This window comes from Jaculus jaculus, chromosome 3, assembly GCF_020740685.1.
Source record: "Jaculus jaculus isolate mJacJac1 chromosome 3, mJacJac1.mat.Y.cur, whole genome shotgun sequence".
Classification (NCBI taxonomy): domain Eukaryota; kingdom Metazoa; phylum Chordata; class Mammalia; order Rodentia; family Dipodidae; genus Jaculus; species Jaculus jaculus.
In genome coordinates this window covers 147,412,027-147,482,933 of record NC_059104.1, presented here as the reverse complement: position 1 = coordinate 147,482,933, position 70,907 = coordinate 147,412,027, and the positions used below count along the sequence as shown (strand labels likewise).

The window sequence follows — 70,907 nt, the reverse complement described above, 5'->3', positions numbered from 1 at the left end:
TCATGCTAGTGAAGTACAGATTTGTCATCAGAGGAGTAAACATGAGACAATAGTCATGGGCAAAGTAGCAAGTGCTTTTTTTGGGACTAAGAAAGAAGGATACCCATTAATAAATGAAGGCCTGACACACCAGGATGGTGTGAAAACATCACCTGTCAAACACCAAGAAGGCCAGCGAATGAAGGTGAAACTCTCACCCCTTGGATTAATAGAAGAGCTTTAGTGCAGCCAGAGGCCCAGTGTGACCAGTTCATGTAAAGCGCAGGACTGACTATAATCATTAAAGTGTGAATTGATTTGGAAGAAACATCCCGCTGACTTTGAACAGGAGCTGATTAACTCTTGGGGACATGTGATCCAATATAGGAGAAAATGAAATGAGTTTAAGTCAAAGATGAAATGCTAATGAAATTGGGTGTTCTTCAACATGCCTTGGAAATCTGAAGAAAAAAAAAAAAGGCTCAAAGTCCTTTGAGTGTGGTTTGAGAGTTCTAGGGCTTGTCTTCAGGTCTGGGAGGAACCACAGGCACACAGATGGCTGTTGGGAAGGAAGAAGTTTGTGAGACTCACAAGTCCCTAGAAATGGGACAAAAAGTACCTCACTCATGGTTACATGGGAAGCACCTTGGTCTGCCAGGAGGGAACAAAGCGAAGCCAGAGGCAAGAGCCTTTACTGTGGTTTCCAGGAAGCAGCAGAAGAAACAGAACAAGCAGAGCAAGTGGGCTTGAGACTGGTTAACGTGGGTCCTTTAGGCAGACATGGTGCGGAAGCTGTTCCTTAGTTGTCTGGTACTTGGCCCTGAGGTAGACGGCAGAGTGTAAGAGCTCTTAGCTGAAGGAGGTGGTAGAGGGTGTGGGCTCTGGATTTGTTGGTTGGTATGTGAAGCGTGTGTCCCCAGGGGTTGATGGCTGTTTCAAGGCATTAGTAAACTCTTAAACTAACCATGAAGGGGAAGTCCCTTCCAAATTAGCAAAGGGGGCTGGAGAGATGGCTGAGCACTTAAAGGCACTTTCTTGCAAAACATGATGGTCCTGGTTTGATTCCCCAGTTCCCACCTAAAGCCACATGCACAAAGTGGCACATATATCTGGAATTCATTTGTAGAGGCAAGAGGCCCTGGCATGCCATATGGGCATGTTCTCTCTCTCTGTTTCTTACAAGTAAACAATTAAAGAAATATTTATTTTTAGTTTTTACTTTTTTAAAAAAACAAGATTTTAGTTATTTATTATTAGAGGCAGAGAGAGGGAGAGAGAGAATGGGCACGCCAGGACCTCAAGCCACTGCAAATGAATGCCAGACGCATGTGCCACCATCACGTGGCTTACGTGGCATCTGAAGAACTGAACCTGGGTCCTTAGACTTCACAGGCAAGCTCCTTAACCGCTAAGCCATCTCTCCAGCCCTAGTTTTTACTTGTTTGAAGTAGGGTCTCACTCTAGCCCAGGCCGACCTGGAATTCACTATGTAATCTCAGGGTGGCCTCAAACTCACAACGATCCTCCTCCCTCCACCTCCCGAGTGCTGGGATTAAAGGTGTGTGCTACCACGCCCAGCTTAAATTTTTTTAAATATATTTTAAAAATTTTTTTGTTTATTTTTATTTGTTTGAGTGTGACAGAGAGAGAAAGAGACAGAGAGAGAATGGGTGCGCCAGGGCTTCCAGCCACTGCAAATGAACTCCAGACGTGTGCACCCCCTTGTGCATCTGGCTAACGTGGGTCCTGGGGAATCAAGCCTCGAACCAAGTCCTTAGGCTTCACAGGCAAGCGCTTAACCGCTAAGCCATCTCTCCAGCCCAAGAATTTTTTTTTTAAAGACTACAAAACTAGCAAGGTCTCAAGCTGTTAAAGAATCTGGAAATAGCAGGCATGGTTAATACAGTGTAAAAACAATGACAAGTAAAAAGCACCGGCTCCAGACCCGGATTCAGTTTCTACCTAGGCTTCTGCAGCCATATGTTCTCCTTGAACCACTCTTTGTGGAGGAAAGCAATTTCCATGTCTCAAGGACGCTTGGGAAACCTTCTGATTCATCCACTTGTCAGGGAACTGAAGCTTCCTGCCAACAGCCAGGGTGGGTGAGACACGGGGGATTCCCACCCTCCAGTGGAAGTCAAGCCTTCTGACGACAGGAGAAGCCAGAGCCACACAGCTGAGCTGCTTCCAGGCTCTGGGCTCAGAAATGATCAGATGCATCAAAGTGCTGCCTTTGAAGGTGATTTGTTTGGTCATATGTAACTTATACTTAACTAATGGTATGTGTTTTGTGCTATAGTACTTTATAATTGAAACATGAAGGGTAATCTCCATGTAGCTAAGGAAACTGATCTCAGAGTAAGCAGTTTGCCCAAAGAGACATTACTAATGTCAAATAGATGTTAATCCAGTTTGCATCAGAATTCATTTATGTTTTGAATTTACTTAGGTCTAAACTGGTATTCTGCTGATTATAAAGACACCAGTTAGTAAAGGAATGATAAACGTTTGTGTGACTATATACTGTGTGTCTGTCCCCTTCAATGTAGGAAGATGACCCCACAAAGGTATTATATTAGACACTTTTCTCCTTGCTGTGACAAAATACCTGACAAGAGCAGCTTAAGGGAGGATTTATTTTGGGTGACAGTTTGACAGTAAAGGCCACCATGGTGGGGAAGCAGGGTGGCAGGAGCATGAGGCAGCTGGCCACATTGCATCTAGAGTCAGGAAACAGAGGTGGATGCTGGTGCTCGCCCGACTTTCCCTTCTTTATTCGGTGTTGCCACACACACATAGGGTGGGTCTTCCCACCTCAGTTAAACTAACAGACTCACCCAACTGTGTGTTTCCGTAGTAATTCTAAATCTAGTCAAGTTGACAAATTAACCATCACAGGTATCTTTTGTGGACTGTTAATAATAAATCCCACATGCTTTCTCTTTTTCTTTTTAACACTATGTATGTTGGATTCTTCGTTCACTTATATAGCAAACATTTATTTAGGACCTTCTAAGCGCCAGGCAATATAAAAATGTACATATGATAGCCAAGACCCCTTTTTTTGGTGTGTGTGTGTGTGTGTGTGTGTGTGTGTTCTATGCACATGTGTATGCAGATGCCTGAGCCCCATGTGCATGTTTATGGGGTTCAGAGGCCAAAGTAAGACACTGGTATTCTCCTCTATTGTTCTTCCACCTTATTTCTCTGAAAAAAAAAAAAGCCTAGATATTCCCATTTTTTTCAGTTGTACTGGTTGACCAGTGAGCCCAGTGAATTTTTGTCTTTGCTCCCACTGGGATTACAGGCACATACAAGCATGCTTAGTTTAATAGTCCTGAAATTTGAGTTTTTAGTCTGGTAATGTTATGTCTCCAAATACTAGTCTCTGTCCTGGAAAGAAACAAGTGCCCCCCCTTCTGTTCCAGCCCTGCTCAGTGGCATTACTCATAGGGTCATGAATGCACCAGTCAGTCTCTGGGATATGCCTACCCACTTTGTGGCTCTTACAATTTCCCCTGCCCCTTCTGCAATGTCCCCTGAGCCTTGGAGGACATGTTATATAAGTCTTCTTTACTGTTGAGCTCTCTGCATCCTCAGATTTTTCTGCTTTAATGAATCTTTAGTCCCCTCAGTGTCTACTGCCATCTCTCTGGAGGAGGTTGTTAGGCTAGCAGTGACAGAAGCACTTACCTTCATTTTGTTTATGGTTTTTCAAGGAAGGGTCTCACTCTAGCCCAGGCTGAAATTCACTATGAAATTCACTATGTATCTCAGGGTGGCCTTGAACTCACAGCAATCCTCTTACCTTTGCCTCCTGAATGCTGGGATTAAAGGCGTGCACCACCATACCTGGCTCGCTTACGTCTTTTTAAAGAAGACTTTTTCTTTTCTTTTAATATATTTTTAAAATTTATTTGAGAGAGAGAGAGAGAGAGAGAGAGAACACCAGGGGCTCCAGCCACTGCAAATGAACTCCAGACACATGTGCCACCTTGTACATCTGATTTATGTTGGTCCTGGGGAGTCAAACATAGGTCCTTTGGCTTTGCAGGCAAGCGCCTTAACTGCTAAGCCATCTCCCCAGCCAAGAATTTACATTTAATCCACCATTTCCACTGTGTTGTCTCCTGGGACCTGGAAGATGTGACAAAGATGGCTCTTCTCATGCTAGGCAATTGGCTTTCTTTCACTGAACCGATGGATCTTAGATCTCCTGGTATTCACTGCCAACTGTAAAAAGCAGATTCCTCAAGCAGGAGTGAGAGCAGTATGGATCAAAGAGGATAAGCACAGTCATTTAAAAAACATTTTGATGGGTATACCCACTCATCTTAGCCAGTGAACAGTGGGAGCTTCCCTCTACAGTGTATGACCTTCCTATCCATATGGTCTGACTTAGTTCTCAGTACCAGGTATGAATTCCTTCCCACTGAACAGATCTCATATCCCATCAGAGAGCAGTTGATTACCTCCATAGCCTGTGTGCCACCATTGGACAGATGTGTACACGTTGCTTGGCTGGTTGATTTTGCAGTTTGCATGCCCCCTGCTTGTTCACCCTATTTTTGACCATTATCCCTCAGTAGCTCACATAGTACTTCCCAGTACTATGAGGACTAGGTAGCAGGGAGCTGTCTTTCTTTTCAGTTCCAGCATGATCTCTTGATGTCCTGTGACCACAGCCTGTGATGTCTTCAGCAGAAGGGTCTTACCATTATATTTGGTGGATAATCAAGTGATTTGTCTGTGGCCTGTGTTTGTTTTGAGGACCTCGTGGGTCTCCTTGACCAACATCTCACTGTGGGAACAACGCACTTCTGGCAGTGGGATTTACCAGCAAGAACCTATGGTTTTAGGGTTAAGTTTTCTCCACTCACTGCAGGCTACTTCTGCCAGGATTCTTCCTCCCCCCCACATTAAGAGTTATATTTTTAAATTAGCTAATCAGGAAGAATATTTCTAGGTTACTTATTCATGCTGTCATTTGATCAATTTGGAGTTACTTATTTATTTGAGAGAGATAGAGAGAAAGTGAGCAAGTGAAGATGGGCATGTCAGGTCCTATAGCCATTGCAAATGAAGACCAGACACATGCACCACCTTGTACATCTGGCTTTACATGGGTCCTGGGGAATCAAACTGGGTTCTTTGTTTTTTTTTTGGCAAGCGCCTTAACCAGTAAGCAATCTTTCCAGCCCTGGAATTGATGCAGGGTAAGAAAAAGGGTCTAGATTCATTCTTTTTGTTGTTGTTGTTGTTCATTATTCATTTATTTATTTGAGAGCTACAGACACAGAGAGAAAGACAGATAGAGGGAGAGAGAGAGAATGGGCACGCCAGGGCTTCCAGCCACTGCAAACAAACTCCAGACGCGTGCACCCCCTTGTGCATCTGGCTAACGTGGGACCTGGGGAACCGAGTCTCAAACCGGGGTCCTTAGGGCTCACAGGCAAGCGCTTAACCGCTAAGCCATCTCTCCAGCCCTAGATTCATTCTTCTCCATTTAGTTATTCAATTTCTTTAGTACCATTTGTTGACAATACTGTCTTTTCTCCAGTGTGCATTTTTTTTTTTGTTGTTGTTTTTGAGGTAGGGTCTCACTCTGGCCCAGGCTGACCTGGAATTCACTATGTAGTCTCAGGGCGGCCTAGAACTCATGGTGATCCTCCTACCTCTGCCTCCTGAGTGCTGGGATTAAAGGTGTGCGCCACCTCACCCAGTTTGTAGTGTGCATTTTTGTAGTTACTAGAACTTATACTTGATCTTCTGTTCTATTCCATTGTATATATGTCGGGTTTTGTGCCAGTACCATGCTGTTTTTATGACTGTGGTTTTGTAGTATGTCTTGAAATCAGGTATGGTAATGCCACCATTAGTATTCCTTTTCCTGAGTACATTTTTGGCTATCTGAGGCTTTTTTGTGCTTCCATGTGAATTTTGACACGTTTTCTAACTCTGTAAAGAGTTTTGATTGAAATTGCATTGAATTTGTGTATTGTTTTTGATAGGTTGGTCACTTTCATGATATTAATTATTCTGATCCCTGAGTATTTGGAGGCTTTTCCATCTTTTCATGTCTTCCTCAATTTCTTTCTTTAGAAAATAGCAGTATCTTAATAAATGCACATGAATTTTAACCCAGCTGAAATATTTGCATATGGAACAAGATGTATGTTCACCGCAACCTTTTCATTATGATAAAGTGGAAATTATTAAATGTAATCAATAGAAGACTAAAACATGAAGCACCCTTAAAATGCTATCTGATACAGCTGTTGAAGACAGCAAGGCGAAGCTTCCATGTTGACTAGGGGAGCTGTCCCAGACACAGTAATTGAAGAACGATTTTTAGTGTGATGCTATTGTTTTTGTAAAAGAAAACAAATAAATGACTAATCTCTGTGCTAAATTTGAAGTCAATATAGATATAAATAGATACATGCTGTTGAGCCAGGAAACACTTTTGAGAGGATGTGGTTGGCTACTGATGTGGCGACCTCTGCAAAGTAAGTGGGCATGCACGAGAGAGAAGGCAGATATTTATTGTTAACATATTCCTTTTAGCTTTGCAATTTGTTTTTTACTACACTCAAGACTTTCTGTCTCTTCCTCCCTCCCTCCATCCCCTTCTCTCTCTTTCTCTTCTTTCCTTCCTTCCTTCCTTTCTCCTTTCTTTCCTTCTTATTTTTTTCTTTTCTTCTTTCTTTCTCTCTCACTTTCTTTCTTTCTAGACAGGGTTTCATTAGTAGCCCAGGCTAACCTTAATTTACTATGTAGTCTAGGGTGGCCTTGAACACATAGTGATCCTTCTACTTTAGCCTCCCAAGTGTTAGGATTAAATGAGGGAGAGACTATGCCAGTCTGAACATATGTTTTCTTATTCATTTTTTATTTTCTTAATATATAGCTCTGAAACCAACTGGCCTCAAGATCAGTATGTAGACCAGGCTGGCTTCAGATTGGCAGCCATCCTTCTGCCTCTGGTTCCCAAGAGTTGGGATAACAGGTGTGAACCACCACACCTGGGTGAACATTTTTTTTTCTTTAAAAATAACTTTTAGAATTAAAAAGGGAAGCAAGGTATGGTGGCACACGCCTTTAATCCCAGCAGTTGGGAGGCAGAGGTAGAAGGATCATCATGAGTTCAAGGCCACCTTAAGATAAGCCAGATGCACAAGGTGGCACATACATCTGGAGTTTGTTAGCAGCAGCTAGAGGCCATGGCACACCCATTCTCTCTTTCTCGCTCTCTCTATCTGCTTCTCTTCCATTCTCTCTCCCAAATAGATAACTAAATATAAAAATAAAAATATTAGAATTAAAAATTATAGCTGGACAGCTGGGTGTGGTGGCACGCACCTTTAATCCCAGCACTCGGGAGGCAGAGGTAGGAGGATCACCTTGAGCTCGAGGCCACATTGAGACTACATAATAAATTCCAGGTCAGCCTGAGCTAGAGTGAGACCCTACCTCGAAAAAAAAATATAGCTGGACATGGTGGTGCATGCCTTTAATCCTAGCACTTGGGAGGCTGAGATAGGTGGATCACCGTGAGTTTGAGAATTCACTATGTAGCCTGGAATTCACTATGTAGCCTCAGGGTGGCCTTGAACTCTCAACAATTCTCATGCCTCTGCCTCTCAAGTGCTGGGATTAAAGGTGTATGCCACCATGTCTGGCAGAGTTGTCACTTCTTGACTATTGTGAAGAATGATGCCATAAGTAATGGGAGTGGAATTGTCCCTGAAATCCTGCTTTCACAGTTTAGATCTGCACCTGGACCTGGAACTTAATGAGACTGCTAAGGAAGTATTTACCCCACGGATTCACCTGTGGTGGCAAAGGGGGTGTTACAGAGGCGCCCTGGACTAGTTGAACTGAGTATTGAGGCCAGGATTTTCTTTCTTTTACTAGCCTCCTGGGGCTTAGCAACTTCCTTCTAGTCCCCTGAGCGTGTCTTTCACACAGAGGCAGGAGGAGGCTTAGCCTGTCTGTGAACCTGGCTACTCCTGTCTGCATTAATTCAGCACGTTTCTATAGCTCCCAAAGGAGGAGAGTCTGCGACAGCATTTAATTAGTGGCCAGGAACATGCTTTCCCAAGGACACGACTTATTTCTCGGCCAGCTGTTGCCGGTTGCTTCCTGGCAACATGCAGCCTGCCCATCTGATTGCTCTAAGGCCCTTTCTCTCCATGGCTGTCTACCTGCTGTCACGGCGACAGGGTGGGGGGAAGCATCCCTGGGTCTTGGGCTAATTCTCCAGAGATGTGAGTGAGCTGAACCTGTTATTTCTGCCAGCTCTGGTGCTAAACCTCTTGACTCTTAAATGACCTACTGATGGGCTGGTCAGGTGCCCCACTATGCCTTTCCTTCAAGTTCATGATTAGGGCAGACAGAAAGAACATCACCAGCTGTAACAGCCACAGTCACAGGTCCTAGAAAAGTTTACTGGGATTCTAACATGCCTGTGAATTGAGGGACTTGGAGAAGAGAGAATGGCCTGGCCTCTGTGGGTGGAGTCTGCCTCTCAGGAGCTGATGATGGCTGTTGGACCCCCCCCCCAAACACCCAGAATACCACCTGTGCAAGACCAATGAGGGTGCCTCATCCTAGGTGGCCAGTTAGTTGTTTTGGCTTTTAGAGGCCTTGGAAAGACAAGTGGGGGAGCAGAGGGCAGCAGCAGTCACCACTCTGAACCTGAGCTTGCCATGCAGTGGGGACTGGGAGATACACCCTGGGGCCAGGCTGTGGCCCCTGTTCCATCCAGTGCTGCTCTTGCAGAGGCTGGAGGCTGTCAGCTGAGGTCTTCCCGCTGCTGTGATATAACTGTGCATTTGCGACTGCAATATCCTTTTTTTTTTTTTTGCATGAGGAGTCCTCAGTCCCACATGCCAAAAGCCAGGGCTAGCATATTTAGTCCCCACCTCTTCCTTCATCAGCCCTGTGGATGTGAACTCTGCCTGTTTCTCTGCAGCCACTGTGGTTGCATGACTGACTCGGCAGTGGTCACCTCAGAAGTCACTCTTCCACTCATCCCACAAATATTTACTTTTGAGTATCTGACCTTGGGTGAGGCACTGGCCTAAAAAGACCAATGAGGTATGGTCCTTACATCTGTAAGCTTATGGACCAGATGGGGAGACAGATAAGTAAACAGGAAGTGATCAGGTAGAGGGGTACCTGAGGGATACATATGACTCAAACTGCAAGTGTGTGTGTGTGTGTGTGTGTGTGTGTGTGTGTGTGTGTAAACTTTGGAAAGATGTTATCTGAGCTGAAAATCCTGCAGAATGAGTTCACCTGGTAGCATAGGTGGAAAGGTAGGGGAATAGGACGAGGACATCTCTAGGTCCTCAGTTACTGGCCTTGGTTGCTAAGTAGAGGAATCTGGATCAAGCCCACGTGGTCTATGTCTGTGGAAAACTGTCACAGGGTCACCTACTTCTGTTGCTGTGTCTTTAGGCACCTGCCCTAGAGGATTGTGAGATAGTTTCAGTATAAATGAATTTTGTGAGAGAATGAATAATATGCCTATTTTCAGATTGAAACATTTGCCCTCAGCTAGTGCACACTGGATGTGAAGTCAGGATTTGAGTTCAGTTCTGCCTGATTCTGCTGCTGAGCTCTTTTCCCAGACATTTGCCCTTAGGACCAGATCAGGCTGAAGGGAATGAGGATATCATGTAAACCTGAGGCAGAAGGGCGGTTGACCAGATGTCTAAAAGGTGAAAGCAAGGGGAAGTAGGAGTAAGGAGGGAAGAGGTCTATGCTGATCAGCTTTCCATCACTGAAATCAAACGCCTGAGGAGATCCACTTTGGCTCACAGTCTCAGAGCCTGTGGTGAAGCAGAACGTCATGGCAGGCAACTTGTGGAACAGAGTTGCTACCAGGAAGCAGAGAGAAAGGTGGGGGCCAACGTCCTACCCTTTCCAAGGGCACACCACCAGTGACAACATGCTTCTTCCTGTGGGGCCCCACCTCCTAACATTTCCACTGCCTTCTTACTAGCACCATCATCTGGGGGAACTGTACCTCCACGCTCGCTGGGGGACAGTTATGATCCAAACCATAACACGGCTGGAGGGACCAAGTTTATCCCACTGACTGAGGGAGAGAAGCCAGAGAATGACTTATCCTGACCCCTTGCTTTCTCAGCTGTCTGACCCTGTTGTGTTACTTCTTGCAGCCTGCATTTCCTCCTCTGTGAAAAGGTGCAGTATTCTGACTTTCCAGTGTTGAGCCAAGGATGAAATTAGAGACAGTTAAAAAAAAAAGAAAAGAAAAGAAAGAAATTAGAGACAGTACATGTGGGCCAGGTGTGATGTACAGATAGTGCTTGACACATGCAGTAGAATGCACTTGCTGAGCATCAGCCTAGGGGCTTCCCCTCTGAAGGGCTTGTGGCCTGTTATTGGGCCAGGGTAGGTGCAAGGGGGTGTTTGAGGGGTTAACTGAGCATATTCAAGACACTCTAACAACAGCGAGGAAAGACTAGCTTTTCCCATTTCTATTGAGACCATGGGGCATGCTGTCCTTGGCTCTGCCTTCCTTCCAGCTGCTTTCTATTGAGGAAGTGAAAATAGGAAGCCATCACCTCTCCAGTGCCCCACTGTGCAGCCAAACCCGGCCTGTCCCAGCCTGCAGACACCTTGTAGGTATGTGCATGTTCTATTGCGTGAGCCACAGAACAACAGGGAGCCTAGCTCGGGGAAGGGTGCAGAGGAAAGCCAGAGAAGACAGTGTCCTCCCCACCCTGCCCGGGGTCATACAAAAGAGTGGCTGGGCTCTGGGCCTTAGTGCCTGAAGTGTCACAGGGTTGAAAGGAGACCTTTCCTGTGCACTCACAGTGAAGCATAGCTGGAAGGCTGTCAGAGGCCACCTAATTCAGAATCCCAATAGCCTCAAGTTCAAGGCTTTGGCTTGCCTTTACCATGCCTTTAGCGACCCCACTTCCACAGTCTCCTTCTCGTAAGCATTGAGCGACACTGTCATTTGCTGGGGTTTTCTCACATTCAAATCTGTCTGGGTTTGGGTGAGTAAAGACCAGGCTTCTCCAAAGGGTGATCACAGCTGAGGTTCTGCCAGTCAGTTCTCCCTTGTCAGACTTCTGGAACTATTTGCAGAGGGCCTGCTGTGGGAAGCACCCTTACTAAGGCAGTGGGACCCGGGCAGTAACACTATATTTTAGTATCAACATAGCACTTCTGAGCCTGGGTTGGTGGCGCACGCCTTTAATCCCAGCACTTGGGAGGCAGAAGTAGGAGGACTGCTGTGAGTTGGAGGCGAGCCTAAGACTTCATTGTGAATTAATTCCAGGTCAGCCTAGGCTAGGGTGAGACCCTACCTCAAACATACAGACAAACAAAAAACCCCATGAAAAGCATTTCTGAATTCATATCTGGGAACAGCACACAAAAGTCTTGACATGCTAGTGTTGGAGTGGTGAGGGTTAGATGAAATGGTTTTCAGGTTATGGCACAGGAAGCCAGCAGAGAAAATAAAGAGAACACTGAGGGGGGAAAGCTAGCATGCAGGCCTTTCCTTTCCTAGTCATTCCAGTAGGTTCTTATGGTCCACTCATAGGGTTTCAAGACACTTTCTGACGAGGCTTACTAAAGCTGTTGCCTTGGCCAGTCTTACTAAAGTATGAGCACATGGACTAAAAGGCCCTAGTGGAGGTCAAGGGGGTTCCTACTGCCTGGGGCTGTGAGTCCCTAAAGAATTACAGGACAGCTAAGAAGAATGGGCATTTCTTAGACACTTGAGCCAGAACCGATGTTAAAATTCTTTGGGTATGTGTACTTTTTAACCAGCTCTAATACCTGAAGTGCCCCCTGGTGCTTCCATCTAGGCCACATAGCTGGATATCAGAAATCAGAGTCTTCCTTTCAGTCACTCCCTCATCTGACATGTGGTAGGGCACTGGAGAAGAGTGTGGGGGGAGGAGGGAAGTTGGCATATCTGGGGCTCATGCCGCATACAGGAGGCCAGCCATGTGAGGATGATGGCAAATCCCCATGTGAGCCCCTGATCCAAAGCAGACAGGATGGGGTGAGATGCCCCAAGGATAATGGCTGTCTTAGAGACATCTGTGTATCTCTGGCCCAGAAGGGTGAGTGGCAGATGGGCAGCCATGGAACCTAGTCCTGACCAGCTGCTGTTTGCAGGAGACAGCTCCCCATGTGCCCCTGTGGCAAGTGCAGGGTGATAGTGGGATTAGGTGTACCCAGGAACCTCAGTGACCATTGGGTAGTGATGCACAATGGGCCCTTCTAGATAGCCTTTCCAGCAACTCCAAGCCCTGGATGTGTAATGCTGGCTAATCTCTGTCCCCATGGTAGCAGGAGGCAGCCGAGCTATCCTTTATGGCAGTGGAACCTCCCACCCCTCAGGCTGTTCACCTATGACACTTCTCCTAATCTGAACAGGTGGGAGAGTGAAAGTTTATCCAAATGACCCAGACTACCTCCTGGTGTTTTCTCTTCTGGAAGCGAGGGTGGAAAATTGGGGCAGTGGTCCCTCCGTGTATAACCAGGTAATGGTCTTCTGCCCTCTCCATTCCACATTTTCTTCCTCCCTCTCTCCCTCCCTCCCTCCTTCCTTCCTTCCTTCTTTCCTTTCTTCCTTCCTTTCTAAGACATTTTATTTATTTATTTAAGAGAGAGAGAGAGAGAGGCAGAGAGAAAGAAAGAGTCACAGCAAAATACCTCCAGACACATGTGTCCCTTGTGCATCTGGCTTACGTGGGTTCTGGGGAATCGAACCAGGGTCCTCCTGTTTCACAGGCAAAGGCCTTAACTGCAAACCTGTCTCTCCAGCCCAATTTTTTATATTTTAACATCTTTAATTTTTAATCAATCCTCTTTCCATGCCCTTCTCCATCTTCTTTCTTTTTTAAAAGTTATTTTTAGAGGGCTAAAAAGATGACTTAGCAGTTAACGAACTTGCCTACAAAGCCTAAGGACCCAGGTTTGATTTCCTAGTACCTACATAAGCCAGGCGAACAAGGCGGCACATGCATCTGGAGTTTGGTTGTAGTGGCTAGAGGCCCTAGTGTGCCCATTCTCTCTCTCTATCTGCCTGTCTCTCTCTCATAAATAAGTAAATAATTATTTTTAGAGATTGGGTCTCATGTAGCCCAAGTTGGCCTCAAACTTGTGACACAGTTGACCTTGAACTCCTGATCCTGCTGCCTCTACCTCTCAACTGCTAGAATTCTGTTCATGTCTCATTATACTAGAAATACAAGGAATTATTACACACTTGTGACCCATGGGCCGGGAAACTTCCAGAAGCACTAATAATGGCTATATTCTATTTATCACCAAGTGGTCAGTTGACTTTCCTTTGATTTTATTTATTTAATAATCATGTTTGTGGTTTTGCTTTTTGAATAGCAATAGAACATGTATATTTCTATGCCTTGAGAGGAAACTATGATTCAGTTTTCCAAGAAATATTCTATTTTTATGTATTTATTTGCAATCAAAGAGAGAAGGAGAGGGTGGGGGAGAGAAATGGGCACACCAGGGCCTCTTACCACTGAAAGTGAACTCCAGATGCATGAGCCACTTTAGGCATCTGGCTTTATGTGGGTACTAGGCCATTGAACCCCAGCCGGCAAGCTTTGTGAATAAGTACCTTTAACTGCTGAGCCATCTCCCCAACCTCTGCTTTATTTTAGTTTCTTCTTGGAAACAAAGTTACCAGCTAACTTGTTTTGAGATATTTAGACATTCTTGGAGTTATAAAATTGTGAATGAGACATTTGAAGGTGAGTGATGACTTCACTGTCCATGCAAACAGAATAAAGTGTATGTATGCATGTAAACTCTGAGTAATATTAATCCCACTGTGCAATGACTTTTAGATGTTCTGCTTTCTCTAAAGTCTTCCAAATTTTGCATATAAATTATATCCGATATAATGTTATTGAAATATATGTATAAATATTCATATTTTCCATATTTTTCCCCAAAGCTGATAGCTATGTATTTTGTTGTGGAAATTTAAAGAAAAAATGATCCCAGAAACTAAAGTTACATACAAAGTGATTTTAGATCTTTTTATATATACATACATTCCCAAATAGGATGGTGAAGTAAAGATGTGCACAGCTGCACGGGCGAATGGCTGGGCTCTGTGGGGTCATCAGAATGCTGCTTCTGGAGCGAGCATTGCCCAGCTGTCTTTTGCTTTAAATAAGTATTTTATTTACTTGAGAAAGAGAGAGAGGAAGAGGCAGATAGAGAGAGAATGGGTGTGCTAGGGCCACCAGCCACTGCAGATGAACTCCAGACGCATGTGCCACCTTGTGCATCTGGCTTACATTAGTCCTGGGGAATCAAATGTGGGTCCGTAGGCTTCATAGGCAGGCACCTTAACTGCAAAGCCATCTCTCCAGTCCCCACAATGATATTCTAGACGTCTTTTATTCTTTATATAACACAAACAGCTGATTCATCCCATAAATACTAATTAAATACCTATTTTTAAAGTGATATCTCCACCCTTAAGTTTCTGAATTCCTTTGTTACATTTTGGAAAGATTGCAGCAGTGGCCTTTCAGGATTAACCCCTGGCTGATACTTGAGGTCTGGCTATCCGTCTAGAGTGTACCCTTATATGTCACTGTAGTCTTGTTGGTAACCCAGTTTGGAACGTTTCTCCAGAAACATTCTTTAAAAAAAAATTCTTATTTATTTATTTGAGAGAGACAGAGAGGAAGAGGTAGAGAGACAGAGAGAATGGGCACGCCGGGGCTTCCAGCCACTGCAGATGAACTCCAGATACATGCTCCCCCTTGTGTGTCTGGCTTACGTGGGTCCTGGGGAATCAAACCAGGGTCCTTAGGTTTCACAGGCAAATGCCTTCATCACTAAGCCATTTCCCTAGCCCCTCTAGAAACATTCTTGAAAATCATCTTATACATTCTGTAATGTTCTCCAACATTTCCATGGCATTTTCTAGAACATGCCTCAATCTAGCGCTGGGCATTTGCTCCTGTGCCCTGAGGATTGGGTCAGGGCAAGACTGGGTGGCCAGTTTTGTTAGAAGTTAGAGGTAAAGCCCCACCACAGCCACTGGCTTAGGCCTTTCTGTTCGGTGAGGCCCTGGACACATGCTCACCGGACACTGTTCATAAGGCTACTTGCAGGCCCAGCACCGCAACGTCACCAGCCTCTTCCTGCATTGACTTAGCCAATGAGCCTGAACACACACAAGGAAACCAATGGTGAAGGGCATAATCATAATCAGATTGGGGGTTTGGGAAGGTCACTCTGAAGTATGGTGGACATAGGGGCTGTGCTTAAAGGGGGACTGATAGAAAGCAAGGAGGCCAAGGCAGGAGCCCAGGAAGGGCAGCAGAGCTGGTGAGAAGGAGTCAGACTGGCCCCTCTCTTGACAAGACACTTCCTTTTCTGTTTGTTTGTTTTTCAAGGTAGGGTCTCACTCTAGCCCAGGCTGACCTGGAATTCACTCTGTATTCTCAGGGTGGCCTCGAACTCACGGCGATTCTCCTACCTCTCCCTCCCGAGTGCTGGGATAAACAGCGTGCGCCACCACGCCCGGCCACTTCTTTTTTTTTTTTTAATTTTAATGTTTATTTATTTATTTGAGAGCATCAGACAGAGAAAGAGGCAGATAGAGAGTGAGAACACCAGGGCCTCCAGCCACTGCAAATGAACTCCAGATGCATGCACCCCCTTGTGCACCTGGCTAACATGGGTCCTGTTGAATTGAACCTGGGTGACAGGACACTTCTGAATCTGAACGCAGTGCTATCACAGAGTCTGCCTCCTGGAGACCACGAGCACAGCCCCTTCATTGACAAGCAGGTTGGCTCCGTGGATGACTTCTCTCAGCTGCAGGCCTAGGCTCACCCCACCCTGACCTACTGGCGTGAGCAGAGTAGCAGCCATGCTGGATTAAGCGATCTTCCCCAGAGGAACCTTGGGGCTTCCCATTTATCCTTGTCCCGCCAAATTCTGGTAGCCTGGCTTATTTGTCTGGTTTCCTTGCCCACAAGGACGGGAAGCAGGCACTATTGTCCAACTTCATGTAAGTGCCTCAGCTAAGCTCTGGGAGACACAATCAAAGGCACTGTTTCCAAGAAAGCTCCTATCAAATTCTGCTCTCCAGATTTCTTGGAGCAGGTTTATAGGTCTTCTGCAAGCCTGTGGGCTGAGCATGAGACCTCTGACAGGCCCCACACTCCACAGCCCTTCTCTTCAGCGCTTGACTGTAGGGCAGAGGAAGCTGTACATGGTCGATCATGAGTCACCTGCACAAGAGCTAGAAGAAAGAAGAGAGGCCGAGATGGGGCTGGGATACAGCTCAGTTGGTAGAGCGCTTGCCTAGCGTGCATAGAGCTCTGGGTTTGAATCCTTGCACTGCATAAAACCAGACATGACACATGACTGTAATCCTAGAACTCTGTATGTGGGGTCAGGAGGATCAGGAGTTCAAGGTTGTTCTTGGCTACGTAGTAAGTTCAAAGCTAGCCTGGGATACATGAGATCTTGTGTCAAAAACAAAGCACAACAAAACCATGAAGAGAAGCGGTGACCATCCTCTTTGCATGCCCTCTGCCCTCCTCTTTGGTTGGCATCTTTGTAGTGATAGGAGACAGCCCTGGTGAGTGGCAGTGGTAACCTCCTGATCCTTGGGTGAAGGAGAGGCAGTGATCTGAATATCACCTACCCCTGTCATCCCTCCTGAATCCCTGCTTGCCTTATGAGGGCAGAGTTGGAGTAACTGGAGTTTCTGCAGGGACAGAGGAAGCTGGCCCTTCCCAGATGAACTGGGCATGCTATTAGAAGGTTGTGAGGTGGGTGGGACTGTCCCTGGGGTCAACACTCTCAGAAGCTGGGTGATAGAGCAGTATAGAAAGGCCCAGGATAGGAAGGGCTCATCGGTGGGTGGGGCAAGCCTCTGGAAAACATAGGGTGGGGTCCATGACAGATGCACTCTGTCGATATTGGTCAAGAGAGCCCCCTTAGGTGGCACTTGCTGAGCAAAATGATGTCTTCTCAGTTCCATCATCCACCGTCCAGCCCCAGAGATGGAGGAGGGACAGGGAGCTTTGAACAAGATGTGAAGCTTATGTTTTGTTACAGATTTGACAAGACTTTTTTGTTGCTGTTGTTGTTGTTTGTTTTATGAGGTAGGGTATCATTCTAGTTCAGGCCGACCTGGAATTCACTATGTAGTCTCAGGGTGGCCTCAAACTCACCACGATCCTCCTACCCCTGCCTCCCAAATGGTGGGATGAAAGGCATGTGCCACCACGCCTGGCTTGACTAGACTTTTAAATATTTTATTTTTATTTATTTATTAGAGAGAAAGAGAGGAAGGGGGGAGGGAGAGAGAGAGAGAATGGGTGCACCAGGGCCTCTAGCTACTGTAAACAAACTCCAGATGCATGTGCCACCTTGTGCATCTGGCTTACGTGGGTTCTGGGGAATCAAACCTGGGTCCTTAGGCTTTTCAGGCAAGCACCTTAACCACTAAGCCATTTCTCCAGCTCTGACAAGACTTTTAGATCCCTAAAAAAGAGTTGTAACTATTAAAATGGAACTTCTTTTTCTTTTCTTTTCCCTCCTTTTCTCCCTCTTTTCCTTCCTCCCTCCCTCCCTCTCTTCCTCTCTTCCTTCCTTTTTTTAAAAAATATTTTATCTATTTATTTACTTGAGGGAGAGAGAGAATGGGCATACCAGGGCCTCCAACGATGGCAAACAAACTCCAGATACGTGCACCTCTTTGCACATTTGGCTTACTTGGGTTCTGAGGAATTAAATTTGGGTCCTCAGGCTTTGCAGGCAAGTACTTTAACCAGTAAGCCATCTCTCCAGCCCCCTTCCTTTCTTTTTCTTTTTGTAGTGTGGGGGCTGGAACCCCAAAACTGACACAAGCTAGGCAAGCAAGTTTACTTCTAAGCTGCATTGCCAGTGCTCCAGATTTTGTTTCTAAAACAACCTTTAAAATTGTTCATACATATTACTTAGGTACTTAAATTAAAAAAAAAAAAACTTTTTAGAAAGAGCAAGAGAGAGATAATTGGCTCACAAAGGCATCAGCCATTGCAATAGAATTCCAGACACTTGCACCACCTAGTGGGCATGGGCAATCTTGCCTCACCTTCATGTGTCTGGCTTGTGTGGGATCTGGAGAGTCAAACATGGCTCCTTAGGCTTCACAGACAAGCACCTTAACTGCTAAGCCATCTCTCCAGCTCTCCAGCCCTAATATATATGTGTGTATTGATCTTGTAGGCCAGCCCTTTCAGTATGTGGAAAGAAGCAGTTTGAGTTCTGGCTGTTTGGGGTTTGCTGGCTGTTTGATGGTGTCTCTTTGCTATGCATCTATGGAAGTGTGCCAGCTTTCTCCACTATTGATGGTGCTTCCCTTGGAATCAGTAAGCCTGAAGAAAACCCATTTCTCTTGTAAGCTGCTTCTGGTGGGATGTTAGTCCCAGCAACAAAAAGTAACTACAACAAGCCAGGTGTGGTGTGGTTGCTCACGCCTTTAATCCCAGCTCTTGGGAGGCAGAGGTAGGAGGATTGCCATGAATTCAAGGCCATGCTGAGATTACATAGTGAATTCTAAGTCAGCCTGAGCTAGAGTGAGACCCTACCTCAAAAATAAAACAAAACAAAACAAAAAATGGAAAAAAAGTAAATGCAACAGTATATTTCACAAGAAAAAAAAAAGACAAAACAAAAAAGTAAATAGGGAAAAAGACTATTCCTTGAAAGACAAATCTTTCCCTTTTAAGTCTCATAAAGTTGAGCTCTACAAAGGAGGGAAACAGGCAAATTAAATATCTGGGCCTTGAGCACACCAGGTCAAGCTTCTCTATTCGTTCAGCAAAACAAACAATTCCAGACCCCCTGTATCCTCTCTCTCTCTCTCTCTCTCATTTTTTCTTCAGTCCTAGAGATTGGTGCCAGGGCCTGGCACATGTTAGGTAAGTTTTTACCACTGAGCTACACTCCCGATCTCCTGCCTCAGATAGGACTTATTCTTACAAAGAATGGAAACTGGAAAGCCAGGGACTCTTCCTGAGACAGTGCTGTGGGGGGTCTAGAAAGGAAGCCATGACACATGCTGGCTTGCAGTGATGGGAGGAAAACACATAGTCTTCTGGGAGTCCTGGCGTTCAGACTGCTCACTGAGCTTGCTGCGCTCACAGATGGGTCAGGCCAGTAAGGTGGTGCTTCGTCTGTCCTTCGGGAGGAAGAGAAGAGGACGAGGCTGCACTTTTTGCTTGCAGAATCCTGTGAGGCTCTGAGCCACGTGGTGACCCAGTTTTCTGCCTCCATCTGAGCGAAGTGAGCTCTGATTATAGGAAGTGTGAGGGCTCTAAATGACTGCAAAGTACTTTTCAATCAGACAGAAAAATAGGTGAGAAATGCATTTTCCTTAATGCCCCAATTATCCCAGTCCCAACAGGACAAAAAAAAGAAAAAAAAAAGTGTGCTTTTGCCTGTTCCCAGGGATGCTGCCCTTAGGTTCTGTGCCCATTCCCTCCAAAGCAGTTTTGTGCTCAGGTAGCACAACCCAGAGTGACTAGAGAGGCACCCTGCTGTGGCTTCAGGGGAGCCTGGCCCTGTGGAGAGCCCAGGAGCCTGGGCATCTAGGAGGAGCCATCGCTGCCTCTGCCAGACACTGCTGTAGCAGCCAGGCACCTCTCCCCGTCTTTGACCCTCCTAAGCCTCCCTGGAATGGGCCCTGTACTGAGAGCCGGCTGCCAGGCTCGCCTCCCAGCTGAGTTCATCTTGAGCAACTTGGTCTTGCCGCCTCCATCACAGGCCCACAGAGGCATTCCTCAAACACCGTCTCCCACGTTGCAACCCCGGTAACTTCTGCAAGCTCCCACTGCCTGTTGGTCACAAAGGGTCCCGCTAATGTTCCCAGACCACTCCCTCCTCCTTCCCCCACCAGCAGTCCACCAAGCCAAGTTCAACTGTCTCCTGCGCGTCTGCCCCATTGACCCTTCTCTCTCTCCTCACTAACTTCCCTGACATTCTCTTCTATCCCTCTGCGTATATGCCTTCTGCTGCTGGAACAAATGACCACAAATTTGGGGCCTTAAAACAATAGAACTAGGGCTAGAGAGAGATGGCTTAGCAGTTGGGGCGCTTGCCTGTGAAGCCTGAGGACCCATGTTCGACTCTCCAGATCCCATGTAAGCCAGACACACAAAAGTGAGGCAAGTGCAAGGTTGCACATGCACACTAGGTGGCGGAGGTGTCTGGAGTTCTGTTGCAGTGGCTGAGGCCCTTGCAAAACAATTCTCTTTCTCTCCTCTCAAAAAAAAAAAAAAAAAAAAAAAAAGCCAAACTTGCACTGCTGTAATCCAAGTTACAAGATACAGGAGGTTCACACGACTGGGCTACAGAGTAAGTTCAAGGCCAGTTTGAGTAATTTATCAAGATTTTGCCTCAAAGTAAAAATAAAAGGGTGCATGGGGGGGAGGACAATGCTAAGACTGTGGCTTAGTCAGTATAGTCCATGCATGCCAAAGGCCCAGAGTTCAATTCTCAGCATGTAAAAAGCAAAAAAAAAGAAAGAAAGGAAGAAAGAAAGAAAGGAAGAAAGAAAGAAAGAAAGAAAGAAAGAAAGAAAGAAAGAAAGAAAGAAAGAAAGAAAAGAAAACAGAATTCTGTTTGTTTCAGGCAACACAGAACCCAAACGGAGTTGTCACTGGGTCTGTGTTCCCTCAGAGGCTCCAGGGGAGAGCCCTGGCCTCTGTGTCTTCCCACACTGCCTTCCATGCCTGCCTCTGCACCCCTGGCCCTCTCTCAGGTCTGTGGTCAAATGTCTCCCTGCCTCCATTTCCTAAGGAGCCAGGAGAATTTGTGTAGGACCCACCCAGATGGTCCAGCATAGCTCCTGCCTCACATCCCATCTCAGGATCTTTTATTTTTATTTTTTATTTTTTTTAAATATGTTTTATTCATTTATTTATTTCTTTATTTGAGAGCAACAGACACAGAGAGAAAGACAGATAGAGGAGGAGAGAGAGAATGGGCACGCCAGGGCTTCCAGCCTCTGCAAATGAACTCCAGACGTGTATGCCCCCTTGTGCATCTGGCTAACGTGGGTCCTGGGGAACCGAGCCTCGAACCGGGGTCCTTAGGCTTCACAGGCAAGCGCTTAACCGCTAAGCCATCTCTCCAGCCCAGGCTCTTTTATTGAATCACACTGCCAAGACGTTCCGGATGGCAACTTCTGCATGTTCCTCCTTAGGACCTGATGCCTTTGGTAGTCTGCTACACTTGCTGTATCTCATATCAAGCTCTAAACTGTTTGTCACTTGCCACAGTGTGATGGTTTAGACTCACCCTGGAAACACATCTCTGGGTGTGTCTGTGAGGGTATTTCCAGAAAGGTTTACCTGAATTTGAGTGGCCCCATAATTGGGCTAGGGCCCTGGACTGAATGAAGAGAAGAGAGTATGCTGAACATCATCACTCGTCTCTGTCCTCTTTCTGACTGGATGCAATGTGACCAGCTGTCTCACGCACTCCGGTCACCATGCTGGTCTTTCCATGACAGACTGTGCTTCCTCAATAGGAACCCCAATGTAAGCCCTTCCTTCTGAAGTTGCTTCCAGGCAGGTAGGATGCACGCACACTGTGTCAGGTTCGTATGCTTTCCTGCTCGCAGAACGTCCTTCCTGCTGGAAACCTGCGCAGCCCGCCGGCCCGTGCTCGCCACCAAACTTCCTCTGATGTCGAACTCCAATACTCCCTCCCTCGATCTCGTCTCGTCGCCACTGCCACCACACACATTCACACCCACGCACACTTACACTCACTTCTTGTCCCGTGAGATCACAATTGACTGCTGAATCTCTTTCCCCCACCGGTCCCTCATTCACTCAGGATGTAGACATCTTACATGTCTGATTATTGATAGATATCTAAGAAAGAAGGGAGGGAAGAAAGCCTCTTGAGGAATACTTGTGAATCATTTGGCCTTTTAATTTAATTTTTTTTTGGCTGTAAAATTTTAACAATCTGGCTTAATCTACAGTTGAGTGGATTAAAGGAAATAGGAGGTTGGCTCCCATCCCACATTTTCTAATTAACATCTCAGGATAAATATTTGAGAAGGAGGATACTAAGCACGGCGGCGGCCGGGGCCAGATGGGCTGCAGCCAGGGCTCACGGCGAGGAGCGAAGGTCCGGGAGGGCCGAGCTGCTGCCCCTGCGCCGTTGGAGAGCCGGAGGCACCCGGGGCAGAGCTCTCCTGCAGGACGCCAGCTCGGTGCAGCTCAAGCAGAGTGCAGTTATCTCAGCAGATCTCCCTGAAAGCGCCTCAAAAGAGGGGAGTAGCTGAAGTTCGGAGAGGTGCAGTCATTGCCCTCAGGTCACACAGCTCTTCCAACCCCAACAGGCAGGAAAGAATACTGGATGACCCCCAGGGAGCAGTAGCCTAGAGCCCAGCCACCCTGGATTTCTAGGGACATTGAGTCTGGCCTTTGCAGCACCCCTGGGATTCTCCTCCAACGGAATCTCATGTGCCAGGATCTAGCAGTACTCCATGTGTGGGTTTAGGCTCCCGAGATGCCAGCTCCACCTTTGTTGCCCTTCTATTGTCCTGAGGGGGACACAGGTCTGACGGGAAGCGGGTAGTGTGGGCTCAGATGAGTCTAGACAACAGGTGTCCTCCCAACCAGCACCCCCCCATGACACCACACTGCCCCTCAGTTGACATTTCTTTTCAGTTCAAGGGGATTACACAAATCCAAGGTGGTTAAACTGCCACGGGGTGCTATGGAAACGGAGCACCCCTTCCCATCTCCCCCTCCTTCCAGCCAGGTAATAATGCCACTGAGGCTACTTTTCTGGTAAGTCTTATATTCGTTTAAGAACAAGTGCACACTCTAGTTAAATCTAGGCTCTCAGAGGGGAAAAGCCTGATTAATTACCAGAACAAATTTCAGATTCAAAGCCACTGTCTTTTACAGGACCACCCAGGGGGATGGATAGTGTTACAGGGTCTGTATATGTCAAACTATGTACTCAGGGCTGGAGAGATGGCTTGGCGGTTAAGGTGTTTGCCTGAGAAGCCAAAGGACCCTACATACATACTGTAGCTTGGCAGTATATAAGTCATCTGCTAAGGTGTGACAAGATTTTTTGAGTATATATATATTTAATTAATTTATTTATTTCAGAGAGACAGAGAGAATAGGCATGCCACTGCCTTCAGCCACTGTAAACAAACTTCAGACGCATGTGCTCTCTGTGCATCTGGCTTTACATCAGTATTGGGGAATTGAACCGGGGCCATCAGGCTTTGTAAGCAAGTGCCTTTGACTGCTGAGCCATCCCTTCAGCCCTAAAAACAGGTCTTTATTTCTACTATTGGTTTAATCATCAATCTGAATAAGGAACAACATACCCGTGGCACTACCTCTAAAGGTTAGAAAGGTAATTTAAACCTCGCTGTCATCTGTTGCTGGTCACTTGGTTTCTCTCCCTGGAGATAAGGCAGTCATCCATTTTGGGGGACTGTCTTCCCAGATGTTCAATGTACACACAAACGTGTATGCACCCATGGTCTCTCCTTTTCTACAGAAGTTGGCACATTATTCTCCTATTTGCCACTTAGCCAGGCATCTTGGTTTCAGGGATAACATCCCACATAGACTGTGGTAGTTTGAATAGATGCCACCTACTAGATTCAGGAGTTTATTAAAGCTTCTTGGATTTCTAGCCAACTGGCAGGAGAAATTGTCACTGGGCAGATCTTAGGGCCCATCCCTAAAGTGTGTGGTGGTAGATCTGGAACTTCAGCCTAAAGCGATTCAAAGTGCCTGAGTTCCAACTGGAGTTCCTGAAGTGCGCTGTGTGCTGTGGCTTTGGGGTGTTTTGGCTTGTGGCTTCTCTCTCCGCTTGGGCCTGTGAAGGCAGGCCAGCTTCTTATGCCATTATGGAACTTCCCCTGGATCTGTAAGCTTCAATAAACATCCCTTCTTCCACAACTGTGCCTGGTTTGGAAGTTCATCTCACTGACTGAAGCTGTCTACTACATAGATGTACTGGATTATCGATTTACTGCATTTTTTTCCCACTAACTCCCACTGATGGATATTTGAGTCTCATTCTTTTGCCCTGACTCAGAGAACCTCAAATACTACGTTTGTGTGCTTGGTACATGATAAAGATACCCAAGGCCACACTCTCCAACATGGTGGCCACCAAACACACGTGGTTATTTAAATCTAAATTAGTTCAGGGTCAGGATAACTTAAAATTCAGTTCTTTGGGCATACTAGCTACATTTTAGGAGCCAGATGGGACAGAGGCTCTCAACCTGGCAGAGTAGATCTGGAGTGTTGCCATCAGTGGGGAGTTCTAGTGAGTAAGCAGTGCTGCCTGCCAGATGATGCATTCTCTGTTTCTTTCTTTCTTTTTTTTTTTTTGTTTGAGGTAGGGTCTCACTCTAGCTCAAGCTGACCTGGATTTCACTATGTAGTCTCAGGGTGGCCTCGAACTCATGGTAATCCTCCTACCTCTGCCTCCCAAGGGCTGGGATTAAAGGGGTGTGCCACCATGCCCGGCCACATTCTTTTTTAAAAATATTTTATTTTAATCTATTTATTTGGCAAAGAGGGAAAGAGAGAGAGAGAGAAAGGGGTGGGGGGAAGTGGGCGCGCCAGGGCCTCCAGCCACTGCCAACAAACTCCAGAGGTGTGCGCCCCCCTTGTGCATCTGGCTAGCGAGGGTCCTGGGGAATCGAACCTTGGTCCTTTGGCTTTGCAGGCAAACGTCTTAACCGCTAAGCCATCCCTCCAGCCCTGGATGACACATTCTTGTCAGGGAATTATGAAACCAGAAGCGTGAGCATCTTCAGTGTTGTCAGCTACAGCTAGTCTTCTCTCTGAAGCAGCTCCGGCTATTTACAGTGCTTCAGTAAGAGGGAGAGCTCTTTTGTTTCAGGGCAATCATAGGAAATCTTAGAAAGAACAAGAGACGTCCCCTGTGTACTGATTCTGAGGACATTGTGCTTATGTGTCTACATTGCTCCCATCAGAGTGGCTGTACTCAGCTTTCAATGGGCACTCCTTGGGTTCCACATGGCAGTCTACCCTGGAGGCCTGGCCTCCTGCCACCTTGTCAAGTTCTGCTTCTGCCCAGCTGTAAGCCTCTTTCCCCCTCTCAGCACCCTGACCCATGGCCCATCAAGTCAAGGGGAAAGTGCTGGTCCTTTCCAGAGTCTGTCTCCAGCAGACATCCTTTACCAGAGACTCAGAACTTGGCCCAAATCTTCATTTCCCCTGTCTTGTTATCTCTTACCCTTTTTCCCTTCAGTGAATCATGATCCCCACATTGCCAACCCCCCACAGGCACCTTCCAGCGCTCATCCCATCAAACGCCTATTTGACCCCTGGGCAGCGTTCTGCACCTTGACTCTCCCTCCTTCCTGAAGCGCTGGGCCCACCTTGGCCTCCAAAAGGCCACTCCCTCCTCGGTCTGACCACTTGGTCCCCACCTCTTTGCAGGCCTTCCTCCTCACAGCCTTTACGGATGGACATGGTTGCCGTCTTGCCTCATTCTGTACCTTTCCCTGGGCAGTCTCATCCTCACCATTGAATCAGACACCGAGATGGTACTTTTGCTAAAAAGCATTAACTCTTCACTTGGGCCCACAAGTCACTTTGGCTTCCAGGAAGAATCAAACCTCCCAGGACAGAGGACCTCCGCATCCGGAACACCCACCCCCGAATGGCAGTTATCGGTGAGGATACCCCCCCGAAGGAACCAGATCGAGCCCCCCCCCCCAAGTGGCAGGCTGCCCTAAGGCCTTCTTGGTAAGGCTGTCCTCAGATTTACCTTGCAGAACCAGGACTGAGACAGTGGTGGCAGGGCCCCACCTTGACCAGGGTTGCTGTGCACTGCTGTTGTCCCTTGCTTGCTCTAGTTCTTTCTCTGCTTAACTTGTGAGTAGCTGGAAGATGGACACGGGGAGGTCACTGGACCCCTTTATTCGCTCCTCTTTCCAATATAGCCATGTTGAACACATCTTTCTCTGCTTTTCACCATTACTCATCTCTTTAATTGGTGCACTGGGGACAGTGGGTGGTAGAGCCCAGCTTTGTGGGGCTGCTGAAGCCCAGGCTTTTGCCTTAAAAAACAAAACAAAACAAAACAAACAAACAAACGAAACAACAAAAAAGGCAACTGGTTACATGGTGGCTTTTTTTCTTTTTTTGAGAGTGTGTGTGCATGTGCTCACGCCCATGTACGTGTGCAAGCATATGAGGGCCGTCGGTCAATGTCAGGTGTCCTCTCCAGTAGTCACTCCACCTATTTTCTGAGGCAGGGTCTTTCACTGGATCTAGACCTTATCAATCGGGCTAGACTAGTTAGCTAGCAAGCCCTAGTGATTTGCCTATCACTGCCTCCCCAGCACTGGGAATATAGCTGTGTGCCACCATGCCTGGCATTTAAAACATATTTTGTTTACCTGAAAGGGTTGGGGGAAGAGGGAGAGAGAGAGAGAGAGAGAGAGAGAGAGAGAGAGAGAGGGAGGGAGGGAGGGAGGGAGGGAGGGAGGGAGGGAGGGAGGGAGGGAGGGAGGGAGGGAGCCACTGCAAACAAACTCCAAACACATGTACCACCTTGTGCATTTGGCTTACGTGGGTACTGGGGAATTGAACCTGGGTCCTTAGGCTTCACAGGCAAGCGCCTTAAAAGCTAAGCCATCTCTCCAACCCCATGCCTGGCATTTTTACATTGGTGCTGGGGTTTGAACTCAGGTTCTCATGCTTGCAGGGCAAGCACTTTACTCCCTGAGCTATCTCCTCAGCCCTTCGTGGCTTTGCTTAGAACTGCTGCACTGGAGGAATGATGGGAACACATTTGAATTTCCTTTTCCCTGTTTACTCACTAGACTGGGTGACCTCCTCTATTTCTTCCATTATGAAAGTGGGCTAGGAGCAGGATGTTAGACACAATACAAATCCTGATCCTGGGCAAGAGAGGGCTCCTGCCCCAGCCCCTCCCTGCACTGCCTGGTTTCTGCTTCCTTTTAGCATCTCTGTTACCACCTAGGCTCCTTGCCCCATAGCCTGAACCCTTCACTACTCCTACACTTACCCCATTCTACCCCTCATGGTCCTCACACGTCCATTTGTCCAACTGGGAGAAACAAGCAGTCTTCCTCTAGCATTTCCTGCACATGGCTTCTCTTCCCCTACCGGACACTGTACCTTTTCCTCAGGGGTCGGACAGAGTGCCAATCTCCTCCCAACTCCCATTCCATTTCAGACAGGGTTGTATCACCTTCCTGCCATAGTTCCTCTGTGAACTTTCTACTATCTTTCCTTCCTTCTCCCTACCCTCCTTAATAGATCCTGGCCCAGGCCATTTGTTCAGACTTTATTTATTTTATTTAAAAAATTTTTATTTATTTGACAGCAACAGACAGAGAAAGAGGCAGATAGAGAGAAAGAATGGGTGCGCCAGGGCCTCCAGCCACCGCAAATGAACTCCAGACGTGTGCGCACCCGTGTGCATCTGGCTAACGTGGGTCCTGGGAAATGTTGTCTCGAACCAGGGTCCTCAGGCTTCACAGGCAAGCGCTTAACCGCGAAGCCATCTCTCCAGCTCTTGTTCAGACTTTAAACCTTACAGGACCCTTCTCTCTCCCGTCTCTGACAGCCACACTGGGGCTTCTTGGTTCACATTTCAGTGACTTCACTTAAACCTCAGTGACTTTTAGTTCAATTCTGTTTTAAACACATACCTATTTTTACCTACCTCCTGTAAATGAGCTTTCTTAAGATCTCTCAAGTTACTTTTTGACTACAGCCTTTTACATGTACTCTCCATTCCTGTAGTATCCTTGTTGTCACTGTAAGTTTATTTATTTATTTATTTAAATCTTTTTCTCCAGTCCCTCCAGCCAGGTGGAATCCCATGATGTCCCATGCCAATGAAACTGTATCAGTGAACGGATCATCTCCCATCCCTCCTTTGGCTGTCAGTTTTCAATCCCAGTGACACTCATTGAAGCATCCATCTCCAATGCTATTTCTTCCTTAACTTTTCCATCTTGTCCCCTTAAAAAGGATTACTTTCACAAACAGCAGCACCAGTACCACGTAGGCCTCCTTCATGGGAGTTCATTTCAATTCTGCCTCATCCCCGTGAAGCCTTCCTCAACAGTGACTACCTCAGACCTCGGTGCCCAGCCTCAGTATTTGTTAAACTACCTGCAGTGGTTCTGTTTGGCTAAGTAAAAAATTTTTGCTTTGGCAAAAGCAAAACAGAGTGACTACCCCATCACTTTGGGCTGATAGTATTCAAATTTAAAAAGCAACATGCCTTTCTAATATGGGGGAGGGGGCCAGGCATGGTGGCACACATTAGTAATCCCAACACTTGGGAAGTGTAGGCAGGAGGACCAGTTCAAGCTCATCTTCATCATTTAAGATTGAGGCAAGCCTGGGCTCAAACACTATGTCTCAAAAAAAACAAAATAAATGAATATGAAAAAAGGAATAAAGGGGCCTGGAGGGGGAAGTATACATGCTTTTTATTGTTTTAAACATTGACATGTCAGAGCCAGGTTGTGGACATATGTAACTGGAGGGCTGGTGATGTAGCTCAGTTGGCAGAACGCTTGCTTATCATGCATGAAGTTTTGGGTTCTATCTCCAGCACTGCATAAACCAGACATGGTAGCATTTGGTTGTAAACCTAGTAGTCAGGAAGTGGAAGCAGGAGAATCCGAAGTTCAAGGTCCTCCTCAGCTTCATGGGGAACTGGAGACCAGCCTGGACTAGAGACCTTGTCCAACAAAACAAAACAAAACAGAGAAAGCCCACTAGCAACCCCACAAACAGATGTCACTGGAATGTTTTCTGCTTAAGTACAGAGTGATATTCAGCTAGCTCCAGGGACGCTAGTGATAAACAGGTTTACTCTGGCACTCTAGTGTCTTGGTGTCGGAAGATGCTCTTGGCTCAGAGAAGCAAAAACATTGCCTATGCTGAAAGAAACGGAGGCATTTGTCTTTTTGCATGCATGGGAGAGGAAAGTGGTTCTTTACGTAGCCAGTCCTGTTCCTCCAGCTTCAGGAGCAAAACTGTCTGTTACTACGGTGTGCACGGAAGGCATGCTGCCAGGAATCAGAGACGTGGCCACACAGGCTGATGCCAACGCTACTTGGAGCAATTCTCAGATCTAAACATGGTGTTCCGCCTCTCCTCTGTGTGGGGAAGGTCAAGCTCACAGATGAGCCTTTCCTTAGGGCAGAAAGACCTGCTGGTGGGAAGGGCTTGTGGCCACAACCCAGTATGTTAGTGAATAAAAACCCTCTTCCTTGACTGGACAGTCTTCTTCAGTGAGGATGCTTATTCATCCTGAGGGGATGGACAGCAGCCTTTAAGAAAAATAGTTCAAGCTAGGCTTGGTGGTGCATACCTTTAATAAAGACAGAAGCAGGAGGTAGGAGGATTACTGTGAGTTCAAGGTCTGCCTGGGACTACAGAGTGAGTTCCAGGTCTGCATGGGCTAGAGTGAGACCCTACCATGAAAAACAACCAAACAGGACTGGAGAGATTGCTTAACAGCTAAGGTGCTTGCCTGCGAAGCCTAAGGACCCATGTTCAACTCCCCATATCCCACATTAACCAGATGCACAAGGTGATGCAAGCTCACAAAGTCACACATGTGCACAAGATGGTGCACATGTCTGCAGTCCTACTGCAGTGGCTAGAGGCCCTGTGTGCCAATTCTCTCACACCAAAACGAACAAACAAACAAACACTGAACAACAACAAAAATAAAACAAAACAAAATCAGCTACTACCAAGGCACAGATAAGTCTTTTATTTTCACAGAATAGAGGCCAAGAGTGGGTCCGCAGCTCTGCCTGTGGCTCTTCTCACGTCGGAGAGGCCCAGCCTCGCTGAGAAGCTCCACCTGTGGGCAGAGGTGGCGGCAAAGGCGAAGCTCCCCTGAAGTAGGGCTGGACGGCTTCCAGCTCCAACAGCTCTGACGGTGAGCACATTGTCGCAAGGCCCCGCTGGAGCTGATGCTTGAGGTCAGATTCACGTGAAGGCCTCCTTCCCGTCACAGCCTCCGAGCCTTCCTGGGGCGGCAGCCGTTGTGTGGGATGGGGGTGTTGTCTGTGATTGAGATCACCTCCAGGCCTCCCATAGTCAGACCCTTGATGGCAGACTGGAAGAAACAGGAGAACGGCATGGTCCCCAGAGTGATACCCAGCATGTCCAGACAGAGCTCCGGGAGGGGCGGGAAGGAGGGGAGCAGGGAGGCTCACAGGCAGACATCTACAATCCTAATCCACTCCTAGTCACACCTACCCAGACCTCTGAACCACATTCTCAACTCCCTTCTCCTCCCACGTCCCACCTGCTGCCTCCACCTTGTGCTTTACAATCTGAGAAGAGTGCTGGCTGCCCCTGAAACTCTAGTATTTTTACCAGAGCACCCACACTCACACCTCCGTGCCTCATTATTGTTGTAAAGTCACAGAGATGCTAAAGGGCATCCCACTGTGCCTAGGACCTCTCTGAACTCCCCTAGCACCCTGGCCCCCGCTACAGAAATCCACTCAGGGGACTGTCTCCACTCTCTTCACACCTGGCCTTAAAGAACACGCGCACATTACCTCCGTAATTGTGGTCACTTACCCAGCGCCCTGGTCCCAGGCCTTTCACCACAACTCGGATGTGGGTCACCCCCTTCCCTGTAGCCTTCTGGAGAGAAGTGGAAAGTAGTTAGTGCCTCTGAGAGACAATGACTATACCCCAGCCTCTGGGAGAAAAAGAGAAACAGCACCAGTAGAAACAGATGGGGAGGCAGAAGACAGGCCACAGTGCAGGGAGGGCGGACACCTGCCAGACCATGTAACTTGGAGAGTCACCGAACAAAAGGGCCTGTGATTGGTTAACCCAGGACAGCACTGCCACCTAGTGGACATTCCTAGACATCGCTCAGTGTTTTCAGGTAGGAAATGCAGAATTTCAGACCATATGAGGTATTATATGGGCATCAAGGCTGAGTCTAAATACCCACTTAAAACGAGTGACTTAGCATCTTGAGAGTTAAGATGCCTCCTGGGTACAAAGGTGGGTCATTTTGGAAATAAGGAAAATACCTAGAAATTATTTGCAACCTATCATGTAGAAGTCACTATGAATGCTGACAAGTTTCGCCTGCATGCCATACGTCCCCTGCTGGGTATTTATAGAATTTTGATTTTTCTTTTCTTTTGTTGAGGCAGGGTCTCAGTGTAGCCCAGGCTGGACTCGTGGCGATCCTCCACCTCAGCCCAGCCTAGCTCAAGGTTTTCCTTTAGCTTATGCTTCTGCGTGGCAGAGCACCGACATGTGCAAGGCCTTAGAGGAGGAAGGACGCAGGCTGTGGTCGAGGCCAGATGGCTGAACTGGTTGCCTGGCTCGGACCCATCACACACACTCTGATCCTCACTTGGCTCTTGAAAGAGAAGATCATACTGAAGGTCTTGTGAAAACTCGTGACAATGAGTTAAAGTATGTAGAGTGTAGTACCTGCTCAATTTGCTTCTAGAAAGGCCTGAAGGATCCACCTTGGAACAGGTGCTATGAGTCCTCACTCTACAGCATGCTCCCCGAAGGACAGCACTGAAGGAACTTTGAATCCTAGGCCTTCAGTACCCTGGTTCTTCGTCTGAAAACTAATCAAGTCCCTTACCTCTCAGGAAGCCGAGAAAGGAAAAAGACAACCTTTCTACAGAGGCCTCTGCAAACACCTGCAGTGTCAGGGCATCTAACAAGAGCTAGCAAAACCACATTGCTTCTGATTGGCTAGTTTAAAAAGAATTCTCCATGATCACTCACACAGAAGACAGAATACACCAGAGGATACCACAAAGCCCAGGCACTTACCGCCGCAGCGGCTATGCCTGCTGTCTGCGCTGCAATGCCGGTGCCCTTCTTGGCATTCCGAAAGCCCTCTGTGCCACAGGAGGTGCGGGCCAAGGGCATGTTAGTGGCTGAGACTACCTGGATCTGTGTGCTGGAAAAACAAGAGTGGTATTTGACTACAATACCATTAGAGGAAGGGAGGAAACTGGTTTGTGACCCTAGTAGCCTTAGTAAGAAAGATAAAGGAAGTCACTTGCTTCCTTAATCACTTAACCTACAGAGAGCTCCATAATCCGAGGTGAGTTAAGTATCAAAGAAAAGGCACATTCACTCCTATTGTCTTCCTATGGCCAATATTTATAATGGAGGTGACACCTTTGACATTTTTCTTAAAAACAACCCACATGTTTCACATCAGGTAATTTGTTTTATTTTTTGAGGTAGAGTCTCACTTTAGCCCAGGCTGACCTGGAATTCACTATGTAGTCTCAGGGTGGTCTCGAACTCATGGTGATCTTCCTATACCTCTGCCTCCCAAATGCTGGGATTAAAGGTATGCATCACCATGCCAGGCTATAGCCAATATTTATAATGGAGGTGAAACCTTTGACATTTTTCTTAAAAAACAAACCCAGATGTTTCACATCAGGTCATTTTTTTTTAAAACATACTTTACATTGGAGTATATTTCAAATACCTCCCACAACAGTGAAAATAATAGTATATGAACTTCTAGGGACCTGTCACCAACAACTCATACCCCATTCAGTTTCCTCTCCAAATCCTATTCCCATTCCCCTCATCAATGGACTGTTTTTGTTTTTTTTTAAACTCCAGATGCATGTGCCACCTTGTGCATCTGGCTTACGTGTAACTGCTAAGCCATCTCTCCAGCCCCAATGGACTGTTTTGAAGCAAATCCAAGAACTATCACTTCAGACAGAAATATTTTAATGTCCCTTTGAAAGATGAAGACTCTTAAAAATTCCCAAGCCATCATCATAAGTAATATTGTCAGAGTGGGTCACTTAAATGCTTATGACATTCGATTTCATGATCAAAGATTATTTTAAACAAGTAAAGCTTATTGTCATTAGCTCCAAAAAGTTACATTATAATTAAGAATGACTTGCTCCCTGGGGATTGTGGAAGGAAGAAGAGAGGTGACTGTATGGGAGACCTGCTTGAATCAGCTCTGGGCTTGGGGCACTTGCTTATTGGCCTGGCCACAGCTCTGCCAACTTGAAGTTACGTTCTCCTTGCTGGAATAAAGTACCTGACCAAAAGCGGCTGATGGGAGAAAAGCTTTTTTCTTTTTGGCTTACAGTCTTGAGGGGAAACTTCATGATGGCGGGGAAAGATGGTAGAGCAGAGGCTGGACATCACCTTCTTGCCACAGCAGGTGGCAAACAGCAGCAGGAAAGCGAGTCGACTAGCGCTGGCAAACTGGGGGCTAAAGTAACAAGGTCTTCCCTCAGTGAGACACCTCCTCCAGCAAAGCTCCACTTCCCAGGTTGCCACCAGCTGGGAGTGAGCATTCAGAACACAGGAGCTTATGGTGGGCATCTGATTCACGCCTCTGAACATCTAATGAGATGCACTGAACTGAAGCATGCGACAGTTGCTTCTGTCTGAGACAGCCCAAACAGTGGTGTGTAAAAAGCCACAGATACAGAATCTGTGAGGGGGAAGGAAGACGCCGACAATCACTTCATCTGTGCTGCGCACCTCAGTCAGCGACTATGGTCTCTTGTGCTGTGGGGACCAAATTCAGTTCCCATTTCCAAATGGGGCCTGACCTACAAAGTTGTCACTAATGCCGGTCATGCTTCACGTGGCTCGGAGACTCCTGGCCGCCCAGCGTGCACGCCACGTGAGAACACCAGGTGTGTGGCTTTAACTCTCTGCTTACACTGCGTAGAAGCAGTGCCTAGGAGCCCTGGGTGAGCTCGTTAAGAGGTTGGCATGTATTTGAGGTTTACATTCTGCTTAGCTTAGTAAGAAACTGTGGATCTGCAGATCGCCTCTTTCCCTTTCTTACATACCCCTCTTCTTGCTTACTTGTTGTAGGATGCTTTAATGTGTGCGATTGGGATCTCGTCAAATTTCCTCCCAGCCCACTGCAAAGAGCTTTCGTGTCCTGGAACGGGAGGGTAAATGCTGCAAGTAGAAGAAACACCTCATTTAAATTTGTTCTGGATATTATTTTGCTTTTAAGTCAAAAAAATGTATACACAGTTTAAAAAGAAGATACATAAATAGGCCGAGTGTGGTGGTTAGATTTCAGCAGTGGTGACGCTGGGGCAGGAATATGGTGAATTCAAGGCCAACCTGGGATAATACAGCCTAGAAAACATAGCAAGATTCTGTCTAATCCACTTTCCACCCAACCTAAAACCCCTCAACTTCAGAAGACAAAAACCAACCAACCAACAACAACAAAAAAAAATCAGTTAGTACAGACAAACCCAGAATGAAAACTAAGAGCTCTTGGCTCTGAAGAAAACATTCCCACCATTCCTTTGCTCACCAGGTTATACTTTAAGAACCCCCCCCCCCCCCGCCCGCCGTCAGCTTTACTTTGAGTGTTTTCAGAAACAAAAGTGCATTCTTTTTTTTTTAATTTTTAAATTTTATTTATTTATTTATTTATTTATTTGAGAGCGACAGACACAGAGAGAAAGACAGATAGAGGGAGAGAGAGAGAATGGGCGCGCCAGGGCTTCCAGCCTCTGCAAACGAACTCCAGACGCATGCGCCCCCTTGTGCATCTGGCTAATGTGGGACCTGGGGAACCGAGCCTCGAACCGGGGTCCTTAGGCTTCACAGGCAAGCGCTTAACCGCTAAGCCATCTCTCCAGCCCAAAAGTGCATTCTTTACTGAGGACCTGATCTTAGAAATGGCATAGAACAAGGTGCTTGGCTTATCAGCCTACAGGTCAAGAAGGAAGGTGGTCAAGTCTTATAGATGACTTTAAGGTTTAAAAAGCCATCATGTCGGGCTGGAGAGATGGCTTAGTGGTTAAAGCGCATGCCCGTGAAGCCTAAGGATCCAGGTTCAATTCTCCAGGTCCCATGTAAGCCAGATGCACATGGTGGCACATGCATCTGGAGTTCATTTGCAGTGGCTAGAGGCCCTGGTGTGTCCATTCTCCCTCCAACTATCTGTCTCTAATAAATAAATGAATAAAAATAAAAAAAATGAAAAAAAAAGCCATCACTTCTCTACAGATAGTTTTCTCTGTTGACTTGGCTGTGTGCGTGTGTGTGTGTGTGTGGAGGAGGGATGTCCACAAATTTAAGTTTACTGAAGACTGAGTATAACCAGTATAATGCCTTTTGAAAGACAGTTGTTTTGAAATTAGGAGCTTGAGCCATTTAATTGAAGGTATGGCTAAGATTAGGCCTTTAAACTTCACAGGTTCAGCTGGGCATGGTGTTACATCTATATTCCCAACCAGGGGAACCAAGGCCAGCTAGGACTATATACAAAGTTCCTGGCTATCCTGGGCTACACAGCAGACACACAAACACAAAACAAAACAAAACATTCTCCCAGGCAGAGAGGTAGCTGGTGTACATCCTGCATAAGCATGAGGGCACAAGAGGGTCTGAAGCTGCCCGAGTGTGAGTGTCCAGACCTTAGGTAAATAGGTGGGCATGGCCTGTAACTCCAGTCCCACAAAAGGGAGCAGAGCTAGGCTTGTGAAAAAGAGAAAGCTCCAATATCAGGAAAACTCCAGCTCAAAAGGAGAATGGATGGAAGAGGGATGAAGGGTCACTTGATAGTCACAAGAGCAAGTTGCAGTACCAGTGAGACACCAGCTCAAATAAGAATGGGTGTAAGAGTTACAGAGTGTGACACTGGCATACTGCTCTCACACCACAGTATATACACACAAGCCAACAATAACACAAAACATGCTTCAAATTCAATGCCTAAGTGACCAAGGGTTTGCCCAAGAAAGACCTAAGAAGGAAAGACGGGCTTTCTGGCACTGGCTTTTTTATCTACCCACCCCTGAAGGAGGCATGCAGTGGCAACCCATTTTCTAATTACAGCCAGATACAATTTTTCAGAGTGCAAATAAATGCAGAAAAATATAAGACCACAGCAAGGGGCTCAGGGTCCCTTAGCACTACCGCTGTCACAGCTGTTTATTTCAGCACGATCTCTCCAAGCACAACCAGCCTCCCTTCCTGTCCATTTGTCCTTTATCTTCCATGACTACTTACTCCCTGCAGCCACACCAGCCTCTACCATTACCAGTCTATGCAGCCCCATCGTGACCGTGGCTTCATGCATCCCTGGACACCACTCCTTGCTATCTTCATTGCTGGAGCCCTTCAGCAGGCCTGTAGTCTGATGAGCCCACGGGCTCTCCACCACCCTTCACTTCTCCTCTCTACTGGACTAAATCCCATAGCTAGTTTCAGTCCTCTGTCCCTGTTTATTGCACTTTCCTGGCAAACCCCAGCCCTAGTTAATTCCATCTCTCTCGTGGCTCTGAGCCTGTGCAAACATAGAGCAATGCTGACTTGTTTCTCTGCACCAGGGCTTCTCAACCCAGTTGTTGACATTTTGGGGAAGATACTGTTGTAGGAGGCTGTCGGGAGAACTGGGGGGTGCTTAGTAGCATCTTGGCTTTTACCCACTAGATACTGTTTCCCAATATTGGTCCCACTGTTCCATTTTAATGATTTTAAACATCATAGGTCCTCAGCAGTGCCTGACAATCATTCTCAGTTCAATTACCCTTTCATTTTTCTAAAGAACTCTTCTATACTTTCTTTTGTCTCCTCAAACCTCCAACTCCTTCCTGTTTCTTCAGTGACAGTAGATGACCTCTAGGAGAAATAGAAGCAATCAGAATTTCTCCCAGCTTCTACTATCAAACATCTGTGCCCTCGGCCTTTGCCATTTCTCCTGCTGTAATGCTCCATTTGTGAATTAGCCTCTCAAGGGCACCGCTCCAGCATGTTCCCACTTCAGACCATCATTCTTTCCCATGGTTCCCAGCAGCAAAGCATAACATCATGTCCAACCCAAACCTCTTAAGAGCTGCCCATACCACTAATCCCCCTGACAGCAAAGTCCCTTTAAGGAACTGACTATATCCCCTCCCCCCTACACACTGGTCTTCTATTCTCTTTGAACTCGCTCCAATCAGACATTATTTCCTACCACTCCACCAGAAATGCTCTCTTCAAGGTTACTAACTCCACTTGATTAAAATCAAAGAATAATCCTGTTACCTGCCTGTCAATCTACTGTATCTGACAACTGATTTCCCTACCATGAACTACACTTAAAAAAAAAAAAATCTTGCCTGCTTTTAAAAAATTTTTTGTGTTTTTTGAGGGAGGGTCTCATTCTAGCTCAGGCTGACCTGGAATTCACTATGTAGTCTCAGGGTGGCCTTGAACTCATGATGATCCTCCTACCTCTGCCTCCCAAGTACTGGGATCAAAGGTGTGCACCACCACGTCTGGCCTGGTTTTCTTACTACTTGTCTTGAGGATCCTGTTCTATGTTACTGCTTCTTCCTTATTTCCCAAGTCTCTAACCATGATATAACTCTATTTAGATGCAAAGCATCTCAAATTTAGCCACTCAGATCTAAACTCCTTCAGTATTGACCATCTTAATCATGCCAATTCCATCTTTCCAGTCATTCCCTCAACCTTGAAGTCTTTCTTCATGCTTCTTTTTTTTCACATTTTATACCAACAAATTCCTAGCCTGATGTGTTGGCACATGCCTGTAATCTCAGCACTCAGGAGAGCTGAGGGAAGACGATCACTACAAGTTCAAGGACAGCCTAGGCTACATAGTGTATTTCAGCCCAGGTTGGCCTACAAAACGAGACCTGATCTCCAACAAGAACACAAAAATCCAAATCAAATCCTGCTGGTATGGCAGAAACGTGGATCACTCTGACCATAGCTATCGTCCTGGAAGAAGCATCATCATTTTTTGCCTAGATTATCTCAACAGTCTAAGTGCTTTAATGCCTTCTCCCAGTTTCCATCTTTGCTCCCTATGGTGTATATAAATATAGTCAAAGGGACTTTCTTTGAAAAGTAAGCAAGATTACTAGCATGGTAGATAGACTTGTAATCCCAGTGCTCAGGAGGCCAAGGAAGGAGGATCAAGAATTTGAGGTCAGACCAGGCTAGATAGCAGGATCCTGTTTCAAATAATAATAATAACAACTATGAACAACTCTGAAGCAAGGTGTGGTGGTACACACCTTTAATCCCAGCACTCAGGAAGCAGAAGTAGGAGGCACAGTGTGAGGCCACCTTGATATTACATAGTGAATTTCAGGTCAGTCTGGGCTAGAGTGAGACTCTACTCAAAAAGACAAAAACACAACTCTGTACCCCTGTCTCTCATGGCTTCCTATCCCCTTATAGTAAAAGCTAGAATCCTTGAGATGGCCTATAAGGACGGACTGCTAGAACCACCACCTCCCACTGTTACACTCTGCGTTTTACTTGTTTTCTACCTACTGCCTCCTAGTCTTTGGAATGTAAGTTCTCTGAGGCAAAACTTTCTGTTTGGTTGGGGATATAGCTCCAACAGTTTGAAAAATGCCTGGCATTGGTAAGTGAAAACTCCGAATAAAGTCTGGGTTCAAAACCCTTTAGCAGCTCCGCACTGCCGGCAGTAGGGAAAAGCATAAAAGCTCCAGGGAGACAAACACGTCCTTCACATTTGGATCCTTGCCTTGGTAGTCTTACAGGCCATGACAACATCAACACAGCATGTTCTTTCTAACTGGCTGCTTTTACACAGGCTGCTGCGACCTTTGTTTACAGGAACCTTGTTCATTTTGTCCACCTGAACTCTCAATTCACTTTTGTGCTCCACAGTCTTGCCTGATTTCCTCAGGAGTGATGTAGTCTTGCAAACTTCCAACCAGTTCTTACCTCCATCATGCTGCTGATCACATTATGGTGAAAACCTCTGCATAGATGTCTTCCTTGGAAGACTTGACTTGAGGGAATAAATGATCTTTTGCATTTTCAGTGCCTACCACGGGCCCAACACTTAGTAGGTTTTCAGTAAATGTTGGTGAAGTGTATGTTTATATAGGATGCACAAAGAGGTAGTTGTACTAGTATGAAGCAAGATGCCGGCTCCTTGAGCTGAGCAGAAAATGCACTCGGTCACCCTTGCCATTCAACTAACAAATGATCCCTGAGCAGTTACATTGTGCCAGAGCTCACCTCATCAGACGCTCACAACCTCTCTAAGCATCACCTCCATGTTAGATGACAACGCGGAGGCCCAAAGACTCATCTAAAAAGAAGACCCCCCACCGACAGCAAGTACCGAAGTCGGGAATTCACTGGTCCTCAGACCCAGGAGACTGACGGGCAAGAATCACAGGGCGCAGGTCTCCAGAGGGCTGCACCTGCCCTGCCCTCACCTGAAGCTGCTCGCGCCAGGACCAGCCTCCTTCGCAGCTTCCGGCTGGGGAGCCGCGCGCGGTGTTTCCGCGGCGCCCCCGCCCGCGTGGATGGTCTGAGCTGGGGCACCCGTCACAGCCCTGCGGAGAAGAAAGCGCGGTAAGGTGCTGGCTCAGCGGTCCTTGGGGTCCAAATGACCCATGGGGCAGGAGCGCAGTTCCGAGGGTACCCATGTTCTCGAAGGGGCAGTTCATCTTTACCTGGTCGTCCCGAGCCGAGCCCATGCCCATGCCCGAAGGAGCCGAGAACTGGCGCCTCTTAAAACCTGCATGACTTAAATTGACCCTACTCGGCTCCCGTCCGCGGTGCCTGGAGTAGCTGGGACGGCACCAGCACCACGAGCGCCGGTGTGTGCGTGTGTGTGGAGCGTACAGGACGGAAAGTCACTTGCCTGTTCTTTATGTGGGGTATTAATTATTTGCATTCTAATTTAAGTTCTCCATAAAGCTATCGATATGGGAATTCTTCCATTTTTTTCATGGTCTACCGTGAGAACTTCCCCCACTCCAAACGGCAATGGTTCGTTCTGCCCTCACCCCCCCCCCGCGCGCGTGGCCTCATGGGAGCGGCGGGAGCCGCGCTACCTTGTGGGAAGGCAGCAAGATGGCGGCGCCCGTGAGGGCTACTTTGTTAGGGGTGCGGGCTGGGGGCTGGCGGCGTTGCGACAGGCTATGGGGAGGTGGCCTGGGTTCCCGCTGCCTGGCCCTTCAGGCCGCGCCCTCCGGCAGCCGGTCCCCATGGCGCTTGTTGGGCGCCTTGTGTCTGCAGCGCCCGCCGCTCATCTCCAAGCCTCTCACCCCACTGCAGGAGGAGATGGCCACCCTACTACAGCAGGTGGGAAGAATTGAGGTTCAGCTCTCCCCCGTCCCTGGCTGAGGCCTTTCGGTCCCCACAGTGAATACCAGTAACTCCAGCGAAGAGCAGAATTGGGGCGGGAGAGAGGAGGGGTGTCTATGTGTGCAACTTTTTAGTAAAAATATCAATAAGTTTGTGTATATATATATGTTCATACATATATATGTATGTATGTGTGTTTATATGTGTATATATATGTATGTGTATATATACATATATATCATATATCACATATATTTATCATATATATATCATATATATGATGTATGATATATATATGGTAAAAAAGATATAGGTTTCAGGCTGATGTGTGTGTGTGGGAGGGAACGGAACGGAACAGGGCGGGGCGCAGGCTGTTGGATCCTGACTCCAGTACTCTTGTGACCTTGAACAAGCTACTTCACCTCTTTTGAACCTCAGTAATTTGCAGCGTGGAACTAACCTTCTTGAGTTGGGTTGGCGCATAGTAGGCGTTCAGCAACTAATGTGTATCAATTGGCCTTTGTTGTCGCTTCGGGTGATTCTGGAGCCGCTTCCCTCCTTGCTCATTCCACATTCATTCCTTGGCACAAGGAGCTCAGAGGCTGGAGGAAAGTCTTTGTAATGTAATGCATGCTAAGAAGACGAAAGCGGGGCAGGGATGTAGTTGGTAGAGTGCTGTCCTAGTATGCATGAAGCCCTGGGATCTTTCCATAGTAGTGCACTGTTCAGACGTAGGTAGTACGAGCTTGCAATCCTGGCAACACAGGAGGTGGAGGCAGGAGGATAGAAGTTCATAATCATCCATCCCCACTTCATAACAAGTTTGAGGCCAGCATTGGCCACATGAGACCCTGTCTCAAGAAAAACACAAAAAACAAAAAGCCAGAGGAAAGAAAAAATCACACAAGTCAGTGAGCACATCTGATGTGTAAAATTCCTGTGATAAAGTGTCTTGCTACAGAATGATTTCTGTGAAGGGCAACGGTAAAAAAAACAGCGTAGGGCTGGAGAGATGGTTTAGCGGTTAAGCGCTTGCCTGTGAAGCCTAAGGACCCCGGTTCGAGGCTCGGTTCCCCAGGTCCCACGTTAGCCAGATGCACAAGGGGGTGCACGCGTCTGGAGTTCGTTTGCAGAGGCTGGAAGCCCTGGCACGCCCATTCTCTCTCTCTTCCTCTATCTGTCTTTCTCTCTGTGTCTGTCGCTCTCAAATACATAAATAAAAAAATTTTAAAAAAAAACAAAAAACAGCATAGTGGCTGTTAGTGTGTTAAGCCCCTACAGATAGTGAGTAAAAGATGTTAGGATGTTCTCTAGAATCTGAGTTATTTTCATCTTAGGCTACGAGGGCTATAAACATCTGCTGTTTGTTCCATTTCTTCACCTTTGACCAGTAGTCATTATTCACCCTGTAGGTGTTTGTAACTCATACTGTGTGTCTGTGTTAAGTGCTAGATGTGTGGTAGTAAGGAAAGCATAGCTCTTGTTCCCAGGGAGTGCACTAGACTGAGGGGTGCAGCCAGTAACCAGAGTATCACATAACTAATTGCAGGACTGTGGTTAGTGCTATAAAGGAAAAAAGTACCTCAAGAGTGTTCACAGGGCTGTCTAATTTTGACTTTATGGGAAGTGTCAAGGAATACCTCTCCAAGAAAGTGATATTTAAGTTGAGATCAGAAAGATGAGTAGGAATCTCCTGGAAGAAAGTGTGAGGAAAAACATTCTAGAAAGAAGGGGTTTCTGTAAAATCCGTATGGAAAGTCCTTGGTGAGTGAGTAAGGTGTCTGTCAAAGACTGACGTGTGGAGCGTGGGAAGTGGGCTCACAATGCCCAGCCCAGTCTAGCCCTGTTCTCTGTCACAGTCTTGACCCGCAAATCACATTCTGACATCTTGGCAAATATAACTCAAAAGTCTAGTGGACTTTTTTTTTTTTGTTTGTTTCTTTTTGTTTTTGTTTTTAGAGGTAGCATCTTACTCTAGCCGAGGCTGACCTGGAATTCACTATGTAGTCTCAGGCTGGTCTCAAATACATAGTAGTCCTCCTACCTCTGCCTCCTGAGTGCTGGGATTAAAGGTGTGTGCCATCATGCTGGCTAGTGGGCCTTTTTTGATTGCTTCTGGTGGTATTAAGTGACAAGCTTCTCAGCCCATCAAAGGTGCTGTAGCTTTATTATTATTATTTTTCTTTCTTTCTTTTTGATCCTTTTAATTTTCTTAGATTGAAACAGAGAAAAGCCTGTATTCAGACCATGAGCTTCGTGCTCTGGATGAAGCCCAGAGACTGGCAAAGAAGAAAACTGACCTCTTTGACGATGAACAAGATGAAAAAGATATTATGCATGTTCAAGATTTGGAAGATATGTGGGAGCAAACATTCCAACAGTTCAAACTTGGTGCTCGTGTAACAGGTTTGTGATCTATCTAAGCCAACAAGAATCGACAGTGGGATTTTCTGAACTCCAAACAAAGGACAGTTGCTTAGTCTCTGCTCAGAATTTTAATGACAAGTAATTTCAAGTAACAAAACAGCTTTCAGGACAATAAGTTGTTTTCCTTTAAAAAAAATATTGGGCTGGAGACATGGCTTAGTGGTGAAGGTGCTTGCCTGCAAAGCCTAATGACCCAGGTTTGAATCCCAAGTACCCACATAAAGCCAGATGCGTGTATCTTGAGTTCATTTGCAGTGGCTAGTGCCCTGGTATGTCCATTATTTCTATCTGTCCCCTCATATAAATAAATAAAATAATTATTAAAAATATTACTTGTTGCATGTGTGTATGCATGGCAGGGCCTCTGGCTGCTGCAAATGAACATCAGATGCTTGTGCCAGGTTTTGAATCTAGCTTACATAGGTGTCTTGGGAATTGAACCCACATGGGCAAGTTTTGCAAGCAAGCACCTTTAGCTGCTGAGCCACATCCCTATCCTCAGAGTTCTTTTCCTTATTCCTTACAACTACCATAATATATATATATATATATATATATATATATATATATATATATATATTTTTTTTTTTTTTTTTTTTTTTTTTTTTTTTCAAGGTAAGGTCTCGCTGTAGCCCAGGCTGACCTGGAATTTACTATGTAGTCTAGGATGTCCTTGAATTTACAGTGATCCTCCTACATTTGCCTCCCTAGTGCTGGGATTAAAGGCATGTGCCACCATGCCTGGCCCATAATAGAATTTTTAAAAGGCCAGTGTTGTTTTTGTGTGAAATTGGGATAGGTTTTTTTCAGATAAACTTTGTGATTGTTAATCTGAGTTTAAGTCCTACTCTGGATTAGAGAGTGGGAGGAAAGAAGTCCAGTTCCTATGTTTCATTGGAAATCACTTATAAAGCAGGGAGTTGAGTATTGTCCTTGTTAAACAGATAGAGACTGAAGAACAGAGATAGTGGGGGTTAATTAGATCAGTGATAGTGTTAAATCCAAATCCAGTGAAGGTGTTGTGTTTGAACTTCGTTTTTTTTTTTTTTTTTTTTTTGTTTTGCTTTTAGTATTTTTTATTTTAGAGCAAGACAGAGAGAGAGAATTGACACACCTGGGCTTCAGCCACTGCAATTGAACTCCAGACGCTTTTGCTACCTAGTGGGCATGTATGACCTTGTGCTTGCCTCACCTTTGTGTATCTGGCTTACATGGGATCTGGATAGTCGAACATGGGCCCGTAGGCTTTGCAGGCAAGCACCTTAACTGCTAAGCTGTCTCTCCAGCCCATTATGTGTGTGAATTTGGGCATGTGTGTGCCGTGGGGCACATGTGTAAGTCAGAGGACAAACTAGAGGTACAGTCCTCATCTTTCACCTTGTTTTTAAGGCAGGGCAGGGCCTCTGGTCACTGCTGCATTCGCTAGGCCGCCTGGCCCACAGGCTTTGAGATTCTCCTGTCTTCGCCACCCTTCTTGCTGCAGATGTGCTGGGATTGCAGACACTCGCACTATGTGTTGGCTTCACATGTGTTCTGGGGATCAGAACTTGGGCCATCAGGTTTGTGCAGCAAGTGCTTTACCCACTGACATACCTTCCTGGTGAAATCTCCCCGCCCCTCCATTTTTGGATGATACTAGGATTGAACCCATAGCCTTGCACTTGCAAGTGAAGCACTTTTCCTCTGAGCTATGTCCCCAGCCCTTGTTTTTGAATTGTTAAGGGTATTTCTTTTCTTTTCTTTTTTCTCTCTTTGGAAACATTCACCTTTTGGTGTCCAGTACTTACCTTTCAGTGTCCTTGAGAGTGTGAATGTTATGCTCTGAAAGAGATCAGAGGTAGAGATCAATGGATAGGGTTATAATCTGACTATAAATTCATTGAGGACAATGATTTTCGTTTTCCCATAAAGGAAAACATTAATTTTTTTTTTTTTTTTTTTTTGAGGTAGGATCTCATTAGCTCAGGCTGAGCTAGAACTCAGTCTGAACTTGCAGTGACCCTCCTATCTCTGCTTTCTGAATGCTGGGTTTAAAGGTATGTGCTACCATACCTGGCTAAAGGAAAGCTTTCTAATACTTAAGACACCTTTATTCTGGCAGATAACAGTCTTTTTTGACCTCCGTTGTCCTTTTCCTTGTAGAGGCTGATGAAAAGAATGACCAAACCTCATTGCACCGGAAATTAGATACGAACCTTGTCCTGCTAGTCAGAGAGAAGCTTGGAGACCATGATGTTTGGCTTCTGCCTCAAGTGGAATGGCAGCCTGGGGAGACCCTCCGAGGGACAGCTGAGCGAACCCTGGCCACTCTCTCAGGTGACTGCACTGTCTTCTAAATCCCTCAGCCTTCATCACAGCTTGAGTGTGAGACTGAGCTTACGGGTAGAGTGGGAAGGGTAGTAGACACTGATGTTTAAAAAAATCTAGGTAAGGATTTCCCTTGGATCAGGAGAGTGTCTTCTCTCTGCCCACTGGGATTCGGGAGCATCTGTGGCGTTTACTCACTAGTTGCCAGTAGCACTGTCTTTATCCCCACCTCCCATTCCCAGTCTTGCAACCAAAAATGTCTCCATACACATTGCCATATATTTCTTGAGTAGCAAACTTGCAAAGAACAAAGAAAACAACAAGAAAAACCCTATACTAGAGATGTCAAAAAAATTCCTACCAATTTTGTGTTCTGTCCTTCAGTGTTGTAAACATGTGGCTTCTGAAGCACAGCTCGTACCACTTCTTTACATAGAATTCTTTTCTTTGCCATAAAGAACCAAATCATCCTGCATCGCCTATGCATCCTTTTTGCTCTGTCATGATCTCATTGGTCTCCTGTCTTACTGCACTGATGTTTACTCCCAAGTTCTAACCCAGCACAGCCTTTGTGTTCTTGAATAATGTGGCCTTTTATGATCTCTGCTTTGAGGCATGTTGTCCCTGATAGGCTACCTCCTCCTGAGCTCTTGCATGTGATCATACTCAGCTTATGTAACAAACATTTTCTGTATGCGTACCATTCTCCAAGACCTCTTTGGCATTGGGGTCACAGTGGTGAATTGGACACTCCTCTTACTCCCTAGGAGCTTATATTCTAGTGGAGAAAGCACTCTTTGGTTTACACCACTGTTTTTATATATATAGTAGTTTGTTAGTATATTTCAGTTCCAACCGGAACTTTGAGTTCCATGAAGGTCTGGATAGAATCCATTCCTCTTCATGACCTCAGCTCTCAGCAAAGTACCCTTTATATAGTGGGCACTTGCTAAGTGTTTGTTGAATAAATGGATTTGGTGGTGTAGGTACATGGCCACTTTTGTGTTCCAGCCACAGCTGAAGCACTGCTAACAAAACCTCAGAGGTCAGTGTGTGCTCCGTGACCGTCTCACCAGGGGCTTCTTTGGCCTGTAGAAGAGGCAGCAAAGTAGAATGGAATGTGTCTTTGGTGGATGGGGGACAGGGAGGGACGTGCTGCTGTCAGTCTCAGCTGTCTAGAGTTGGTAGCTGAGTGTGGTGATGCACGCCTTTAATTCCAGCACTCGGGAGGCAGAGGTAGGGGGATTGCTGTGAGTTTGAAGCCAGTCTGAGACTACATAGTGAATTGTAGGTGAGCCTGTGCTAAAGTGAGACCCTACCTCCAAAAACAAAAACAAAACAAACAAACAAACAAACAAAAAAGAGTGGGCCTCTGGGTTTTGTGCCAGGATTTCTTTTGTGTCCATAGTCTCAGCTTCCCTCACACCAAACTACCATGACAGATGCTTGCTTAGCTCCACCACCTCTGTGCTGTGCGGAAGCAGGCTGAACCTCAGCACTGAGCTTCCCTTGCATAAATCAACATGAAAGGAATAGACACACTGACAGTAGGTATGTTTATAGGTAACAATGCATATAAAATAAGATACATTGACTGATTACAAATATATATTGCAGTTATTAAATAGCAAGTATAAAAATCATTAAAATGGCAAAGAAAAGTTCATGTGATAAATATATAATAAGAAAGTACATTTCTTTCTCATTGGCTCTACATTTCAAGTGATTCTGAAAGATGGGATTTGTACAAGTGGAATTAATGAGTGAAAGGGATGCACACTTAAATTTTTGGTAAGCATTGCCCACTTGTCCTGCAGACAGTATGTGACAATTAATGTCTTCTGGGGAGGTGTATGGGAGTGTTTGTTTTCTTGGACCAACATAAGAAATCTTCAGTTTGGGGGCTGGGTAGTTGGCTTAGTGTTAAGGCATTTGCCTGGAAAGCCAAAGGACCCATGTTCAATTCCCCAGGACCCACGTAAGCCAGATGCACAAGGGGCCACATGCATCTGGAGGTCGTTTGCAGTGGCTGGCAGTCCTGGTGTGCCATTCTCTTACTCTTTCTCTTTCTCTCTCTCACATAAATATATTAAAAAAAAAGAAATCTTCCATGTGCACTTCTATAGTTAGTTGAATTCATACAGTACTCTTTGCTAGCGAGACTGGCCATCTTTTCACATGTTCACTGGCTGTATTTCTTAATTCTGCGAACTGTTTATTCAAATCCTTTCTTATGTTTGTAATGAGTTTTATTTTATTTTTATTTATTTGTGTGTGTGTGTGTGAGAGAGAGAGAGAGACAGACAGACAGACAGACAGACAGAATGTGAGTGGGCATGCCAGGGCCTCTAACCCACTGCAAACAAACTACAGACATATGTGCTACCATGTGCATCTGGCTCATGTGGGTTCCGGGGAATCGACCCTCAGTCCTTATGCTTCTTAGGCAAGCGCCTAAACTTCTAAGTTCTCTTCAGTTCCATGAGTAGTTTGTTTTTTAATTTGCAAACAGAAAGAGAGAGAAAATGGGCTTCTAACCACTGCAAATGAACTCCAGATGCATGTACCACTTTGTGTGTCTTTATGTGGTTACTAAGGAATCAATCCCAGGTCATTACACTTTGCAGCAAGTGTCTTAACCATTGAGACATCTCTCCATCCCCTGTTTTTATCCTTTTTGTGTTGGTAATATCTTAATCCATCTTTTCTAGATTATATACACAAATGCATTTTTGAAATAAATTTAGAAAGTATAGAGAAAGTTTACTAGTATAATTCTATCACTCACAGATACCCATAGCTTTGTATTGTATGTGAGCTCACATTGTATATAAATTTTCTCATCTAGTACCAGTAGTGGGTTTTTAAAATTTTTTAAGATTAATTAATTAATTACTATTTATTTATTTGAGAGAGAGACAGAGAGAAAGAGGCAGAGAGAAAGAGAATGGGCACACCAGTTGCAAACAAACTCCAGACACATGCACCCCTTGTGGATCTGGCTTATGTGGGTCCTGGGGAATCGAACCAGGGTCCTTAGGTGTCACAGGCAAACGCCGTAACTGCTAAGCCATTTTCCCAGCCCCCAAAATTTATTTTTTATTATTTTTATTTATTTATTTGCAAGCAGATAGAGAATGACAGAGAGGAGAAGGAATGGACACACCAGGACCTCTTGCTACTGTAAATGAACTCTATGTGTATGTACTACTTAGTGCATTTGGCTTTATGTGGGTACTGGGAAATTGAAACTAGGCTGTCAGGCTTTGCAAGCACATGCCTTTAACCACTGAGTCATCTCTTCAGTCCTCGTGTTTTTTTAAAAAGTGAAAATAGCAATTTATTTATATGTTAATTACTAGTGTCTCAAAATGTAGTGGACAAAGTAATTTTGACTTTTCAGAGACAATAAACATTAGGTTTTTTTGTATTCTTTTAGAAATGTTTTGTGCATATTCAAGAACATAAATATTTTCCATTTCTTTTGAGACACGATTACACTGTAGCTTAGGCTTACCGTGGACTTACTATGTAGACCAGTTTGGCTTTGAACTTGTAATTCTCTTCTCTCAGCATGCATCACTGTGCCTCACTTTTCAGTGCTTCTTTATACCTTAAGATCTTATTGGATATACTGAAAATATTTTTCAAGTTATCTTTTTTTTGTTTTGTTTTTTTGAGGTAGGGTCTCACTCTGGCCCAGGGTCACCTGGAATTAACTATGTAGTTTTAGGGTGGCCTCGCACTCAGGGCAGTCCTCCTACTTTTGCCTCCCGAGTGCTGACATTGAAAGCATGCGCCGCCACACCCGGCATCTTTTTTATTGTTTTTGAGACTGGATCTCATGTAACCTAGGTGGGTCTTCAACTCACTGTAGCTGAGGGGGATTTTGAACATCTAAGCTTCCTGCCTCTACCCCCAAGTGCTGGGATTATAGAAGTGTGCCACCAAGACCAATTTATGTTCCCCATTTCGTCTTTGAGTGTTTTTTTTTTTCCTTTGAGGTAGGGTGTCTCACTCTAGCCCAGGCTGACCTGGAGTTCACTATGTAGTCTCAGGCTGGCCTCAAACTCAAAACTGTTATCCTCCTACCTCTGCTTCCCAAGTGCTGGTATTAAAGATGTGTGCCACCATGCCCAGCTATCTTTGACTTTTTTATGCTTTGCTTTTTCTTGTGAAAAGGTTTAGTTCTTCCTCCCCCCATTCCTGCCGAGGTAAGATCTTACTCTAGCCCAGGCTGACCTGGAACTCACAGCAGTCCTCCTACCTCTGCCTCCCCAAGTGCTGGGTGTGCACCACTGTGTCCAGATATATTTAATTTTTATTTAGACAAATAAAAACCTTTTATTTTTGGGTGTTTTGAATTTATGTCTTGTTTCAAAAGGTCTCTAAAAAATAACATGAGATGACATCTCATATTTTCTAATAGTTCTTATGTTTTTTAAGTGAAAAATTTAAAATAAGGAAGAATCAAAAAGTCATGAGTTGCTCATGAGCCATCATCCAGAGTGAAGAAATCCTTTATGAAAATTTGAAATTTCTGCTAAATCTTGGGCCTCCGGCATCAGTTTTGGTGTGAGGTCTGAAGCTGGGCTCCAGCTATTTTTCTGTTTAGCTAGCTAGTTCTTCAGGTGCCATTTAGTAATTACTCTTCCATTTTTGGTCTTTTGTAATACTGAATTGGGGTTACTGTCATTTTATAGACTGTACATACTCTGTGCTCTCTAGAAGTCAAATCTGACCTGGCTGTGCTGGTGCACACCTGCAATTCCAGCCCTTGAGGGATGAAGTAGGCAAAAGAAAAGAAGTCTGTACTGGGGAAAGTTGAAAGTTTGAGGCCAGTCTTCACTATGCAGAGAGTTCTAGACCAGCCAGCTACTTAGCAAACCCTGATTCAAAAAGTCCTGCCTCCCTAAAAATGTCAACTCACAGCTCCTTTTTGTGTTTCATGTGATAGCCACTTTTTTACATACCAAATGTCTGGGTCCTCCATCAACAGTCAGACTCTTGGCTGAATGCCAAAGCCAGCTGCTGTAACTCCCAAATAGTTAACTGTATTACAGACGTACACTCTAAAAGTACCAGGCTGGGCCCTTGGAATGGCCTAGGAGTCTGAACTCCATGGGCTAGGAAGCATGTGTATTGAGGGCAGGTGAGGCTCTTTTCAGTAATGGCCTTCCATATCACTGCTAGGGTAACTTTTACCTCAGTGTTGGAAGTGGTTTTCACAGAGACACTTGTGATTAGGGGAGTCAGAATAAACAGGTGAGTGTATCCTTATCTTTCTATTCTCTTTTCCTCCCCACCTCAGAGAACAACATGAAAGCCAAGTTCCTAGGAAATGCACCTTGTGGCTACTACAAGTTCAAGTTTCCCCAGGCAATGAGGACAGAGAGTAACCTTGGAGCTAAAGTGTTCTTCTTCAAAGCATTGCTGCTAACTGGAGACTTTTCCCAGGCTGGGAAGAAGAGCCAGCATGTGTGGGTCAGTAAGGAGGAGTTGGGCGATTACCTGCAACCACGGTACCTGGCTCAGGTTAGGAAGTTTCTCCTGGACCTCTAATGGACTAAGCTGCCTGTGGACAATGCTCAGAGGTGGTTAAAGCCTCCAGGACACTGTATGATTACCCGCATTTACAGGGAATATCAAACAACAGACTACATTCTATGAGTTCAATGATCCGTCACTGTGTTTGACTCAGCAAACTCACCCTTTGAGGACAACTGGCTTTGCCCAGTGAAGAGGGAGTTGTCTCTTAGGAGCCTTCCCATTTTTCTCAAGCTGAGAACTGAGAATTACTTTGTAGTAAATTAACTGGCTTATTGGGCTTAGAAAGAACACAGGAAATGAATCAACCTAAAGCCCTGAGTTCTGTGAAAGCTAGCTGCACAAGAAAAACCTGGCTTTATATAGTTTCCTTGCTATTTTCAATTTTGGTTTTCCCTTTCCACCTTATATAAATTTACTTAGGGAATAAGCTTATCCCTCCCTCTCTCCCTTCCCTTCCTTTTTGAAAGTTTATATTTAATAAATCATAAGTCTTATCTGTTTTGCAAGTCATGTGAAAGAAGCAAGTCCACTTTCTCTCCATCCTGTTGGCAGAATCTTGGCCAGGTTGTGACATGGCTCAGAGTCATGCTAGCTGATAGGTGTAGAGGAGAATGCTGGCTTCTTGTCTCTTGGTTGGGGCTCTTCGTTGTTTAGTGTTGCCTGAGTCAATATAGCCTTTAGTACCTGGCACATAGCACAAATAAACATTTGCTACGTGAACTTGAGAGAGTAAGCAACTCTTGAGAAGTAAGATTTCATTCATTTTTCCCGGTTTCTTCCTGCACAGACTTCTGGGTAAAGAGCCTTTCCCTTAGATAATGTGAGTTTGTGAAAGGGGATTTCTGTTTCTTCATCAGCTGTAGCCTTGTGTTCTTGCATACTGTCGGGGCACTCTCTATGGTCAAGGTCAGATTCTTAGTGCGGAGGCTCATCTCCTTGCCCTTTGCCTCCTGCCTGGGCAGTTCCCTCGTTCCTGAGGGGAGATAGCCTCTCTGTGACGGTTGCTTATTAGCATGAGTGACGCCTTGTAGAGAAGTATGGGCATGGCCAGAGGAAGCTGGGGTTTGGGGTGTATTGTGTATGTGCACCATTCTGCCCTGTTAGGGCCCTGGGCACCTCTAACCTAGGAGGAAGGAAATCACCAGGGGAAAGTAGGGCTATTTTCATATCCATGCATAAGATGATGTTCTTGTTACATTGTTTATTTTTTAGTTTTTAGGTTTTGAATACTGGGGTTCCAACCTGGGGCCTTGTGCCTGTTGGGCAAGCACTTCCTCACTGAGTTACCTTTCTACCCACCCTTACCCTATAGCATTGTCTCTTTTTTTTTTTTTTTTAATTTTTATTTATTTGAGAGCGACAGACACAGAGAGAAAGACAGATAGAGGGAGAGAGAGAGAATGGGCGCGCCAGGGCTTCCAGCCTCTGCAAACGAACTCCAGATGCGTGCGCCCCCTTGTGCATCTGGCTAACGTGGGACCTGGGGAACCGAGCCTTGAACCGGGGTCCTTAGGCTTCACAGGCAAGCGCTTAACCGCCAAGCCATCTCTCCAGCCCCAGCATTGTCTCTTTAGTGGTAAATAGCATGCATCTAATTGGCAAGTAGGGAATGGGTATTAGAATAAGTTGAAACTCATTAAGTTTCTATGAGATTTTCCTTAGAATATTAATATTTTGAAATGGTCAGAAACAAAACAGAATACCTAAGAAGAAGCTGAAAATTTGATGGACGTGCCTTCTTTTATTTCAAGTAGGGACTGGCTTAGTTTCAAGAATCACTAACAGTAGTTGGTAGCTGGGGAGAGGGCTCAGTGGATAAAGCACTTGCTGTCCAACTCTAGAGTACCTGAGTTCAGATGCCCAACCTCTTGTGAAAGCCAGAAGCGGGGCTGGAGAGATGGCTTAGCTGTTAAGGTGTTCGCCTGCAAAGCCCAAGGACCTCGGTTCGATTCCCCATGTAAGCCCGATGCACAAGGTGGCACGTGCATCTGGAGTTCGTTTGCAGTAGCTGGAAGCCCTGGCATGCTCATTCTCTTCCTCTGATTTTCTCTCTCCCCTTCTTTCAAATAAGTAAGAATAAAATTTTTTTTTTAAAAAAAGCCAGAAGCTGTGGCAGGCTTCTGTAAGCTAGCATGACTACAGCAAGAATGAGGGTGGACGTGGGAAATTTTCCCAGAAGCTTGGAAACAGCAGTGAACAAGAGAACCTGCCTAAAAATGAGGTGGAAGGTTGTCTTCTGACCTCCACACATGGGCTGTGGCATGCCTGTGCTGCATGAAAATCATCAGAGCCTTTCCACTATGGTCAGCTCTCTGGAGAAATTAAGTGGACAAGAAGAACTGGGTTTTAAAAAAGTTGGTGAGAAAGGCCCCATGCTGAATCATGTTTTCAGTTGGATGAAAGCCATATCAGATGACTTCCAGGTAAGATGGTGCATGGGAGTCACACCAATCTAGGAGGGAAGGATTAATTTAAGCAAAACCACAGCAAAATACATTGTCTGGAAAAGTGGAGGTGTATAAGGTTTTTATCAGCCACAGCAGAGAAGCAGGAGAGAGTAAGATCTATGAGAAAGGAGAAACCTGGCCAAAATCCCGCCAAGGTGCTTGAAAACTTGGACCCGATCTGCATCCAGCTGAAGGAGCAGAGACCAAACAAGGGGATTTTCCAATCTCATCAGCTTCCTTGAGAAGTCAGGAAACCTGAAGGGGAGACAGCAGAGATCAGCTGAGGAGCTGCTGAAGGGAACACAGGTGGGACCAGCTGAGCAGTTCCTGTATAACTGAGGGCTTCCCTCACTCTTCCATTCCACAACCGACAGCACCGCAGCCCTCCAGAGAATGCATTTAGCCTCTGGCGGCTGGGCATCCAGCACAGCTGATCAGAACACCCAATTCACAGTACAACACAGGGGGATTGAGGTGGGTACTCAGCATTGGTGAGATTTGAAGCCACCCAAAATGTAATGAGGCCAACTGAGAAAACGCAGGTAGAGGCCTGCATTGGAAGTGCTAATCTCTTCTTCCATGTCAGGGCACGTTATGGGTTACATATTCTTGGTTGGCTTTACCATTCTCAATTAAGTTGCATTTGGGGGTTGCCTGCTTTTGCTTTTGATGCTTTCAGATTCATAGGGCCTTTGTCTTTTTTTTTTTTTTCCTGTCATTATTGGGTCTGATTCAGACCCAGGCTGACCTGGAATTCATTTCAGAACAGAAATCTCACCCTCCCAGCTGACAGGATTAAGGGTGTAGAACAGCACACACCCTTAGGGTTTTTTGCTTTATAAGGTTATCTGTGTGTGTCAGTCCCCACATTTGCATAATCTGTGCTGGTTTTTATTGAATGTGTATATTGCTTAGTTGAATTTCAGAATTTTCCAGTAAATTGCTCCACCCACCCCACTACAATACTTGAATAGCACCAAACTCAACACCTTGGATTACTTCTGTGGTTGGATTGGAGTACAAGAGCTGTACTTGGTACCTTAAACTTCTACTCTGTTTTAGGTGAAATGCCTGGCAAAGATTTGGGAGGGGGAGAGATTTTATCTATACCCAAAGAAATCAAAGAAGAAAACAAAGGAATTCAGAAAACAAACTCCTGATGAAATTTAAAGAGAACACAGGAAATCAGCTTAATGAAATAAGGTGGTCATTACAAGACATGAGTAAGGAAATAGAAATACTGAAGAAAAAAACCAGGCAGAAATATTAGCACTGAAAAACACAGTCAAATAAACCAGTTGAATGGATGAAGGAGAGAACAGAATATCTAGAACACCAAGTGGCAGATCTAATACAGTCCAACAAAGAGAGAGACAAGCTAATAGGAAGGATTGAATGGAAATTTCAAGGTATTTGGGATACTATGTATGAAAAGATCAAACAAGAATTCAGGGTATAGTAGAAGGAGAAGAATTTCAATCCAGAGGCATAGTAGGTGTTTTCAACAAAATCATAGAAGAAAATTTTTCCCCAAATTGGGAAAGAAATGCCAATGCAGATAAAGAAGCTTTTAGAACAGGAAATAGACAAAACCTGGAAAGAACTTCTCCTCTCCAGGTTACAATTAAACTACTAAACATGCAAACCAAAGAAAATATATTGAAAGTAGTTAGAAAAAGCAAATCACCTATAAAGGCAAGCCCATCAGGATAACAGCAGATTACTTAATATAAACATTAAAAGCCAGAAGGGTTTGGAATGATGTATTCCAAGTTCTGGAAGAGAACAACTGTTAACCAAGGTTACTTTATCCTGCAAAGCTATCTATCCAAATTGATGTAGAAATAAGGACATTCCACAACAAAAACAGGCTAAAGGAATTTGTGACAGATCTAATTCAGCTCTATAGAAAATACTTGAAGGAATCCTTATGCTGAAGAGAAAGCAAAACACACACATGAGGAAACAGGAAAAAAATAAACCATATTCAATAGTTAAAATGAGAGTAAAGGGAAATCAGGAAGCGTTACAAAACAATGGTGAGAATAAACACATACCTTTCAATAATAACTCAGTATCAATGACCTCAGTGCCCCAACCAAAAGACACAGGCTTGTAGACTGAGTTTGTTGCCTCCAAGAAACTCACTTTTCCATATATGGGACACTAGCTTAGGGAGAAAGGATGGAAAATGCTGTTTCAAACAAATGGGCTAGAAAACAAGCAGGGGTTGCTATCCTAACATCTGACAGGGTAGAATTCAAACCAACATTAGTGAGGAAAGATAAAGAAGGCCATTTTATACTGATTAAACAGACACTCCAACAGGGGGTATTACAATCCTAAACATATATGCTCCTATCATTGGGGCTCCCATTTTCATCAAACAAACATTATTAGACTTAAGGTCACAGATAACAAACACAATTGTAGTTGGTGACTTCAATACCCCACTCCTCAATTGACAGGTCACCCAGCAAAACAGAGACATCTGATTAAATGATGTCATGGAACAAATGGAACTAGCATATATACAGAATGTTCCATCCAAATTCTGCAATAAATACATTTTTCTCAGCAGCACATTCACCAGAATAGACCATGTATTAGGACACAAAGCAAATCTTAACAAATACAGGAAAATTGAAATAATCCCATGTACTCTTATTTGACCGCAATGGGATTAAACTACAAATCAGCAACAAGAAAAACTACAGAGCATACAGAAATTCATGGAGACTAAAGAGTACACTATTGAATGATGAATGGGTCATTGAAGAAATCAAAGAAAATCAATAAATTCATAGAATCAAATGATGATGAGAATACAACATACCAAAACCTTTGGGACACAATGAAGGCAGTACTAAGAGGAAACTTTATAGCTATATTAGGAAATTAGAGGAATGGAGAGCTGGCTTAGTGTTTAAGGCACTTGTCTGCAAAGCCAAAGGACCTCAGTTCAGTTCCCCCACATAAGCCAGATGCACAAGGTGGCACATGTGTGTCAAGTTCATTTGTAGTGGCTGGAGGCCCTGGTGTGCCCATTCTCCCTCCATCCCTCTCAAAAAAAAAAAAAAAAAAAGAGTTCACAAGGAAACAATTTAATGTTTCACCTTAAGGCCTTGGAAAAAGAACAAGGCAAACCAAAAATCAGTAGATGGGAAGAAATAATAAAAATTAGAGCAGAAATTAGTGAAATAGAAACAGAAAAATCCAAAGAACTGTTGGGGGTGGTGGTGCACGCCTTTAATCCCAGAACTTGGGAAGCAGAGGTAGGAGGATCACCATGAGTTTGATGCCACCTTGAGACTCCATAGAGAATACCAGGTCAGTCTGGGTTAGAGTGAGACCCTACCTCGAAAAAAACAAAACAAAGCAAAAAAAAAAAAAAAAAATCCAAAGAATGTATGAAACAAAGAGTTGGTTCTTTGAAAGGACAAGCAAGATTGATAAACCCTTAGCAAATCTGACCAGAAGAGAGAAGAAACAAAAAATAATAAAACTAGAAATGACAAAGGCACCATTACAATAGATACCAAAGAAATTCAGAAAATCCCAAGGATATGCTTTTAAGAATATGCCTCTAAGTTTGAAAATCTTAAAGAAATGGAGGATTTTCTTGATTCATATGACCTACCAAAATTAAATCAAGATGAGATAAACCATTTAAATAGACCTAACAGGTGCAGAAACCCAAGCAGTTATAAAAAGTCTCCCAACTAAAAAAGTCCAGGCCCAGATGGATTCACTGGTGAATTTTACCAGGTCTTCATTGAAGAACTAACCATGGCTTCTCAAACTTTTCCATAAAATAGAAAAGGAAGGAATTCTGCTGAACTCCTATGAAGCCAGCATCACCCTGATACCAAAACCAGACAAAGATAGAACAACAACAACAAAAAATTACAGACCAATTCCCCTCATGAATATAGATGCAAAAATTCTCAACAAAATATTGGCAAACAATACAAGGATATATCAGAAAGATTATTGTTTGACCAAGTAGGCTTTATCCCAGAGATGCAGGGATGGTCCAACATAGGCAAATTGATAAATGTAATATATAAATGGACTGAAGGACAAAAATTACATGGTCATCTCAACAAATGCAGAAAAGGCATTTGACAAAATACAACATTCCCTTCATGGTAAAATTCCTACAGAAACTGGGGATAGAAGGAACATATCTCAACATAATAAAAGCTATTTCTGACAGACCTACAGGCAACATGATACTAAATGGGGAAAACACTTAGCTCCAGAGGAGTGTGCTAAGTGTTGATGGTGGGCTTAGAGCACAAGACTGAAGTGTGGGTGTGTGACCTAGAAGTGTGTGTGTGTGTGTGTGTGTGTGTGTGTGTAACATGTAAAACACTGCCCAACTTGCCAGAAGGCTCCTCCAGAGGGATGTCTTTCCCCTCCTGTAGCAGACAGTTTCAAGTTGGCTGAGATGAACTTCCAGACCAGGCACAGTCATGGAGGAAGGGGTTTATTGAAGCTTACAGATCCAGGGAAAGTTCCATAATGGCAGAAGCTGGCCTGCTTTCACAGGACCAAGTAGAGAGCGAGAAACACAAGCCAAAAGCCACACAGCACAGCATACTTCAGGAACTCCAGCCATCACACTGCATATCTTTAGATTGGAATCTCAAACCTACCACCACACCTTAGGGGTGGACTCTAAGATCCACCCAGTGATACTGCTTCCAGCCAGGTGGTTGTAAATACAAACTACAAACTAATAAAACAGTGAATATATTGGGGGCCATCTGTTCAAACCACCACACCCTCCTTCACTTGCTCATTCCTTTCCCAAATGATCTGCAGTCTCTGGTTTCCATCTTTGCTGGTTCTATGGAGAAAATCCTGCCATGTTTATGAACATGTTTTACTTATGACTGACTTGCTGTCATGGTCATCTCCAGTTGAGCCATTTCTTCACCTAAGCATGTGTTTCTACATTTAGCCCTTTATAGCGTAGCCTGTATCGGGTGCCTTATACTTAACTGGATTTCAATAGACTTGTAAGGGAATCCATTTTTCTCTCCTTGAGCACCAGACTCAGAAAGCCAGCATGTGAATTGTGACTTTAGACAAGGTTTGGCAACTGTCACTGTGAATGTGGGGGTGGCTCACTCCTCAAGATCTGGAGTGTGTGGTCCCTTATAAGTTATGTTTTTATTTAAACCAGCAGGGCAGGTCTCCTTATTCCTGCAGACTCAAGGTAGTCAACGTGCTCAGGGGCACTCGCTCCTAAATAGGGGCCAGAACACAAGCCTACATGTATGCATAGCTGGTTCCTCATCTTCCTCATGAGTGAAATGAAGATGCCGCTGCTTCTTGGGTGATGTGAGGGTGTTTGAAATCACTTTAGCACCACGCATAGCTCATTATAAACACTCGGTGATGTTCCCCTCTTTCCAGCATAGGTTCTGCAATCCCGAGGTCAGCTGTATCATGGGCAGCTCTTACAGCTCCCCCACCTTTCCTATGGTAGACATCGTGACAACCGAGCATTTCTGACCAGTTTGGAAAAGTACTTGGGTAATATTGGACATGAATGGATTCCAAGAGCCAGTCTCAAAACAGGTTTGTGGAGGATACATCCCTTAACTACATCTGGCTACTTGGACATGCTAGCCCTGTGCCACCGCTGGCTAGGACATCCAGAGACACTCAGGTGCAGGCTTATGGGGGCACTAAAAGCAGAATAGTCCTGCTGACTGTTCTGTTATGCCATGAAAGGAGGAAGAAGTAAAAAAGCTTCCTGGAAAGTCAGCAGCCCAATTATCAAGTGCGCCCAGATAGCTAGCAGCAGGCACAAAGGCGAGATAAAACATGCGAGTTGTCATCTCAGGGGAGCTACGCCCCCTTTCTCCTCAGTTTTATCCCTAGAGGCCCATGGAGCAGGGATTGTGGCCAGTCACTTTTGGACTGCCATTCACCTTTACCTTGCCTTTGGACTCAGGTGCTCAAGATGGAGTGAGGCTGGAAACTGCTCATCGAGCTGCTTCTGTGAGACTCATCTGGTGTGAGTACTGCTCATTGCTCAGGGATCCTTCTAGATCGAGAATGGATCACAGCTCCAGCTGAAGTATGGGGCTCATGGATCCTCATGAGGTGGGAGGGGGCACGTTTAGGGGCCTGTGCACATGTTTGCCTCATCCTGAACTAACCTGAAGCAGGTGGGGAAAAAAAAAATCCAACGATTTATTTTTAGATGCTTTGAGAGCACAGAGAGAAGGAGAGGGAGGGAGGGAGGAAGAGAGAGAGGGACCACTGATCACTGAAATTGGACTTTTCAAGCCTCAGTAGGTACTGAGGGCTTGAATCAGGGCCAGAGAACCCCCTACTTCAAGCTCTCCTTAGGCCTAGTAAGAGAAAAACTTACAGTATGGTCAAATGCAGATCCCTTGGACCAGGGGGTGATAGGGCTGAAAGATGAAGTTAACACACTGGGAACAGGGCTTGGGGAGACACCTCTGGTCAGACTGAGAAGCCAGGTGAGGGTAGAGGGGTGGAGCTGGCTTCCTCGCTGGCGAGTGGGTCAGGCATGTGAGCGCCCCAAGGTGGCTGAGTTTGCCTGGTGATGTGCCCTTTTTCTCTGGACACTAGTGTTGCCGGAAGCCTTCCCCACCCCTGGCCTTAGGCCACTGCTTTTGCAGCAGCTTCTTACCTCAGGCTGACAGGAGTTCTGGGTGTCCCACCCTCTGGGTGAAGGGGCAGCCAGAAGCTGCTGGTATCTTACCAGCCAGGATGGATTTGGGATTCCTGTGGCCATCTCTAGGAATGTTAGATGCTATGTCATCTGGTGGGGAAAGGGACCCAGGATTTCATGCATCAGGCCACTTCATGTAGCCTCATGTTTGTCCACGTTATCAGTCTCACCCATTCAGTTCTGATCTAGATCAGCATGAGCTTAGGGAGTGAAGAGATTTTGTGAAGGCCTCATGGTCAACGTGTTTCCACTCAGACCTGTGCGATTCTGAAGTCACCCATGTCCCCTGCTGCCTGGACACTTTCTCTTTGAATCAGAATTCCTGAGTCAATCATCAAGGGACAATCTATTGCAGACTGATGGGCCCCTGTAGAAGTTGAGAATATGAAGAGGATTTTTAGTAGGGGGCTGTGAGGCTTATGGGATGGGAGCTCTTGAGCTGGAGCAGAGAATGAGAAGAGTCACCATCTTCCAGTGAGTATACTGCTTACTCAGCATGTCAGTTTGTTGCCATCTGTACAAGGAAGTAGGCTTAAGACAGCAGTAGGAGTTTTGAGAAAGTAATGCAAGAGTTCCTTGACACATTAAAATGAATTTTTGAAACGTTTCAGCTTCTCTTCAATAAGTATTTGTGGTGGAGGTTGCTTTACTGCCAAGCACTGGAGAAAAAATGGTGATAAATATGTTACCAGCCAATACCTTCCAGTGAGTTTGTTGGCCAGGGAGGTCCATGATGCCCCCAAAACATAACAGGCCATTTCTAAGGCTCTTGGTTTCCCACCAGGAGTATATGGTAAGTCCTATTGCTGAAGACTCCACATACTTGGGTTGCAAGGTCACTGAGAAATGCTGCTGGAACTGAGCTGAAAACCTCCTCCATGTAGACCAGCTGACAGAAAGCTGGAAAAAGCCACACTGCATGCAGTTGAATGGAAGAGAGAGAAATCATCAGTGATGATAATCAACAGTGGACACTGCAAGCCTTCTATTTGGCCAGCCAGGCCACATGAGCCAACAGGTGCAGTAGTGGCACATCTGTTATGTGGGAAATCAGCTGCTCTCTAATTGGACTGGAGGTCTGCTCCATGGGAGGGAATAAATCCCTGATACAGAAAACCTTCAACAAGGGTAGTCATGAGCCCTAGGGCTGTAATGCCTGCTGCTGTCTGGCTAAATGTTTATACTGTGCTTATCAAACTGCCCAGTAAGCACTTCTCATAATGTTCATACCCTTATATTAATGCTATTCTCACTTTTGGTTAGAGAAGCTTCTCTTTTCAGATGGCAGTGCCCTTGGGATGACTCAGAAGGCACCATGGTGCTGAGAAGAAGTGACAGAGAAATACTATATCATACCATCCAAGGCTCAGTGGCCATTGTGGAAGAGGTGGCAGAAAGAATGTAAGAGCCAAAGGAAGGGTAGGACTCTTTCCAACGTGCACCTCCATACACAAAATGCCCTGGATATCCATGACCTCACAGTGCCTGACACTACCTACACAAGACCATCATAATAAAATGACATCAAATCATCATAATAGATGACATCAAAACAAAAGAGAGAGTAATTGAGAGGGGGAGGTGGTATGAAGGACAGTGGAGTTTCCAAGGGGAAAGTGAGGGGGAGGTAGGGAATTACCATGGGATATTGTTTACAATCATGGAAGTTGCCAACAATAATAAAAACAAATTCCCAGGCAGTATCTTCATGATGGTCTAATTCTGAAGGTGGGGTCAGAAACAGTCTCATCAACGAGCAAGATTTGCCATGCTCCCCAGCCTTGTCTGGCCTGTGAATACCTCCCAGCCGTTCATGGCTGAGCTTAGATCCGAAGGAGGAGGAGGAAGGAGCCAGCAGAGGACATATGAGAAATGTGCACAAAGTCACAGAGGCCTGACCAGAGTTCCTGAGGTGGGAGGGCAGCATGCAGGTGACTCAGTTTAGTGTCTTAGGCCCTTAAACTGTTCAACACAATAGTTTTGTCTAAATGCAAGGGAGTAAATTCCTTAATCTTGTCTAGAGTCACATTGTATATAGGGATTGGACTCAGGCATATATTGTCAAAGTTATTATGGAAGTATCACTTAGGAAGGGGTCAGGGTGAGGTCTCTTGGCCAGTGTTTCCTCCAGTGATGGGACCAATCATAGTTTATCTGACTGTGCACAGGATTAGCCAGTTGCCTTCTGTTTGGAGCTATGAAGTATAAAATACTTGTCACCAAGGGACCCTTGACTACAGGTTCATGTCCCCTTGCCTAAAAACAACTGAATTGGTACATTTTATTTTACTGTTTTAAAATGTGGCTTCATATAACCCAGGCTGGCCTTGAGTTTACAAGGTAGCCAAGGATGTCCTTGAACTCCTGATCCTCCTGCATCTGCTTCCCAAGTGCTGGGATTACAGGCATGTGTCACCACACCGGTCTGAATTGGGGCATGTGGGAGAATACGAAGAGGACTCAGAACTTCTCTTGAGTAGGTATGTGCAAGGCATCCAAGACGGAGTTGCCTCATCCCCACAGACTCACCCCCGAGCTGGAGCTCATGGAAGAGAACAGGCGTTCAAGCATTATTTGTCTCCCCTCCAAAGATGCTGTTCCAATAGCTGGACGTGATAAAAGTCCAGTGTGCATGTACCACAGCTTCTGCATCATTCCTTGATCCCCAGTGTCTCTGTAGCTCCCAAATGTTCTCCCCTACAACTGGGTACCAAGCACTGGAGCGTGTGGCTTTTATTGTTTGGTGGTGTGTGTTGAAGCCAGGGCCTTTATCACTGAACTATACTCCAAGCCCAGAAGCTTGTTGTTTTAATTCATGTGTCCAAAGGATCCTTGGCCTTAAAGATGACAGTTACCCCCACCCTTTGGGGGAAGTTCCTTAACATTTTAAATTTTCTTTCTTTGGTTTTTTTACAGGTAGGGTCTCACTCTAGCCCAAAGTGACCTGGAATTCACTATGGAGTCTCAGGGTGGCCTTGAATTCACGGCGATCCTCCTACCTACCTCTTCCTCCCGTAAAATTTTTATTTATTTACTTTTTTGAGAGAGAGAGAGAGAGAGAGAGAGGCAGAAAGTGAGAATGGGTGCACCAGAGCCTCCATCCACTACAAAAGAACTCCAGATGCATGTGCCTCCCTGTGCATCTGGCTTATGTGGATTCTGTGGAATTGAACCTGGGTCCTATGGCTTTGAAGGCAAGCATCTTAACTGCTAAGCCATTTCTCCAGCCCCCAAATTTTATTTTTAACAGTTCCATACATTGTATTTTGATAATACTCATGCCTTCCATCACCCTCTTCTATATTCCTATACCCCTCCTACTTCTTTTTCTATTTTTTAAAAATTTCTTTTGGTTTTTCGAGGTAGGGTCTCACTCTAGCCCAGGCTGACCTGGAATTCACTCTGTAGTCTCAGGGTGGCCTTGAACTCACAGCAGTCCTCCTACTTCTGCCTCACGAGTGTTGGGTTTAAAGGCGTGTGCCACCACGTCCGCCCCCCTCCTACTTCTGCCAAACCCCTTTCTACTTTCATGTCTTTTTTTGTGACCTAGTGAGTTAAATTAAGTTCTGTTGCTTGCATGAACATTGGCAGGGGTTATTTTCTGGAGTATGAGCAGCTTAGCCGTGGCTACACCACTGAAGGACATGACTTCTCTGCGAGAAGTTCTTAAGCCACCCATGGAAATGATTGAGTAGCTAAGTTGATAAAAACATGTAATTTTGAGTAGTGCTGGAGGTTGTTGGAATCCGAAAGCGTGTCTAAAGATTTCACTGAGCCATCTGCAACAATGAAATAGGAATTTAGCTGCTTATGGCCATGACTTTGAAGGAGAGGACAGTTATTTGGTTGGAATAGTAATTTTGTTTTAATATTTTATTTATTTATTTGAGAGAGGATTGAGAGAGAGAGAGAGAGAGAGAGAGAGCGGGTGTCAGGGCCTCTAGTCACTGCAAACGAACTGCAGAGGCATGTGCCACCTCGTGCATCTGGCTTATGTGGGTACTGGGAAATTGAGCCTGGATCCTTTGGCTTTTCCAGCAAGTGCCATAATTGCTAAGCCATCTCTCCAGCCCAAGAAACAGTTTTGTTTCTCGTAATCATGCTTCTTGTACAAGCTTTTCCGACTATCATCCTTGTAGGTATTTGGTGTGTGTGAGCAAAAAATGTTGAGTATCCATGTCCATCCAAGAAGATCCATGGCCACATTTCTCTGCCATGTACTGCATAGAGAACATTTCTGAAGAATTCTGTTCTCCTATCTCTACTGTTCCTCAAAAATTCCTTCTCCCCTCCCCTTCCCTCCCCTCTCTGTCCTGGCATATCACATTACATGGATTTTGTTTATTCATATCATATAAATACCTCATTGGACATTCACAGCACACCCAAACATACACACCAAAAGCTTTAAATATTCTCATCACATTGACTTGTAGCCCTGAATGTTCACATCAAGTGCAAGTCCTAGGTTGTTTTTTTCTGCCACTCACATGTAGGCCTTTGAGCCCCATCTAATACTTCTATCCTGTGGAGTAGCTACACCAATCCCCCCCGCACACATTTACACACATCACTCATCACTTATCTTTGAAGCTGATAGCATAATACACATGTTCTTTCTTTCCTTCCTTCCTTCCTTCCTTCCTTCCTTCCTTCCTTCCTTCCTTCCTTCCTTCCTTCCTTCCTTCCTTCCTCCCTCCCTCCCTCCCTCCCTCCCTCCCTCCCTCCCTCCCTCCCTCCCTTCCTCCCTTCCTCCCTTCCTCCCTTCCTCCCTTCCTCCCTTCCTCCCTTCCTCCCTTCCTTCCTCTCCTCCTCCTTCTTCTTTTTTGGTTTTGTGAGGTAGGGTCTCACTCTAGCCCAGGCTGACCTGGAACTCACTATGTAGTCTCAGGGTGGCCTTGAACTCATGGTGATCCTCCTACCTCTGTCTCCTGAGTGTTGGGATTAAAGGCATGTGCCACCATGCCTGGCCACATACACTTTCTTGAGCATTTGTATCACACATACATTCATGAGTATTCATCTCGCACTTTCAAGTCTTTTGCCTGTCCTCAGACCCTCCAATTTTTTGTTTTGTATTTTGAGGTAGGGTCTCACTCTAACCCAGGCTAACCTGGAATTCACCATGTAGTCTTAGGGTTGCCTGGAACTCTCTGCAATCCTCCTACCTCAGCCTCCAGAGTGAGTGCTGGGATTAAAGGTGTGCACCACCACCCCTGGCTGGATCCTCTGGTTTTTACACACACAAACACACGTGAGTGTGCATGCACCCACATGTACACACACACACAACATGTGTGTGATGACCACTGTAAGTTATATTTCTCAAACTTACTTGTACTGGATTCCAACTGGATTTGGCCAATAGAAAGTGCTGGAGAGAGGTCAAAGGGAAGAGAAAGCAATATGCCTGCTGACTCTGCTTAGGTGGAGTTCCCAGTCCCACTGGTCCTAGATTTCACCGGCAGCCTTCTTTGTGATTCTTACTCCTGCAGGAGGGCAGAGGCTCCTGGTAGTTCCACCTCCTCCTTGCCTCCAGCCCAGGAAGCCGTGGTAGGCTTTTATTCTTACTAGTGTCTGGGTTGCCTCAGTATACCTTGTTTCACTTCTCAGTCATTCCAACACCTTTGTAATTAGCTTCCTATATTGAAGTATCTCTTCGGGACTACCTGGCATGGGCTACCTTCTCCTAACTGGGTCCTGACTGATGTTTCGCCAACATCATCATAATAAGGTTTTATAGTGATGATAACTTTTACACATGCATATAATGTACTCTGACCTTCTTCCCCTATTACCTTCTCTTGCCCTTCCCTCCCCCTCCCAGCCCCTCTGCCCTGGTAGTCTCCCTTCAACTTCTGAGACATCTTGTCTTCTGTAGAGTCCGCATATCAGAGAATACAGCCTGGTGTACGTCACTTAATATGAGGTCTCTAGTTCCACCCATAATCTTGGCAAGGACAGTTTTGCTATTTATGTATGAATAATTCTCCATTGTATATGTCTAACACATCGTTATTCATCTGTTGATGGACCCCAGGCTGATTCTGTATTTTGGCTGTCGTGACGAGTGCCACCGTTAACACGGGCATGCAAATGATCTCCAAAGTATGCTGAGTTTGACTCCTTTGGGGACATAACCAGGAGCAATATTCACACTAGTGTATTCGCATCCCTAGCTTGCAGCTTTTCCTATGACTGTGGTCAGATCTTTGTTGGATCAAATCTATGTGTTGAATGAAAGAGTTCAGGGCCACCTCTCCCCGCTGCTGCTGCAGGCCTGCTCTGGGATAGAGCTTGTTGTATCTCCACCCTTCTTCAAGTGGAACCAGGGAAAACACTCAACTTTATGATGGCCCTGGTTTTCTTGGTCACAGTCCATTTAGAGGGTGGGCAGTGCCTTGTGGAAATATCAAGGGGCATCCCTTATGATGGGATTTTTTTATCATTAGGTTAGATGTGACTTCAGAAGTAATGGACCTGGAGCAGGGGTTAAATGGAAGAACAGGGTCATCTCTCCCTTATGATTTAGGAGCATTTGTGGCATGAGAATTAGTATCCAGCTCTGGATTCCTAGCTCTAAAACAGACTTGGGCAAGCACACTTTGCCTTAGCCTTCTTGTTCTCAGCATTATGAGGTACTGTTGCCAATCATTTATTCATATTTGCAAAATGCCAAAGGAACTGCTTAATCTTGAACAAATTTATGCCAGCATGTGGGCTTCATTTTCTCCATTGGCAGTGCAGGAAAGCTGGAGTCACATCCTGGTGGGGGCTGCAGTCCCTTCATCTGTTTTGGTGATTCAGGTGGGTCCTACGCAGCGGTATACACATGATGTCCACAGGGAGGCGCCACACACAAACGTATGCAGCACCCAGACACTCCGGGCTAAAAGCTGTGCTGCCAATCTGAATGCCCACGTGTTTCCTCTTTCCCAGCGCCTTCTGGCTGGCCTGTGAGTACCACCAGGTGGCCATCTGCCTGATACAACCCAAGTCAAGGCACTAAAGGCCACTGCAAACATGAAACTGTATTGCAAAACAGAAGTTGCCAACCACATCGTTAAGGCATCAGATTAACGCATCAGCGTGAGCTAATAGGAAGGGCTAAACTGGAATCACAAAGGGTGCAGGAATTTAGGAGAGGTAAATTTTGCACAGGTAAGGAAAATAGGGGAGAGAGGTAAGGGCGGCAGCAGCATGCCAGCGGCCTTCCAGTGTATCTGTAGATGAACTGCTAGATTCTCCCTGTAGTCCGGCGCCCTGAATTTTTGCGACCCCCCACCCCCCACAAGTGCTCGAGGAAAGCAGTGCTGAGCAAGCATTCCTGACGGCGAGGGAGGCCAGAGCTGGTCAGCAGCAGGGCTGGGTCTTAAGCCGAGTCCTTATGCATCAGGAATTAGACATATGCAGGCCACCTGGAGGTATTGGAAACAGTAGTCCAGGGTAGGCCAGCAGCTCCTGGCATGTGACCTTGGTCTCTCATAGCAACAAGTGAAGTAAAGCCGGCTCTTTGAATCATCTGTGCTTTTTTTTAAAAAAAAACATTTTTTATTTATTTGCAAGCAGAGGGATGCAGTGGAGATGATAGTGCCAGGGCTTCCTGCCACTGCAGACATACTCTAGATGCCTGTACCACTCTGTGCATCTGGCTTACGTGGGTACTGGGGAGTTAAACCCAGGACATCAGGCTTTGCCAGCAAGTGCCTAAACCACTGAGCCAACTTTCCAGCCCCGAACCATCTGTTTTTACCTCTTGTTACATTTGGGTGTGATGATGAGGCCGAGAGAGAGAGAGAGAGAAAGAGAGAGGGAGGGAGGGAGGGAGGGAGGCTCTTGGCTTGGGCAGTAGAGTGGAGGTAAAGGTAATGGCTTTTGTTCAGATACCGTGTGGGGTCTGCTTGGTTCCAGCATGGTATCTCTGTTGCCTGCTCACAGTCTTGGGGAGCCGAGAGACCTCCTCCATTGCCCTCAAATACCAGCCTTCCGGGAGCTAGCCCTGCCCTCGTGCCAGCATCTCCTCCCCACCTGGCAAAGCTTCTTGGCCTTTGTAAGCTCGCTGGGTAGAGCAGGGGATTACCCAGCACGTCGGCCTGTGAAGGCCAGAGAACCAAGCTCTTGGCTCTGTACAGCTTTCCTTGGGATTACAAGATAATGCATATGAAGAGGTGTTAGCTCATCCAAGTTTATGGATTATGTGGAAACAAAATCGTGGTGATCTCCCAGGCCATCTGGTCTTGATGCCACTATCTGGGACCTCCCCGAGGGCCTCAGGCTACCGTGCAGGGCTGCGGCCAGGCAAGCATTTTCCAAGGGGCCAGCAAAGCCAGGGCAGCTTGTGCCCACAGCATTAGAGAGGAGGGCAGGGCAGCGGTAGCCAGAGCAGAGATGCAAAAAACCATGCATTACCAATAATGCTGCACGTGGATGCCCCACCTGTTTTTGTAATGAAAGCTCAACTTCGTGTTTTAGAAAGCATCATTAGGCATATTTCTGGGCTTGGAGTGGAAGGAGGGAATTTTTCTCAAGAAGAGATGCTCTTATCTCACCCTCTTGAACAAGTAGGGCCTGAGCAGTGAAGCCTCCTGCCTTCAAAGAAGGGAGAGGCAGGTTTTTCTGTACCTGGGAATTTGGATTCTGTGTTCATAGTTGATAGAAAGGCCAGAGCCGGTGGAAGCTTTCAAAAGAGGAAGAAGAGAATGAGGGAAATGCCTTGTAGGGACAAAGCATGTGGATCCTGGCTCCAGCTCACCCCTTGGGACTTCTTCTGTCACGTAGCAGCCGTATGACTTTGGGTGCGTCACCCGTACCTTCTGGGGTGGCAGTGAGCATTGTGTACCTAGTTACTCATTTTGTCTGTGGTGCCGGGGGTTGAATCCATGACTTTGTACATGCCGGGCAAGCACCTTACCACTGTCGCGCTCCTAGCCCTTAAGTGTGTATATTTTAATGCATGTGTGTGTGTATATGTGTAAGCGTGTGTGTGCATGAACATGTGTGCGCAAGTTCATATGCACACCTGAGTGTGGAGGCTGGAGGTTGACATCAGGCACCTTCTTAAATTGCTCTCCCCTTTTAGAAGATTGGCTTTTCACAGGGCCTCCGAATCCAGAGCATCCTTCATGTCAGTGAGCTGATAGTGTATACCAGTGGGCATGCTGGCAGACAAGTACACAGAGGTGATGGGGGTGTGGGTGGTGTTGGCATGGGTGTGATGTTGTATAGCCATGCCAGTTAGCTTGGTGTAAATAGTCCCATCACTACTGACTTTGTGCTCCTGCTAACCAGAGAGCTGGGAAGAGGTACACACAATTGGCTCCCAATAGCTGGTATGAGGGGGTTCCAGCAAAGCTCAAGCCTGGTACCTTCTGGTAGGAGAAGGCTGCTTAAAAAAAATATTACAGGGCCTGAGGGCTGGAGAGATGGCTCAGCAGTTGCTTACAAAACCTGCTGGCCTGGGTTTAGTTTCCCAGTACCCACATAAAGCCAGATGCACAAGTGGCCCACGTATGTCTGGGGTTTGTTTGCAATGGGAAAAGGCCCTGATGTGCCCATTCACTCTCTTTCTCTTGAAAATAAATAAATAAATATTTTAAAAATATTATAGGGTTGGGGTGTAGTTCAGCAGTAGAGCTCTGGACTAACAAGCGTAAGGTTCTGGGTACTGAAGGTAAAATGACAAGTGGTCACAGTGGTTGATAAAGACTCAGTGTCTCACAAGCCCCACCCTATTCCCTTAACCCTGGCCCCTCCTCTAGTCAACTCCCCAGCCTTCCACTGGTCCATTCACTGCAGTTATGAGACCCTTGACCCAGTGGTTTGACCATTGTCACTTCTGATTGGTCAAGGCTGTGCCAGACCAGTAGATAAATTATTCACATATCAGGCCTGCAGCCTCAAAAGTGCCAAGTCTATATATCTAGTGGCCCTAAATTATGGACATGCTGCCCAGTTTGCCACTGCCAGCTACTTTGTGAAGCCTCCTCCCTGTATGGTCCCCAAGCCTGGCTATGAGACAGGGCGGAGCCATGGGTCTGGAGTCTGGACTGGTGCAGCAGGAAGTGTCTGCCTCTGTTAGGATAGTTTGTACAAGGTTTGCTGAAATAATTAAAAATATCAATATGATCTGCTTCACCAGCTTGGAATGCAAATTCCGTCACATTTCCTTTATTTCTCCAATTAGTTGCTTGAGCAGTCCTTATTATTTAGAATTTTAGGGTATTTCTTTTGAGGCTTCCTACCCCATTGAGTTGTTGTAGGCTTCCCAATGCCAGGCGGAAGAGTTGGAGTTGGACGTCTGCTACATGGTAGTCTGGGTTGGTGGCTGTCATGTACCTTGCCTAGGATTCATAACCTGAGCAATGTGCTGAGGTAGCTGGATTTGGGCAGTATAGAGCCAGGTAGGCAGCCAAAATGGGCCTAATGGGTTGGACGTGACCAATAGCGTATGGCGGGGTCTGTGGTGAAGTGGCACATGTGTTCCCCCAGCCAACTGTGGCCATATGGGAGCATGGGCCCTGTGTTACCAGATTGTCCTCATGCTTTCCAAAGAAGCCTTGTGTGTGTGTGTGTGTGTGTGTGTGTGTGTGTGTGTGTTTGAGGCAAGGTCTCACTCTAGCTCAGGCTGACCTGGAACTCTGTAGCCCAGGCTGGCCTCAAACTCACCGTGATTCTCTTACCTCAGCATCGCCAGAGCTGGGATTACAGGTGTGGACCACTCATGCCCAGCTGCACTGTTTATTTTTGAGGCATAATTTGCATCCGGTAAGATGTACAAATCTTAATGAATCTTTACATATGTATATATTTTGTGTATGTATACCTCATCCACATAAAGATCTGGAACATTTCTACCCCAGTAAGTTCCCCTATGTTCCTTTCTGGTCACTAGGTGTCCCTACTTTCTATGACTAAAACCTTAAGTCTATATTCTTTTTTTTTAAAGTTTTTATTTTTATGTATTTAATAGAGACAGAAAGGGATAGAAAGAGAGAAAAAGAAAGAATGAGCATTCCAGGGCCTCTAGCCACAGCAAAAAACTCCAGCTGTATGCACCACTTCGTGCATCTGGCTTATGTGGGACCTGAAAAATTGATTCTGGGTCCTTAGGTTTTGCAGGCCCGTTTCATAACTGCTAAGCCATCTCTCCAGCCTTCTATATTCTTTTGACTTTTACCTTCTATTGTTTACTACAATACTTTATAAAATTTATGTACAAGTTTGTTTAGTATTGTTTTTTTTGGAGAGAGGTGATGTAGG

At 45.7% G+C, this 70,907-nt stretch overlaps 2 protein-coding genes across 2 annotated transcripts; one reads left to right on the top strand and one right to left on the bottom strand.

The window, feature by feature from the left end:
- Positions 1 to 29,815: 29,815 nt before the first annotated feature.
- Positions 29,816 to 39,879, bottom strand: Mrps11 (mitochondrial ribosomal protein S11). The gene is made up of 6 exons (XM_045146455.1): positions 39,560 to 39,879; positions 39,320 to 39,439; positions 33,942 to 34,040; positions 31,902 to 32,031; positions 30,666 to 30,731; positions 29,816 to 30,192 (listed from the first exon to the last, which is right to left on the bottom strand). The coding sequence occupies exons 1-6, from the start codon at positions 39,628 to 39,630 to the stop codon at positions 30,085 to 30,087; spliced, it is 594 nt and encodes a 197-aa protein (XP_045002390.1). The 5' UTR covers positions 39,631 to 39,879; the 3' UTR covers positions 29,816 to 30,084.
- A 68-nt stretch (positions 39,880 to 39,947) lies between these two features.
- Mrpl46 (mitochondrial ribosomal protein L46) lies at positions 39,948 to 50,974 on the top strand. Its single transcript, XM_004658177.2, has 4 exons — positions 39,948 to 40,193; positions 42,413 to 42,602; positions 44,766 to 44,939; positions 50,242 to 50,974. The coding sequence occupies exons 1-4, from the start codon at positions 39,963 to 39,965 to the stop codon at positions 50,490 to 50,492; spliced, it is 846 nt and encodes a 281-aa protein (XP_004658234.1). The 5' UTR covers positions 39,948 to 39,962; the 3' UTR covers positions 50,493 to 50,974.
- The last annotated feature ends 19,933 nt before the right edge of the window (positions 50,975 to 70,907 follow it).

What these genes read in the sequence shown, in the direction of transcription:
- Mrpl46 (XM_004658177.2), top strand. Translation starts at nt 39,963, where the DNA reads ATGGCGGCGCCCGTGAGGGCTACTTTGTTAGGGGTGCGGGCTGGGGGC. An exon ending in ACTTGGTGCTCGTGTAACAG is followed by an intron (nt 42,603 to 44,765) that starts GTTTGTGATCTA and finishes TTTTCCTTGTAG; the next exon opens with AGGCTGATGAAAAGAATGAC. An exon ending in AACCCTGGCCACTCTCTCAG is followed by an intron (nt 44,940 to 50,241) that starts GTGACTGCACTG and finishes TCCCCACCTCAG; the next exon opens with AGAACAACATGAAAGCCAAG.
- Mrps11 (XM_045146455.1), bottom strand. Translation starts at nt 39,630, where the DNA reads ATGCAGGTTTTAAGAGGCGCCAGTTCTCGGCTCCTTCGGGCATGGGCA. An exon ending in GCTCGGCTCGGGACGACCAG is followed by an intron (nt 39,440 to 39,559) that starts GTAAAGATGAAC and finishes TCTTCTCCGCAG; the next exon opens with GGCTGTGACGGGTGCCCCAG. An exon ending in GCCTGGGACCAGGGCGCTGG is followed by an intron (nt 30,193 to 30,665) that starts GTAAGTGACCAC and finishes TGTTTCTTCCAG; the next exon opens with TCTGCCATCAAGGGTCTGAC.